At 48.1% G+C, this 72,089-nt stretch overlaps 1 protein-coding gene across 6 annotated transcripts; it reads left to right on the top strand.

Annotated features, from left to right (window-relative positions):
* LOC8061288 (ribonuclease 3-like protein 2) lies at positions 37,036-63,517 on the top strand. Of its 6 annotated transcripts, XR_002447549.1 has the most exons (6): positions 37,036-37,501; positions 42,809-43,003; positions 43,672-43,839; positions 44,743-45,116; positions 61,267-61,427; positions 63,139-63,275. XR_002447549.1 is itself a non-coding variant. In XM_021447495.1 (5 exons), the coding sequence occupies exons 1-5, from the start codon at positions 37,076-37,078 to the stop codon at positions 63,302-63,304; spliced, it is 1,329 nt and encodes a 442-aa protein (XP_021303170.1). In that variant the 5' UTR covers positions 37,036-37,075; the 3' UTR covers positions 63,305-63,517. The 6 variants fall into 6 exon arrangements, 5 of the variants coding, with proteins under 5 accessions (XP_021303170.1, XP_002440883.1, XP_021303171.1 ...); XM_021447495.1 differs by lacking the exon at positions 61,267-61,427 and having other exon boundaries at positions 63,139-63,517; XM_021447498.1 differs by lacking the exons at positions 37,036-37,501; positions 61,267-61,427 and adding an exon at positions 39,521-39,550 and having other exon boundaries at positions 63,139-63,517.

The following is a 72,089-nucleotide window of genomic DNA, read 5'->3' as shown; positions in this document are numbered from 1 at the left end:
CATCTTAATAACTTCAAGGAAGCTAAAGCATTACTTTGATGGTCATCGGGTCTTGGTAACCACTAGTTTCCCCCTGGGGGTCATTTTGCGCAACAAAGATGCCAACGGTAGAATTGTAAAATGGGCAACGGAATTATGTCTATTCTCCCTAGATTTCTAGAGCCGCACCACCGTCAAGTCTCAGGCCCTGGTCGATTTCATTGCAGAATGGACGGACCTCAACGAGCCCTCCGTTTCCGACACCCCCGACCACTGGTCGATGTTCTTCGACGGATCCCTAAACATCAATGGCGCCGGCGCCGGGATACTCTTTGTGTCGCCTAACAAGGACAAACTATGCTACGTCCTTAGGATCCTCTTCGTGTCGCCTAACAAGGACAAACTACGCTATGTCGCCGAATACGAAGCATGCCTACATGGCATACGATTGGCCGTTGAACTGGGAGTCAAACGCCTCTACGTCCACGGTGACTCTGCCCTATTCATCAACTAGCTAAACAAGGAATGGGACACAACCCACGAGAAGATGGACCTCTACTGCAAAGAAATCCACAAATGGGAATCCAATTTCTACGGCATAGAATACATCCACGTGGTCCGGGATAAGAACCAGGCAGCGGATGCACTGTCAAAGTTAGGATCATCTCAGGCCCAGATTCCGCAAGGCGTTTTTGTTCAGGACATCCACGAGCCAAGTGTGGGCACATACCTGGTCGAAAAGCAACCCAACGAGGCAATGCTCATAGACGACTCCACTCCGGCCACCAGCAGCCGTGATTGGCGCACCCCCTTCATTAGGTATATATCGGATGGATCGGGATTTCAAGACAAAACAGAGAACGAGCGCCTCATTCGACGATCCAAAAATTACATACTGGTGGATGGCAAACTTATGCAAAAAAACACAAGTTCCAAAGTATTGCTCAAATGCACATCCCAAGATGACGGCATCAAGCTCTTAGATGACATACACGCCGGGTCCTGCGGCAACCACGCGGCCTCCAAAACTCTGGTCGAGAAGGCCTTCCGAGCAGGCTTTTACTGGCCAACTGCGGTCACCGACGCCGAGAAACTGGTCCGACATTGTGAAGGATGCCAGTTCTTTGCCAAGCGGACCCGCGTTCCTGCTCACAAAATTCAAACCATTCCGTCCTCCTAGCCTTTCGCCTGCTGGGGCCTCGACATGATCGGGCCATTTAAGCTGGCCCCCGGCAACTTCAAGTTTGTCTTCGTGCTAATCGATAAATTCTCGAAGTGGATCGAATTCATGCCACTGGTCAAAGCAACCTCCGAGAAGGTTGTGGAGTTCCTTAATCAAATCATACACAGATTCGGGATCCCCAATAGCATAATCATGGACCTGGGCACTCAGTTCACTGGCACTACATTTTGGGACTTCTGCGATGACAGGGGCATAGTCATAAAGTACGTGTCAGTAGCTCACCCACAGGCCAATGGTCAAGTAGAGCGCGCGAATGGAATGATTATCGATGCTTTAAAGAAAAGGTTGTACACCGAGAACGACAGAGCACCTGGATGATGGATGAAAGAGTTACCGGCTGTGGTCTGGGGTCTCCGAACACAGGCTAGTCGCAACACGGGTGTATCACCCTACTTCATGGTTTACGGCACCGAGGCAGTGCTCCCGTCCGACGTAACCTTTGGATCTCCAAGAGTCGAAAATTTCGACCAGTCTTCGGCTGACATCGCCAGGGAGCTTGAAATCAACTGCATGGAGGAAAGGCGCCTAACCTCATGCCTTTGAACAGCAAAGTATCTCGAGGCCATCAGGCGGTATCACAACAGGAACGTCAAAGACCGTTCCTTCGTGGTCGGTGATCTGGTACTCAAGTGGAAAACAAGCCAGGAAGGAACGCACAAGTTATCCACGCCTTGGGAAGGACCCTTTGTGGTCGCCGAAGTCACATGCCCTACATCTTACAGACTGGCGTACCCAGACGGAACACGCCTGCCTAATTCCTGGCACATAGACAAACTGCGCTGTTTCTATACATAAGTTCCAGTACCTTTTGTTTGTAAATTTCTTATGATTAGCATAATAAAATTTTCTCTCTTCCGCCATATACTTTTTTACACGCAGATTTTTTGACAAGTACAACAATCTCCCTCTGGGACCAAGATCCTTAAGGATTATTAACCCAATTCAGTGATACATCACTCAGACAACATTACAGTGCTCACAACCATGGTTACGACAAATCAATCTTTATTACAAACTTTATATACAAAGTTTACCATAAACACCCCTCTAGGCGGTCCCTAGTCTATTCCTACACACTACTCTACAGGCCTACTGCTTGGGCTGATCACCCGTTCGGCCTTGCTGCCCAGTCGAAGGGGTCGGGGCCACCGGCGCCTGGCTGGTCGAGACCGCAGGCGTCGACCGCCCATCTCCGGCAATGGACGCTCTCGATAACTCCCTGGCCGACCTATCTGACCCTGGCTGGTCGGGGGGAGTGGCCGTCCCGCAGAGGTTGATGTCGCCGATCACCGTCGACGACAGGTCAAGCAGACCAACACGAAGGTCGTCTGCCTCCTGTGGACCAACCTCCTTGGGGTACCCCCTCTCCAGTCTAGACAGGTCGACCAGAGGATAGTGGGCGCGCACCATGCTGAGGACGTGCACACCGGCGAATTCCCCGGCGTCCTTGACAAATTGCTGGAGCCAGTCCCACGCCCGTTGCGCTTTCTCGATCGGAGTCAACTTCGGTGCGCGGGGCTGGTCTTCAGGGAGCTCGGGGCTGATCAAATCAAGAACTGGGGCCACTCCTTTCCAAAGCTTGATGCAGTTGGCTTTCCAGGAGTCCCGGTCCTTGATCAGCTCGTCGAAGTGCTTCTTGGTATTCACCTTGAGCACTATAAACCAAGCAGGAGGTTAGTATACAAACAAGAAACGGAACGTTGGGCCGTCAAAGGAAAAAAGGATAGAACGATTCTCACCGGACAACTCCCGACTCTTGCTGCTCAGCTCCTCGCCAGGTCGGCGCCCGGTCTCCAGCGCCCCGACAAGCTCCTGGTCGAGCCTCTCCTTTTCTTGTCGGAGGCGTGCAACCTCCTCCTCTAAGTCTGCAGGGGCAATCTCTGGTCAATAAAAATGACTACACAGTTATATACAACTGCTCGGAATGCATGCCTAACCTTTTCTCTCCCGATCCTTGTCGGCTAGTCGCCGATTGAGGTCGAGCAGGCGCTCTTCTTGAGCCCCCATCTCGGCCGTTTTCTCCTTGGTCTCCGACCGGAGTCGGTCTACCTCGGCGGACAGGGCCTTGTTCTCGGCCACGATCCCCTCTATTTGGTCGAAGCACCTTTTCCGGTACTTCGTTGTTTTCATTGCGCCATAAAGGAATTACGCATTAAAGTAAGAGCGCATACACATCTCGAGCAGAGTACAAGACCACTTACCTTAACCTCGTTAACAAGACGTTTGGCTGCGCGCTCCACCCTCGCGGCCACCTCCGTCTCCGCGAGTTCTTCATGACCAATGAAACGGTCCCCACGTTGGCGCCACACGTAAACGTGTTGGCGACCATCATGGGGACGGCCTTGGATCTCCTCTACTTCGTCGTCGAAGGTCGCCTGGGTCTCTTCGCCCTCCGCACTACCCCTAGCCGCGGTCACAGGTTTTACCGGACCCTGGACTCGGCTAGGGGAGCCCTTTGGTGAAGAGGCCTCCGCTCGGGGTGCAGTCGGGGTCCTCCTCCCGTCAGAAGGCGGGGTAGTCGGAGCTCTCTCCTCCTCCTCCACGACACTGCTCGGGGGAGGCATCCTCGCAGACTCGTCGTCCCCTACAGGGGTGCTCGCTTGGAACCTCACCGGAGCTGGACGCTCCTCGGCACTCTCAGCCGCGGTTGTCGTCGCGGGCTGCTCCTCGGCATGCTCCTGGGTGGTCTGCGGCGCGGCGTCTCTGAAAGCCCTAGTTTGGTTTTGGATAATTGATGAAACCCTAGTACTAACATCTATACTAAGTGTGTGTAGACTTAATGAGGTTGGTACATGCCAAGTGTTGGAGCAAGAGATGATCATGGTCATGACCACAAGGTGATCAAGTGCTCAACTTGGAAAAGAAGAAAGAGAAAAACAAAACCCTATGGAGATCAAGGCAAAGGTATTACTTAGGGTTTTGGTTTTGGTGATCAAGACACCATAGAGGGTGTGATCACATTTAGGATAGATAGCTGTACTATAAAGAGGGGAATTCTTTGGCTAAGCAGTTATCAAGTGCCACTAGGTGTCATTGTTCTTGTGCATGCATTTAGAACCTAGTGAGCTAACTTAACTCCTTCGAAGAAAAATGATTGTGAAAATACTAACACACGTGCACATGTTGGTTTACACATTGTGGTGTTGGTACACTTTGAGAAGGAGGTGGAGTTTGAAAGGTAGAGAGGATGGGCGGGATTCGGCGCTTTTCGAGAAAATGAAGTGCATATTTTCTATTGCGCTGGTGGGAAATTTGGAGAAGTCGCGGGAGTGTTTCTCACCGGACGCTAGCTTCTGGAGCACCGGACGCTGAGTCTGAGCGTCCGGTGCAGACAGTGCCTGGCCCAGCTAGGGTAAGGCACCGGATGACAGGCACCGGACGCAGGCCTGTGCGTCCGGTGGTTAGCGTCCGGTGTGCGGGCGTTTTGCGACCCTCTCTGCGCATGAGTCCGGTGTGCACTGGACACGTCCGGTGCTAACTTGCTCAGCGTCCGGTGCACTGCAGGTGACCGTTAGACTCTGACACAAGCATGACACGTGGCTAATGTTGGAGCACCGGACGCTGGTGTTGAGCATCCGGTGCCCCTTTAAGAGCGTCCGGTGACCCTGGAGTTTGCCCAGTGAAAGAGCCAACGGCTCTATTTGCTTGAGGGGCTATAAATTTGTGTTTGGCCGGCTTGGGGCTCACTCTCTTGGCATCCTAACATACTTGACATCCTTGTGAGCCTAAGCAAACACCTCCCACTCATCTCCTTCATAGATTATACATCTTTGTGAGATTGGGAGTGATTCCAAGTGCATTTTGCTTGAGTGATTGCATCTAGTGGCACTTAGGGATCGTTCTAGCAGCGGTTTTCTTGTTACTCTTGGTGGTTTCCGCCACCTAGACGGCTTGGAGCAGCGGAGGAGGATTGGCACGAGTTGGTGATTGTTCGTGGCCATCTCCCGGTGATTGTGAGGGGTCTTTTGCCTTCCTCGGCGGGGAGCCGAAAGGTAACTCTAGTGGATTGCTCGTGTCATTGAGTTACCTCACTTGTGGGTAGGTTCTTGTGGTGTCCTAGTAAGGACGAGGTTCGTGCTACACCTCTTAGCCACCGAATCACCAAGTGTTGGTCAACACAACGGGGACGTAGCGTGCCGGCAAGCACGTGAACCTCGGGAGAAAAATAGTGTGTCTCCATTGTGATTGTTCATTGGATTTCTCCCGGTGATTGGACTTCATATTATTAATTGGTTCATCCCCTCTACGCGGCGGTATAAAGTTCAAACCATCTCCTTTACATTCCCGTAAACTAGAGTAGCTTACTTACTTGTATAGAAACTTTAGGTAGCTTTCTAGTGTAAGTAGTGACATAGCTCTTGTGTGCCTAGTGATTATATCAACTAGAATTGTTGGATAGGTGACTTGCAAACACCCCCATTAGAGCTAGAGCAAAAAGCTTCGCTTTGTTATTTACTAACCTCTTGCTCTAGTGAGTTTGTAGAATTTTTAAATAGGCTATTCACCCCCCCTCTAGCCATATTAGGACCTTTCAAGTGGTATCAGAGCCATGGTCACCATTTTGTGAAGGCTTAACAACCTCGGTGCTCAAATTATGGCTCAAATAGTGTTCAACCATGTTGGGGGCAAACGACAGTTCTTTGATGGCACAAGTTCTTTTGACTATTGGCAAAGAAAGATGAAAATGTACCTTGGATCAATAAATGATAGAGTGTGGGAAGTCACGGAGAATGATTTTGTGATCCTTGACCCCGCTAACCCCACAGACAATGAGAGGGCAAACAAGCAATGCAATACAATGGCTCTCAACACAATCTATAATGGCATTGATTCAAAGGTATTTGAACAAGTCAAAGATCTTGAGAGAGCAAGTGAAGTGTGGACAAGGCTAGAAGAAACATATGAGGGCACTACAACGGTAAAAAGTGCCAAATTGTATATGCTCAAGGACAAGCTATCCAACTTCAAGATGAAGGATGATGAGTCTATACCGGAGATGTTCTATAGGCTCCAAGTCATCATCAATGATCTCAAGGGCCTTGGTGAGAAAGTGAAAGATGAGGACTTCATTCACAAGTTCTTGATGTGCTTGCCCAAGAGGTTCAAGACATTGAGAACAATCATCTTTAGAGGTGGATTGATCGGTGTATCTCCCAATGAGGTACTTGGAGATGTCATGACCGAAGATCAATATAATGACAATGATGATGATGAGGTCATGAAGAAGGATGAGGATGACAAGAAGAAGAAGAGTGTAGCATTCAAAGCTAGCTCTTCATCCAAGAGCAAGAACAAGGGCAAGGCTAAGAAAGAAGAATCAAGTGATGAGGAGTGCTCCAATGATGATAGTGATGATGAAGCATTAGCACTCTTTGTCCGCAAGTTTGGCAAGATGATGAAGAAGAAGGGCTACCATACAAGAAAGAGAAGGGACAACTCCAAGAACAAGGAATATATGAGGCTATGCTACAAGTGCAAGAGCCCCGATCATATTGTGGCGAATTGTCCATATAATAGTGATCATGATGAGCATGAAAAGAAGAACAAGAAGGAGAAGAAAGAAAAGAAGGACAAGAAGATGGTCTTCAAGAAGAAGAAGAAGGGTGGATCCTATGTTGTGACATGGGATAGTGACACCTCTTCGGATGATGATTCAAGTGATGATGACAAGTCATCCAAGAAGAAGGCACTTGCAAGCATTGCTATCAACAAGCCATCACTCTTCGTCACTCCTTCATGCTTCATGGCCAAGGGCCACAAGGTACAATATGATGAGAGTGAAAGTGAAAGTGAAAATGAACATGATAGTGATAGTGATGATGAAAATGAATTCACTAATGAACAACTCATGGACATGCTAGAACAAGCCGATTCACTTATTCAATCTAAAAACAAGAAGTGCAAAGAATTGGCCAAGAAGTTAAAAGCTCTTGAGCAATCCTTTGATGAGCTTAATGCTAATCATGAGAGGCTAGTGGAAGCCCATGAGAAGCTTGGCAAGGCTCACACCAAGCTTGAAAAAGCTCACTCCTTGTTATTAGAAGAGAACAAGGAAAAGGTTGTTGTATCATGTGATGTGGGCACAACATGTGACTTAACTAAAGAATCACCCAACCCACCTATTGTTGTTGCCACTAACTCTTCATGTAGGTCTTCATCCACCACCACCAACTCTACCTCTACTTCTAGTGTTCGTGTCACTTGTGATACCTCACTAAAGGTTGAGAATAAGACTCTCAAGAGAGAGGTGGATGAGCTCACTCATGCCCTAGGCAAAGCCTATGGTGGTGAGGCCCGCTTGCTAAAGTGCTTGGGTAGCCAAAGGTTTTCTCTCAATAAAGAGGGATTAGGCTATACCCCCAAGAAGGGCAAGAAAGCCTTTGCAACTCACAAGCCTAGCTTTGTGAAGAGCAATGGTCGGTATTGCAACAAATGCAAGCAAGTTGGGCACCTAGAGCATAATTGCAACAAAATAAACAAGAACAAGAAAAATGCTAATGTGTCTTTCATTCCTTTTGATTCTTGTTATGTGCTTACCAAGGGTGAGAAGGGTGTGCATGCTAAGTTTGTTGGTACACCAATTGTGGGTCCAAAGAAGAAGGCCATTTGGGTACCAAAAAGCTTAGTCACTAACCTCCAAGGACCCAAACAAGTATGGGTACCCAAGAAACATTGATTTGTTTTGTAGGTAAACTATAAAGCTAGAGGAAGGCATTGGGTGCTTGATAGTGGGTGCACACAACACATGACCGGTGATTCAAGAATGTTCAATTCAATCAATCCAAATGATGACAATGGTGTTGATAGTATCACATTTGGTGACAATGGCAAAGGCAAGGTCAAAGGGCTTGGTAAAATTGCTATATCCAATGATTTGAGCATTTCCAATGTGCTACTAGTAGAGAGCTTGAACTTCAACTTGTTATCCATAGCTCAACTTTGTGATCTTGGTTTCAAATGCATTTTTGGAGTTGATGATGTAGAGATCATAAGTGTAGATGGCTCAAACTTGATATTCAAAGGTTTTAGATATGAGAATCTATACTTGGTTGATTTCAATGCTAGTAAAGCTCAATTGTCAACATGCTTGCTCACTAATTCTAGCATGGGTTGGTTATGGCATAGAAGGCTTGGTCATGTTGGAATGAAACAATTGAACAAGTTAGTCAAGCATGATCTTGTTAGAGGCTTGAAAGATGTCACATTTGAGAAAGACAAGCTTTGTAGTGCATGTCAAGCCGGAAAACAAGTTGGCAACACTCATCCAAAGAAGAGCATCATGAGTACATGTAAGGCATTTGAGTTGTTGCACATGGACTTATTTGGACCAACCACATACACAAGCGTTGGTGGAAACAAATATGGATTTGTCATAGTGGATGATTTCACAAGATATACATGGGTATTCTTTCTTAGTGACAAGAGTGATGCTTTTGCAACCTTCAAATCATTTGTTAAGAGAATACACAATGAGTTTGAAACAACCATCAAGAAAGTGAGAAGTGACAATGGAAGTGAATTCAAGAATACAAGAGTTGATGAGCTTTGTGATGAATTTGGTATTAGGCATCAATTCTCGGCCAAGTATACTCCACAATCAAATGGTCTTGTTGAGAGGAAGAATAGAACCTTGATTGACATGGCAAGATCAATGTAGAGTGAGTACAATGTGAGAAATTCTTTTTGAGCCGAAGCAATCAATACAGCTTGCTACTATAGCAACCGACTCTATTGTCACCCAATGATGGAGAAGACTCCATATGAGCTCTTGAATTGTAACATCCCCGATGTTACGAACACTAAAAGCGGATCATGTCATCATATGCATTGCAAAGCATATTTGTTAAGCACATTATTATGCATCAACTGAAAACAAGTTTATTTTGATTGCTTGTGCTTAGGGAAGTAGAGTGTGCTTATGTGGTGTGTTGATGCTTGTGTGGTTGCTAAAACCCTAGGGTGGAAGTTTTCCGAAAAGCTAGGGGGGGAAACCCTGATTTTTGGAACCCTAGATTTGCCCCCTTTTTGCACAACTTAAAAACTAAGCAAAATTTGAGGTTGGGTTCAAAAGCAAAGTTGTAGATCTTGTCAAGATGTACAACTTTGGTGTTTTGAGTTTTTGAAGTTTCAATACAAAATTCAAAGTAATTTTGAAAATACAGATTTCCACAAAATGTCCCCTTTTCCAATTTAAACCTCCAATTCAAAATCCATTTGGAATTTTGAAAAGTGGTCAACATGAAAGTTGTAGAACACAAAAAGTTGAGCAACTTTCATGTTGGGAGTTTTTCAAGTTGTTTAGGAAAAACAAAAGTAATTTTGGAAATTCTGATCTGCCCCAATTCAAACCAAATTTGCCCCCAAATTGAATTTTCGAATTTCAAACTGTTTCCCCTAAATTCATGCCCTTACACTCAAAATCAGTTCTGGACTCTTAAATATGTTTTGTAGCTTATAAAATTTGGAACAACTTTTGTTTTGACACAAATTTGACTCCAGTTCAAATTTCGGGCGAATTTTACAAAACTACAAACTGTGGATGAGGATTGCTACAGTGTTCGGTAGGGGGGTGCTCTGCCGCCGCGGCAGAGCCGCCTCCGCGCGCGACGCCACGCAGCTGGCCACGCAGCTGCTTGCTGCTGTGCTTCGCGCGGACGTCCTCATCCGCATCGCAGGCGCCGTCGCGTGGATAAAGCCTCGGGTGGCCGGGACTTTCTTTTCTTCTTCCTGAACCTCGACGCCGACGAGCTCCCTGTGCCTCCCAATTTCGCCTCACCCGTTGCCTTTCCAAGCCCTTTGAGCACGCCAGCAGCTCCGCCTTGAGCTCCGCCACCGGTTGCGCCCCCAAACACACGCTCTACCCTACCGTAGCTCCAACCCGAGCCGTTTCCTTCCACAACTCCGGCCGAGCGCCGCCGCGAGCACGCCACCGTGGCCAGCACCACTCCGGCCCTCTCCACTGTTGCTTTTTGCTCGGCTGAAGTCGTGGTGAGTTTCTAATGCTTTTGCGCTACTCCTTGTGCACTCTACTCGCCTGTGGTGGCCAGCGTGTGCTCGGCCGCGACGGCCATCCGCCATGAGCGTGGATAGGGAGGGTAGGGGGAGTAAAGGTGGTCTCGTGTGTCCTAGGGGTTGCGCGAGACGTCGGAGATGTTAACCCACCCCGCCGCGCAGGCCGGGAGCTCACCGGCGCGGAGCCAGGTCTCCCCGGAGCGGTGGTGAGAGGTGGAAGACGCCCCTGCGGCCGTGTGAGAGAGCAGCGCCAGCGCGCGCAGGCCGCGCGGGAAAGCGCTCGCGGGCCGACCTGGGCCGAGTCCAAGCAGGCCGCCCGCACGCCACAGTGCCTTTTTCTTTTCCCTTTTTGTTTAATTATGCTGAATGTTTGGATTTGTGTAATAAATTGTGTGATGATCCAAAAATGATGAGAATTTTTGTATAGACTCCCTGAAATATGTAGAACCAAAGAAAAATATTAGGTTCTGTGTTTTGACAGTTTGCAAGGGTATAAAAATTGGCTCCTTTAATTAGCAAATAAAACTTGTATGAATTTTAATAATTTATTTGTATGTCCAAAAATCACCAAAATTTGTGGGATACCTCTGAATGTTATTTGCAGGCTTCACACAAAATTTGGTGGCATTTGGATAATGTTTGAATAAAATATTAATAAACCCTTATTTAGTAATTAAATAATAATTCCAGAATAATTAGATAATAATTAGTTAAATTCTCAAAATTAGGGTTTGAGTGATTTTGGGATTATGTGATGACCTGAGGTCATTAACCCTAATGACCTTTGGCATTTAATTATTGTTTGGTCTTAATGCTTAATTACTATCATTAATTCCTAATTAAGAGTTAATTAAGGTAAAAAGGATTAATAATAGTTAATTTAGGATAATTATGAATTAAGAAAAGTCTTAATTGTCAGATGCAACCCCTTGGGTAAAAACAACTTTATTTATTGATTATTCTGAATTACACCAAGAAGGCAAGTTGTATTCAAATGGGTCCATCTTGCATATTTGCCATATGCATATCACAAGCATTCATCATTTCGCGTATAGTGTCCGTGACCGAAGGAGCGCCCGTTGAACCGAACCTCGAGGTCGATGCTCCGTTCGAGGAAGTCGGATCCGAGACTTGGGAAGTCTCCGAGGGTCCCTCTCTGCCCTGCAACCAAGGCAAGCCCCGGATGCATTAACCCTCCTTGAATGTTTTAAATCTTTTATCACTTATGAATTGAAAATGCTGCACTAGGTAGTTGAGAATTGGGTTAACCTACTTGCTGCATTTACTGCCTTGATATCTGTTATCCTGTCCTTGACACCTGTTTATTTAAAACTGCGTAGTAATGCTTAGCCCTGCTACTAGATAGGTTTTCAAATAAGAAAGTTTGAAGGGTTGTTGTGGAATACATTTATGATCAATGATGTTTTAATCTGAGACCGGTCGGTGGACTTGCTTTGAGAATGGAGTCTTAAAGTAGTGTCTCCAACTGTGTCGGTTAAGGACCGGTCCGTTGATGGCCCGCTTTAGGTTGAGAATTTATAGTACTAGCCACTTGCCCTCGGTAAGCCCGGTCTTGTGATCCCTCGACGCGAACAGCTACTCGCGCACTGGGAGTGGAAAGATGGCGAGAGTAGTGTGTACCCACCTTACGGATCTGAGATGACCGGAAAACATCTAGATCGGCTGTAGGATGGTGGAGTACTATGCTCTCGGGGTGCCGCGAACCTGGTCAAATTTGGGGAGAGCTTGATTTGGGTTGACATATGCAAGATTTGGTTCTACATATGTCGGGTGGTTAGGAACTCCAGCTGGATTGCTAAGCGGTTCGAATCGTCGTTGCTCCCCGATTGGGAGACTCAATCCACTGCCCCTCATCGTAGTTAAATATGCAACTAAGTGCTAAACTGAGAAAGGGGAAATGTCTCATGAGGTCCGGATCCCAATTCCCGGACTCATAGCGACATGAAGCTATGGCCATCGAATAAATGATACTCTATTTTAGGACTAGTAACTCCCAGACTCGTCTGTGGGGAAACAACTAGTTAGACTGTCCTCGAACTCCTCGGCCTCGACGGGAGAGGAATTCGCAGGTAAAACTTGAAAGTAAGGATGCACTATTAGTAAGCTTTTTGGCAAAACATTCTGGCTCCTTGCTCAGCCACTCTTTGCCTACCCTAAGCCTGCATACCTAAGTTCTCCTCTTTTCCTGCCGGATAAGTCTTGTTGAGTACTTCCGTACTCAGGGTGTTATAACCCCTGTTGTAGGTGAAGCTCAGGAGCCGACTTGTTTCGGACCCTGTTGCGTGACCGTCGTCGAGGTTGACGACGAAGAAGAGTGAGCGTGACCCATGGGCAGGGTCTGTAAATTTGTAATCTCTGTTCTAAAGTTCAAGTTGCTCCGCTGGACCTAGTTTGTAATAACACTCTGCTATTTGGAAGAACTCCTTTTGTAAAATAAGTTATGTAATACTTCCGCTGTTTTACTCTGAAATATTATTTTGGTCGTATGTCGTTTGTGGTACTGCAATGTCTTCGCAACGAATGATCCTGGTGTTAAGGTGGCCACTTGCTATCCTGTAAGGGCGAGAAGAAGAAGTTCTCGTTAATTGACCACCACCAGTGGTCAGGACGAGCCGACTTGGCACGCCGCAGGTAGCAGTGGAATGAGCGTCTAGCGACGTTCATCGGACTTCTAAAGTGGGAGGATCCCCGACACCGCCGTCACAGGTCCTTAGGACAATGACAGGTGCCGGTGGGCCCAAACACTTAGGGGGTTCTGCCACAGCTGGTATCAGAGCATTCGTTGCTAAGATGACTGCTGTACCTCTTGAAAAACTTCAAAATTCATTTGGATCCAATACTATAAACCTGTCTATTTTGAGTCCAAGTGCTTAGTCCTAACTTACCCCTGTCTATAGGCCTCCTTAGAATTTTTGAAGTGGTATGGAGGAGCAACATAGAGTATTGCCCTATGTTGTAAAATTTTAAAGTAATATTGTTGCAAACCGTTGGTAGGAATCGTAAGTTCGTGCATGCATCATGATGTATTAACTGGTTAAGTTCCTTCCTCCTTGTTCGGGTTGGGTGAATAGAATCAATCCTATTCCTGCTAACCTTTAGGGTCTCTCTTACTAATCTAAACTTACCCTCTACAGGATGGCTCGTCAGAAGCAGACCCCGCGTAAGAAGACAGGTCCAAGAGGAGTTCCCCGACATCAGTTGGCTCCACGCAGTGATCAAGCCAGCAGTAGCCGTTCACCGCCTCAGCAGGAGGTGGACAGGTTGTCCGCCGAGTTGACTGAGGTGATGAGAGAAAGAATGTACAATGTTATGGAGATCGGCAAACTCAAAGCTCAACTAGCCAAAGAAAAACAAGCTACAGAGAACTGTGAAGCCAAGTTGTCTCGTATGGTGGAGGAGAGGAATGCCGCCATTGCCCGAGAGGAAAAAGCTAGGAGCACACACAGGCATGAGCTGACTAGGATGAATGCGAAGCTGGGCAAGGCCAGGTATCTTAAAGATTTGTACGTGAAGATGGCGGCCACGGTCACCGCGCAGCGGGATGTCGCGTGGCAGCGAGAGGACCAGCTCCAGTTGGAGAAGCTGGAGCTGGCACATCACTTAGATACTGTCAATGACTTGGCAATGCAATATCGTGATATTGCATTTGATCTATATCATCAGCTCCACCCACCTCCAGGCGAAGGAGAAATGGATACGGATGGCGAGTTGGCAGACGATGGGGAACCCGATCCAGGCCTCAGTGATGAAGAGGAGTCCGACCCCGATGACAACAACCCAGGGGGTAATCAGGATGATGGCAATGACGACCCGGGTTACAGCTCTGGCCACACCGACTAGTTCGGTGGAACCGCGGGCAACGTCGTTGTAGGAGTCCTAGTTTGCCGTAGTGGGGTCGGGTTTGTAATATAAGTTTTCTTTCGGCTTGAGAAGTTGTACTTGTTTGTTCCTGGTGTGTCGAACTAATGTTTAAAAAATAAATAGAAGAATGTAAGATATGTTCTACGTTATGAAGTTCATATGGTGACAAGTACCTATGATTCTTGTAGCAGATGCCGATGCGTACACGCGGATCTGATGGAGCTGGGACATCTCAGGGAGGGGATGATATCCCCAACCCTCCACCTACTCCACCTTCTTTGGCTGACGCCATTGCTGTTCTGCTGAGTGCCACTACTGACAACGCTCGCTTATTGCACGAGCTAGCACAGCGTCAACCACACCCCGCCCCAAACTTCAGGGCACCGCGCAACGGGGACGGAGAGACTCGGTATGTGGACTTTACCGAGACCAGGCCCCCGATGTTCACTAAGGCCGATGAGCCTTTAGAAGCGGATGACTGGCTCCGGACCATGGAGCACAAGTTTAGTTTGATTCAGTGTTTAGAAAATCAGAAGCCCCTGTTTGCAGCTCAGCAGCTTCGGGGAGCTGCAGGTGCCTGGTGGGAGAACTTCTTAGCTATCCAAGCTCCCGGACACCAAGTCACCTGGACCGAGTTTAAGGACGCGTTCCGCGCCCATTACATCCCCGAAGGGCTCATGGCCATGAAGGCCGAAGAGTTTCTCGCCTTGCAGCAAGGCAATAAGAGTGTCATGGAATACGTGGCAAAGTTTAATCATCTCTCTCAATATGCCACAGACTATGTGAACACTGACAGAAAGAAGAAAGCCTGCTTCATGCGTGGTCTAAATACTAAACTTCAGACCATGATGACCACCTGCCAAAATGCTACCTTCTATGAGGCGGTAAATATAGCCATCGCCTCAGAGGAAAAGAATAGAAAGCATAAAGAAGCCAAGAAGAAGGCTGCTTCTTCCTCTTTCTCTGGTCGCGGTCAAAAGCGCCAAAGAATCATTTATCACCCGCAGGGCCACGGACGCTTCCAAGCGCCGTCACCTTATCGTGGTCCTTTCTCCCCCCCACTGTATAGACCAGGGCAGCAGGTATACTCTCGACCTACTGCCATCGCTCTTGCACCACGCCAGCCGAACGCCCCAGGTGTTCGCCCCACTGTTCCGCCCAGCCACAATTACCCTTGTTTCAATTGTGGTAAGCCTGGGCATTTCTCTAAAGAATGCCCTTTCCCCCGCCAAACCAACCCTACCTTCCAAAGGCCACCTATGGGCCAACCCCAGCCGGGACAATTCAGGACTGGGGTTCAAAAAGGACAACCTGTGCAAAAGGGAAAACCAGCAAAGAAGGTGGGACAAGTCTTCCATACGGAGGTGGAGACGATTCCGGAGGGTGAACCAGTAATGATGGGTACGTTTCCTGTTGCGAAATATCCTGCTTTAATGCTTTTTGATTCTGGTGCATCTCATACATTCATCAATCGCACATTTGTATTAAAGCATGGCATACCCATTGGGGAAACACCAGATCATTTTTATATACAGTCGCCAGGAGGACGGCTGAGCTCTAAAGAAATGGTTCACCAGGTACCCATCGAATTTGGTGGGCATAGTTTTCCCACTAGCATGATTGTTCTTAAAGACCAGGAGATTGATGTCATACTAGGCATGAACTGGATGGCACAACGAGGGGTTGTGCTAGACACTTTGCATCGAACCATTAAAATCCCATTGCCCAATGAGCATTCTTATTTGCTAATTCAATTAGTTACTCCCAAGCGGACAATTGGGCAAGTTCATGCCACTAATGTGTCTGAAGTCAAAGATATCCCGGTAGTTCGAGATTTTCCGGATGTATTCCCTAAAGATCTACCAGGTCTGCCTCCGGACCGGGATGTACAATTCAGTATAGAATTGAAACCAGGGACAGCCCCAATATCTCGAAGGGCCTATAGAATGGCACCGAAAGAGCTGGCCGAATTAAAAACCCAATTACAAGAGTTGTTACAGAAAGGTTTTATTCAGCCCAGTTCATCTCCATGGGGTTGCCCAGCCTTGTTTGTGAAAAAGAAGGATCAAACATTGAGGCTGTGTGTTGACTATCGTCCCCTAAATGAGGTGACGATTAAGAACAAGTACCCATTGCCCCGCATTGACTTACTGTTTGACCAGTTAGCCGGGGCCAAGGTATTCTCAAAAATTGATTTGAGATCAGGGTACCATCAAATTAAAATTAGGCCGGAGGATGTACCCAAGACGGCTTTTACAACCCGTTATGGGTTGTATGAATACTTGGTGATGTCTTTTGGGTTGACCAATGCACCGGCCCATTTCATGTACCTGATGAACTCTGTCTTCATGCCAGAACTAGACAAATTTGTAGTCGTCTTTATTGATGACATCTTAATTTACTCTAAGACTAAGAAAGAACATGCTGAACATTTGAGAATCGTGGTAACCCGTCTTAGGGAGCATCAACTATATGCCAAGTTCAGCAAATGTGAGTTCTGGCTGGACAAAGTTCATTTCCTGGGTCATGTATTATCAGCGGAAGGAGTCGCTGTAGACCCAGGCAAGGTAGAAGATGTGTTGAATTGGAAACCCCCGACTACGGTACATGAGGTCCGTAGTTTTCTAGGTATGGCGGGATATTACCGTCGTTTTATCCCGGACTTTTCAAGAGTCGCCAAACCAATCACGACCTTGCTCAAAAATCAAACAAAATTTGTTTGGTCACCTCAATGTGAGCAAGCCTTTCGGACTCTGAAAAGATTATTGACAACTGCACCTGTCTTAGCCCAGCCAGACATTGAAAAACCCTTTGATGTGTATTGTGACGCATCAGGGATAGGCATAGGCTGTGTGCTAATGCAGGAGGGTCGCGTAATTGCATATGCTTCCAGACAGCTCAAACCACATAAAGAGAATTACCCGACCCATGATCTAGAACTAGCCGCCGTGGTACATGCATTAAAGATCTGGCGTCATTACCTGTTGGGGAACACATGTCATCTATACACCGATCACAAAAGCTTGAAGTATATCTTTACTCAAGCTGAGCTTAATATGCGCCAGCGAAGGTGGCTAGAATTAATTAAAGATTACGTCCTTGAGGTACATTATCACCCTGGTAAGGCAAATGTAGTAGCTGATGCCCTCAGTCGTAAGGCTCACTGTAATTGCTTAACAGTGACGCCGAGGGATATAACTTTGTGCCAAGAGCTAGAGAACTTGGGGATAGAAATGAGTTCCCAGAGAAGCCTTGCCAATCTAAAGATTGATTTCAATCTCGAAGCTCAAATCATAGAGGCACAAAAAGTAGACAAAGGCATGAAACATCTTAAAGAGAAGATTTCTAATAGAGCACCCACAGACTTTAAGGTGGATGATGCAGGAGCAATCTGGTTCAAGAACCGGTTAGTGGTTCCAAAGGTACCTGAGCTACGTCAACAAATCCTGGATGAAGCTCATACCACGAGGTATTCTATTCATCCGGGAAGCAATAAGATGTATCAGGACCTAAAACAGAGGTTTTGGTGGACAAAAATGAAAATAGAAATAGCTCGCTATGTGGCCCAATGTGACACCTGTCAAAAAGTCAAAGCTATTCATCTCAAATCTGCTGGTGAGTTGCAACCTTTGCCTATTCCAGCCTGGAAATGGGATGACATAAGTATGGATTTCATAGTGGGGTTGCCCAAGACAACCAAAGGCTTTGATTCAATTTGGGTCATCGTAGATCGTCTCACCAAAACAGCACACTTTTTACCTGTAAAGAAATCATATCATACTTCCACCTATGCTCAGATTTATTTTGATCATATCCTAAGTCTGCATGGGGTGCCAAAGACAATAGTGTGAGATAGAGGCACACAATTTGTCTCCCAATTCTGGAAATGTTTACACGAATCCTTAGGTACCAAACTTTTATATAGCACAGCCTACCACCCTCAAACAGGTGGGCAAACTGAAAGGGTGAATCAAACCCTAGAAGATCTATTAAGATCTTGTGCCCTGAATTTTCCAGATAAGTGGGATGACTGCTTGCCTCTAGCAGAATTTTCTTACAACAATAGCTACCAAGAGAGTATCAAGATGGCTCCCTTTGAGGCACTGTATGGTCGTCGATGTCGAACTCCGCTACACTGGTCGGAACCCGGAGAAAGATGGTTCTTTGGGGTTGACTTAGTGAAAGAGACTGAGAACAAAGTACGATAAATACAAAATAACTTGAAGGTTGCTCAGTCCCGACAGAAGAGTTATGCCGATAAAAGGCATCGACCGTTAAAGTTCGCCAAAGGTGATCATGTGTATCTGAAAGTATCCCCAATGAAAGGAGTAAATCGTTTTGGTGTTAAAGGCAAGTTAGCGCCCCATTACATTGGTCCATTTCCAATTATTGACCGATGTGGACAGGTAGCTTACCGCCTTAAACTGCCCGAACGATTATCCGGGATACATAATGTGTTCCATGTGTCTCAACTGAAAAAGTGTCTTCGGGTACCAGACCAAGTTCAAGATATTGAAGACGTAAAACTTGAACCAGATCTAACTTATTCGGAGTATCCTGTCCGAGTACTGGATCAAAGAAATAGAATTACTCGAAGAACGACTACCAAGTGGTACAATATACAGTGGAGCCAACACTCTGAAGAAGAAGCCACGTGGGAATCTGAAGATTACCTGATGGAGAATTTCCCTGAGTTCCACGCTTCTCTTCAGGACAACAACTGATATATAAGAAGTGTACTCTAGTGGGGAAAAAGGGTAGCCAAAGCCGTGTACCTTGTGTACATACATGTTTATAATGGAGTGATTTTCCCCCCAACTCCCTGCCTTATGGGAAATTTGAAGATGAAAGAGTTTTGACAAATTTCCTTTTCCATTACTTACCCTAAGGTTTTAAATCTCGGGGACGAGATTTCTTTAAGGAGGGAGGGCTGTAACATCCCCGATGTTACGAACACTAAAAGCGGATCATGTCATCATATGCATTGCAAAGCATATTTGTTAAGCACATTATTATGCATCAACTGAAAACAAGTTTATTTTGATTGCTTGTGCTTAGGGAAGTAGAGTGTGCTTATGTGGTGTGTTGATGCTTGTGTGGTTGCCAAAACCCTAGGGTGGAAGTTTCCCGAAAAGCTAGGGGGGGAAACCCTGATTTTTGGAACCCTAGATTTGCCCCCTTTTTGCACAACTTAAAAACTAAGCAAAATTTGAGGTTGGGTTCAAAAGCAAAGTTGTAGATCTTGTCAAGATGTACAACTTTGGTGTTTTGAGTTTTTGAAGTTTCAATACAAAATTCAAAGTAATTTTGAAAATACAGATTTCCAGAAAATGTCCCCTTTTCCAATTTAAACCTCCAATTCAAAATCCATTTGGAATTTTGAAAAGTGGTCAACATGAAAGTTGTAGAACACAAAAAGTTGAGCAACTTTCATGTTGGGAGTTTTTCAAGTTGTTTAGGAAAAACAAAAGTAATTTTGGAAATTCTGATCTGCCCCAATTCAAACCAAATTTGCCCCCAAATTGAATTTTCGAATTTCAAACTGTTTCCCCTAAATTCATGCCCTTACACTCAAAATCAGTTCTGGACTCTTAAATATGTTTTGTAGCTTATAAAATTTGGAACAACTTTTGTTTTGACACAAATTTGACTCCAGTTCAAATTTCGGGCGAATTTTACAAAACTACAAACTGTGGATGAGGATTGCTACAGTGTTCGGCAGGGGGGGTGCTCTGCCGCCGCGGCAGAGCCGCCTCCGCGCGCGACGCCACGCAGCTGGCCACGCAGCTGCTTGCTGCTGTGCTTCGCGCGGACGTCCTCATCCGCATCGCAGGCGCCGTCGCGTGGATAAAGCCTCGGGTGGCCGAGACTTTCTTTTCTTCTTCCTGAACCTCGACGCCGACGAGCTCCCTGTGCCTCCCAATTTCGCCTCACCCGTTGCCTTTCCAAGCCCTTTGAGCACGCCAGCAGCTCCGCCTTGAGCTCCGCCACCGGTTGCGCCCCCAAACACACGCTCTACCCTACCGTAGCTCCAACCCGAGCCGTTTCCTTCCACAACTCCGGCCGAGCGCCGCCGCGAGCACGCCACCGTGGCCAGCACCACTCCGGCCCTCTCCACTGTTGCTTTTCGCTCGGCTGAAGTCGTGGTGAGTTTCTAATGCTTTTGCGCTACTCCTTGTGCACTCTACTCGCCTGTGGTGGCCAGCGTGTGCTCGGCCGCGACGGCCATCCGCCATGAGCGTGGACAGGGAGGGTAGGGGGGAGTAAAGGTGGTCTCGTGTGTCCTAGGGGTTGCGCGAGACGTCGGAGATGCTAACCCACCCCGCCGCGCAGGCCGGGAGCTCACCGGCGCGGAGCCAGGGCTCACCGGAGCGGTGGTGAGAGGTGGAAGACGCCCCTGCGGCCGTGTGAGAGAGCAGCGCCAGCGCGCGCAGGCCGCGCGGGAAAGCGCTCGCGGGCCGACCTGGGCCGAGTCCAAGCAGGCCGCCCGCACGCCACAGTGCCTTTTTCTTTTCCCTTTTTGTTTAATTATGCTGAATGTTTGGATTTGTGTAATAAATTGTGTGATGATCCAAAAATGATGAGAATTTTTGTATAGACTCCCTGAAATATGTAGAACCAAAGAAAAATATTAGGTTCTGTGTTTTGACAGTTTGCAAGGGTATAAAAATTGGCTCCTTTAATTAGCAAATAAAACTTGTATGAATTTTAATAATTTATTTGTATGTCCAAAAATCACCAAAATTTGTGGGATACCTCTGAATGTTATTTCCTGGCTTCACACAAAATTTGGTGGCATTTGGATAATGTTTGAATAAAATATTAATAAACCCTTATTTAGTAATTAAATAATAATTCCAGAATAATTAGATAATAATTAGTTAAATTCTCAAAATTAGGGTTTGAGTGATTTTGGGATTATGTGATGACCTGAGGTCATTAACCCTAATGACCTTTGGCATTTAATTATTGTTTGGTCTTAATGCTTAATTACTATCATTAATTCCTAATTAAGAGTTAATTAAGGTAAAAAGGATTAATAATAGTTAATTTAGGATAATTATGAATTAAGAAAAGTCTTAATTGTCAGATGCAACCCCTTGGGTAAAAACAACTTTATTTATTGATTATTCTGAATTATACCAAGAAGGCAAGTTGTATTCAAATGGGTCCATCTTGCATATTTGCCATATGCATATCACAAGCATTCATCATTTCGCGTATAGTGTCCGTGACCGAAGGAGCGCCCGTTGAACCGAACCTCGAGGTCGGTGCTCCGTTCGAGGAAGTCGGATCCGAGACTTGGGAAGTCTCCGAGGGTCCCTCTCTGCCCTGCAACCAAGGCAAGCCCCGGATGCATTAACCCTCCTTGAATGTTTTAAATCTTTTATCACTTATGAATTGAAAATGTTGCACTAGGTAGTTGAGAATTGGGTTAACCTACTTGCTGCATTTACTGCCTTGATATCTGTTATCCTGTCCTTGACACCTGTTTATTTAAAACTGCGTAGTAATGCTTAGCCCTGCTACTAGATAGGTTTTCAAATAAGAAAGTTTGAAGGGTTGTTGTGGAATACATTTATGATCAATGATGTTTTAATCTGAGACCGGTCGGTGGACTTGCTTTGAGAATGGAGTCTTAAAGTAGTGTCTCCAACTGTGTCGGTTAAGGACCGGTCCGTTGATGGCCCGCTGGGTTGAGAATTTATAGTACTAGCCACTTGCCCTCGGTAAGCCCGGTCTTGTGATCCCTCGACGCGAACAGCTACTCGCGCACTGGGAGTGGAAAGATGGCGAGAGTAGTGTGTACCCACCTTACGGATCTGAGATGACCGGAAAACATCTAGATTGACTGTAGGATGGTGGAGTACTGTGCTCTCGGGTGCCGCGAACCTGGTCAAATTTGGGGAGAGCTTGATTTGGGTTGACATATGCAAGATTTGGTTCTACATATGTCGGGTGGTTAGGAACTCCAGCTGGATTGCTAAGCGGTTCGAATCGTCGTTGCTCCCCGATTGGGAGACTCAATCCACTGCGATTTGGGTTGACATATGCAAGATTTGGTTCTACATATGTCGGGTGGTTAGGAACTCCAGCTGGATTGCTAAGCGGTTCGAATCGTCGTTGCTCCCCGATTGGGAGACTCAATCCACTGCCCCTCATCGTAGTTAAATATGCAACTAAGTGCTAAACTGAGAAAGGGGAAATGTCTCATGAGGTCCGGATCCCAATTCCCGGACTCATAGCGACATGAAGCTATGGCCATCGAATAAATGATACTCTATTTTAGGACTAGTAACTCCCAGACTCGTCTGTGGGGAAACAACTAGTTAGACTGTCCTCGAACTCCTCGGCCTCGACGGGAGAGGAATTCGCAGGTAAAACTTGAAAGTAAGGATGCACTATTAGTAAGCTTTTTGGCAAAACATTCTGGCTCCTTGCTCAGCCACTCTTTGCCTACCCTAAGTCTGCATTCCTAAGTTCTCCTCTTTTCCTGCCGGATAAGTCTTGTTGAGTACTTCCGTACTCAGGGTGTTATAACCCCTGTTGCAGGTGAAGCTCAGGAGCCGACTTGTTTCGGACCCTGTTGCGTGACCGTCGTCGAGGTTGACGACGAAGAAGAGTGAGCGTGACCCATGGGCAGGGTCTGTAAATTTGTAATCTCTGTTCTAAAGTTCAAGTTGCTCCGCTGGACCTGGTTTGTAATAACACTCTGCTATTTGGAAGAACTCCTTTTGTAAAATAAGTTATGTAATACTTCTGCCGTTTTACTCTAAAATATTATTTTGGTCGTATGTCGTTTGTGGTACTGCAATGTCTTCGCAACGAATGATCCTGGTGTTAAGGTGGCCACTTGCTATCCTGTAAGGGCGAGAAGAAGAAGTTCTCGTTAATTGACCACCACCAGTGGTCAGGACGAGCCGACTTGGCACGCCGCAGGTAGCAGTGGAATGAGCGTCCAGCGACGTTCATCGGACTTCTAAAGTGGGAGGATCCCCGACACCGCCGTCAGAGGTCCTTAGGACAATGACAGGTGCTGGTGGGCCCAAACACTTAGGGGGTTCTGCCACATGAATGGACGAAAGCCCAACATTGCATATTTTCGGGTTTTTGGTTGCAAATGCTACATATTGAAGAAAGGCACTAGATTGAGTAAATTTGAAAAGAAATGTGATGAAGGATTCTTGCTTGGTTACTCTACTACTAGCAAAGCTTATAGAGTGTGGAATTTGGCTAGTGGTACTCTTGAAGAAGTGCATGATGTTGAATTTGATGAAACCAATGGCTCTCAAGAAGAAGATGAGAATCTAGATGATGTGAGAGGCACTCAATTGGCCGATGCAATGAAGAATATGGACATTGATGATTTAAGGCCTAGAGAGGTGATTGATGTTGAAGATGACAAAGATCAAGTGCTTCCTACCTCTAATATGCAAGCTAGTGGTTCCCATGATCAAAATCAAGCTAGTACAAGTGGTACTCAAGTGCAAGATCAACAAGCTAGTACATCATCTCATGATCAACCAAGTGCAAGCAATCAAGTGCAAATACTCCAACCAACAAACATTGCAAGATATCATAGGTGACATTCAAAGAGGAGTGCAAACTAGATCAAGATTAGCATCATTTTGTGAGCATTTCTCCTTTGTGTCTCACATTGAGCCAAAGAAGATTGATGAAGCATTGAGAGATGTTGATTGGGTTAATGCTATGTATGAAGAGCTTAACAATTTCAAGAGAAATCAAGTATGGGAATTAGTTGAGAGGCCTAGTGATCATAATGTCATTGGTACTAGATGGGTCTTTCGCAACAAGCAAGATCAAGATGGGATAGTTGTAAGGAACAAAGCAAGATTGGTAGCACAAGGCTATACTCAAGTTGAAGGTCTTGACTTTGGTGAAACATATGCCCCGGTTGCAAGATTGGAAGCAATTAGGATCTTGTTGGCCTATGCTTGTGCACATAATATCAAGCTATACCAAATGGATGTAAAGAGTGCATTTCTCAATGGCTATATCAATGAAGAAGTCTATGTTGAGCAACCTCCCGGTTTTGAAGATGACAAGAAACCCAATCATGTTTACAAGCTAAGAAAGGCATTGTATGGTTTGAAGCAAGCACCAAGAGCATGGTATGAGAGATTGAGAGATTTCTTACTCTCTAAAGGTTTCAAGATGGGCAAGGTTGACACCACTCTATTCACTAAGAAGATTGGCAAGGACTTGTTTGTGTTGCAAATCTATGTTGATGATATCATATTTGGATCAACCAATCAAGAATTTTGTAAAGAGTTTGGGAACATGATGGCTAATGAGTTTGAGATGTCAATGATTGGAGAGCTTAGCTACTTCCTTGGTCTTCAAATCAAGCAATTGAAGAATGGCACATTTGTGAGTCAAGGCAAGTACATAAAAGACATGCTCAAGAAGTTTGGTATGGATGATGTAAACGCAATTAGCACTCCAATGGGAACAAATGGAAGCCTAGATAGTGATACAAGTGGAAACATGGTGGATCAAAAGCTATATCGGTCTATGATTGGAAGCCTACTCTATGTGACCGCATCAAGACCGGATGCCATGTTTAGTGTATGCATATGTGCAAGATTCCAAGCCACACCAAGAGAAAGCCATTTAAAGGCAACAAAGAGAATATTGAGGTACTTGAAGCATACACAAAATGTTGGTTTGTGGTATCCCAAAGGTGCAAAGTTTGAACTTGTTGGATATTCCGACTCGGACTATGCGGGATGCAAAGTTGAAAGAAGAAGCACATCGGGCACATGTCAACTATTGGGAAGATCACTTGTCTCATGGTCATCCAAGAAGCAAAATAGTGTTGCACTATCAACCGCCGAAGCGGAATACATTGCGGCCGGTAGTTGTTGTGCACAAATCCTATGGATGAAGGCAACTTTGAAGGACTTTGGAATCAATTTCAAAGAAGTGCCATTGCTATGTGACAATGAAAGTGTCATGAAGCTCACCAACAATCCGGTTCAACACTCAAGAACAAAGCACATAGATGTCCGCCATCACTTCATAAGAGATCACCAACAAAAAGGGGACATTTGCATTGAGAGTATAGGCATCGATGATCAACTTGCCGATATATTCACCAAGCCACTTGATGAGAAGAGGTTTTGAAAGCTAAGGAATGAATTGAACATACTTGACTTCTCAAATATGTGTTGATGCACCCCCACTATATGACATGCCTCTCCTTCGAGCAAAGCAAGGTGAAATTGTTTGACATGTCATCCATCCTATGCTAAGGACTTGTGTAGTGCATCTAGTCATTCCTTACATGTCTTAGGATCTTTCATGAAAAACAAATGAATTTGATGTTTATATGGTACCACTATTGTTTCTATGCTTGATTTGATCTACTAGTGGTAGCATATGACATGTTTGTGGGCTTGCAATCCTAGTGTTTGATCTAGAATATGAGCTATAAGTGTTTAACTCAACATGGTACAAGATAACCCTTATTTGGAGGTGTGAAGAAGCTTGTCCTTGGATCAAACCGAGTTAAATATCTTAGGCAAGTAATCTAGATTGGACCAATTTGGGAAAATGATCTCACTTCACATGGTTTCACACTAACCTATCTAAAATTTGAGCTCACCTTTTGTGGTCATTGATGACAAAGGGGGAGAGAAATTACCAAAGATTAAGATAGGGGAGTAACATGATAAAAGAAGGGGATCAATTAAAATTTTGAAGCACACAAGTAGGGGGAGCAAGCTCATAAACTTGTATGTTGCATTTGAATGTGCATAACATATGGTTGCTTGCATTTGCATTAGCTTTAGAAGTTTTCTCTCCAATGCTTTGCTTGTGTGGTGTATGCTAGTTGTAGGCTTGATTGATGAAATGAAGAACTAGCATGCATAGGTAGTGTAACTAGACTTTTAGTTGTTTCACAAGTGGTACTAGAACCTTGTTTATAATGTTGATCTCACGGGGTGTTCTAGTTTTGTGAATGTCTAGTTACTAATGGTGCTAAGGATGGTGTATATTGGCAACTCCGATTGGTATCACGCTTCAAAGGTCCATTCTTTACACCTTAGCATCATTTTGTAGAAATTGACTCCTATATTTCCTATTCAAGCATATGTGCAAGCTTTCAAATCCAAACTCTTAGCACATATGTAGGGGGAGCAATTGCTACCAATTTGGGTTTATGAAACTTGTCCATAACCTTTGCACATGGTAAAATGCTTGGGCAAGCAACGTGAATCCAAGAAAATTTTATTGAAAATCTTTGTAAAAAGGGTTGTCATCAATTACCAAAAAGGGGGAGATTGAAAGTCCTAGTTTGGTTTTGGATAATTGATGAAACCCTAGTACTAACCTCTATACTAAGTGTGTGTAGACTTAATGAGGTTGGTACATGCCAAGTGTTGGAGCAAGAGATGATCATGGTGATGACCACAAGGTGATCAAGTGCTCAACTTGGAAAAGAAGAAAGAGAAAAACAAAACCCTATGGAGATCAAGGCAAAGGTATTACTTAGGGTTTTGGTTTTGGTGATCAAGACACCATAGAGGGTGTGATCACATTTAGGATAGATAGCCGTACTATAAAGAGGGGAATTCTTTGGCTAAGCGGTTATCAAGTGCCACTAGGTGTCATTGTTCTTGTGCATGCATTTAGAACCTAGTGAGCTAACTTAACTCCTTCGAAGAAAAATGATTGTGAAAATGCTAACACACGTCCACATGTTGGTTTACACATTGTGGTGTTGGTACACTTTGAGAAGGAGGTGGAGTGTGAAAGGTAGAGAGAGGATGGGTGGGATTCGGCGCTTTTCGAGAAAATGAAGTGCATATTTTCTATTGCGCCGGTGGGAAATTTGGAGAAGTCGCGGGAGAAACACTCACCAGACGCTAGCTTCTGGAGCACCGGACGCTGAGTCTGAGCGTCCGGTGCAGACAGTGCCTGGCCCAGCTAGGGTAAGGCACCGGACGACAGGCACCGGACGCAGGCCTGTGCGTCCGGTGGTTAGCGTCCGGTGTGCGGGCGTTTTGCGACCCCCTCTGCGCATGAGTCCGGTGTGCACCGGACGCGCTCAGTGTCCGGTGCACTGCAGGTGACCGTTAGACTCTGACACGAGCGTGACATGTGGCTAACGTTGGAGCACTGGACGCTGGTGTTGAGCGTCCGGTGCCCCTTTAAGAGCGTCCGGTGACCCCGCAGTTTGCCCAGTGAAAGAGCCAACGGCTCTATTTGCTTGAGGGGCTATAAATTTGTGTTTGGCCGGCTTGGGGCTCACTCTCTTGGCATCCTAACATACTTGACATCCTTATGAGCCTAAGCAAACACCTCCCACTCATCTCCTTCATAGATTATACATCTTTGTGAGATTGGGAGTGATTCCAAGTGCGTTTTGCTTGAGTGATTGCATCTAGTGGCACTTGGGGATCGTTCTAGCTACGGTTTTCATGTTACTCTTGGTGGTTGCCGCCACCTAGACGGCTTGGAGCAGCGGAGGAGGATTGACACGAGTTGGTGATTGTTCGTGGCCATCTCCCGGTGATTGTGAGGGGTCTTTTGCCTTCCCCGGTGGGGAGCCGAAAGGTAACTCTAGTGGATTGCTCGTGTCATTGAGTTACCTCACTTGTGGGTAGGTTCTTGTGGTGTCCTAGTGAGGACGAGGTTCGCGCTACACCTCTTAGCCACCGAATCACCAAGTGTTGGTCGACACAACGGGGACGTAGCGTGTCGGCAAGCACGTGAACCTCGGGAGAAAAATAGTGTATCTCCATTGTGATTGTTCATTGGATTTCTCCCAGTGATTGGACTTCATATTATTGATTGGTTCATCCCCTCTACGCGGCGATATAAAGTTCAAACCATCTCTTTTACATTCCCGCAAACTAGAGTAGCTTACTTACTTGTATAGAAACTTTAGGTAGCTTTCTAGTGTAATAAGTAGTGACATAGCTCTTGTGTGCCTAGTGATTATATCAACTAGAATTGTTGGATAGGTGGCTTGCAAACACCCCCATTAGAGCTAGAGCAAAAAGCTTCGCTTTGTTATTTACTAACCTCTTGCTCTAGTGAGTTTGTAGAATTTTTAAATAGGCTATTCACCCCCCCTCTAGCCATGGACCTTTCAGTCTCCAACGACAGCCATGGGCTCGGCCGTCCTCTGGCCAGTACTATGGTCAGGGTCGACGTCCGATGCCACGCTAACAAAATGCGACATTTAACCAATGTCAAAAGCAGCAACAACAAAAATAGGATGAAGCGTAAAAGTGAGATTGAGCAACTTACAGATCGGAGCGCCTGTGCGTCGCTGTGAAGAACCTTCTCCTAGTCCTACCAGTCGCCGCCGCTGCCCCTGTCTCTCCAACGCGCGTCGGCTCGGCGTGTGGGGCAGGCGGGTCGCTGGTCATCCGATCAGCAGTGGCTGGCGCAACGTCCGGACGGCTGCGCGGCCTTCGAACCAAAGAGGCGCCGCCTCCTCCTCGTCGTCGTCATCGGCGATCCTGACGAGTCGACAACGCTTCGGCGCTTGGCTGCTCTCTGCCGGCACTGCCTCCGCAGGGGACGGATCCACTGCCAGTGGCCTTTTCCCCGCTACCCTATCCTCGGTGGTCGGGGCGGGACAGTTCTGCTCCTCCTCGCTGCTGGTGTATTGAGGACACCGAGCAGCGTCGTCCTCTAGCAGGTCCACCCCCGCAGGATTCTCCATACCAGGTGCCAGTGACACGTACACTGCGCACCGATCAACGTCTCCAATCTGCAGTAGAACCAAAGACAAGTCAACAACTGGGAGAGCAAGTACTCAAAAAGTAATACTAGTCAGTAACATTATTTAATTACCTTGGGCGCTGGTCGACCCAGCTTGAAGGCGTGCATCCGATCACTGCTTCGAACGAAGTCGTCGTCTGTAAAATTGAACAACTCGTTCATCAGCTGCTGCACTTCCGCCTTCTCCAGACCATCGGGGCTCATCCTGGTCGGGTCCTCCCTCCCCGCGTACTCGTATGCCGAGTGTACCCTCCTCTGGCAGGGCATCACCTGACGACAAATAAAGTTGTCGACCACTCCTGGCCCGTCTAAGCGGGACCAGTCGATCAGCTTCATCAGGTCGGCCACCTGACCAGTGAACGCCGGGCGGTCCGTCGAGCTGACCCTCTTCTCGGGAATGTAGCCCACGTTGCAGAACGTGGAGCTGCCCGGCTCTTCCCTGACATAGAACCACTTCTTGTACCATTCGGTGAGAGAAGTGTTCCATGGGCAGTTGAGGTACCGGTTCTTCATCCCATCGCATAGATTGAGGTATACTCCACCTGCAATCTTGGAGCCTCCAACTGCTCCCTTTTTCCTCAGACAAAAAAGATAGCGAAAAAGGTCAAAGTGCGGCTCTATTCCAACATAGGCCTCGCACAGATGAATAAAGGTGGAGATAAGAAGAATTGAGTTCGGGTGCAGATTGCAGATCCTGATCTCATAATAAAGAAGAAGACCCTGGAGGAAAGGGTGGACAGGAATCCCAAAGCCCCTCTTGAAAAAATCTTCAAAAACTACGATCTCACCGGCACGGGGGTCGGGGTAGCTTTCCCCTTCCGGCGCCCTCCAGCCGCCGAGCTCTTGGTTGTGAAGCAGCCCCATTTCGATGAGGCCGTTGAGGGACCTCGTGCTGCTCCGAGACTTCTTCCACTCCTTCGCCATCAGTTCACTCCTTTTCTTCGAGTCACTCTTCGCCATTGACGCTGCAGAAGCGCTTGCGAGCTGAACGATCAAGGATGGAGGTTGCAGAGGTAGGAATGGCAAGAGCAAAAGGCTTGAAGGCAAAGGCAGGGTAAAGATTAAGGGCGTGGTGTTGAGTCTTTATAGGCAACGGCTCCACCCCTTCCACTTCCCGCATTCTTGGGAAGTGAGCGGGCCCAGCGGCGGATGCGGCGTTTCGGTTTTCAATAATTACCGGCAGTTAATGTGGTGGTTTTCCTGTACAATTGATGTTTTCCTTTTCTTGAACCACACAAAGAGCGGCTGCACAGTTACCCGATGCACCTTTTCACGCAGCCGTCTGACAATACGTCAGGATGCCTCGTCACATCACGCATTAATGTGGCAAGATGCTCTTTCCAAAAGAACAAGCAGAATTGGTGGAGGACTGTGTATGACATTCCTGGGGACTGCACCGACCACCGAGCACTATAAGCCAAGGGACTGGTCGACCAGTCTACCAGTTTGGAGACTTGGGGACTGCACCGACCACCGAGCACCATAAGCTCGGGGACTGGTCGACCAGTCTACCAGTTTGGAGACCTGGGGACTGCACCGGCCAATCTGAGCATTATATGCTCGGGGACTGGTCGACCAGTTTACCAGTTTGAGAGTTTGGGGATTATACCGACCACATAGCGTTATATGCTCGGGGACTGGTAAATTCTATTTTTAGACCTTGCTACAAGGCTCATACTTCGCCTTCCAGCAAGCTCGGGGACTACATTGGTACGATGCATCTGGCGACGCATCTCAGTTTTAGAATTTCTATGAAGACTTTTTTGACCCTGGCACCACGTGCCTACGTCACCTACTACCAGGCTCGGGGACTAAGTGGGCACACTTCACCTTGCGATGAATATGCTTGCTTTTTGAAAGACTGTACTTTTTATAAAAGTAAAGTGGGCACACTTTGTCGAGGGTATCAATAAGGGGTACCCTCACCGATGCGCGTAACAAGATTATCCATACGCAGGATGAGACCCTCGACTCGAAGCTCTGGCCATGCGTATACGCACCCTTCGACGTCCACAACCTCGAAGACGGAAATAGCGTCGAGCGAATCGATCAGGGGTCGAGCGTTAGCTGCCGTCGAATACGGAAACAGGCTCACACGAACCGGGAGGCGTCGAGCGCAAGGACGCCTCCCGCCGCCTGACGCGCGCACGCGAGCCGGGGCATTAAATGCGCCTGACGCTTCCCCACCTAACACACGGGTCACGAGAGGCGTGATAGGGAACAGGCATCTGTCCCATCGTTCTTTTTGCAGCCTTCCCCCCAAACGACCTAGGGCGTGTCAGGACGCAGGAAACAAGGATGGAATGTCAAATCGGGACCCCCTCGAGACATCCAAGGTCAACGCTCCGGACATCGGCACATTACACGGCGTCCGACCCTCGACCGAACAGGGTTCCATCCTGGGGACGAGTTGGGCGTCGACTGATAACACCACAACCACCCCGCCGGATCTGCCGCCATACCGTACAAGCGTGCGACCGTTGAACCAACACAAGACGGCGTGCAGAGCAGAATGCAGGAGCACGCGTAATCATCACCAGGCTATCAAGACGGGACGGCTCGAGGCCATGCCGGTACGGAAGCCTCGAGTAGGTCAGCGCTCCATGCTGCTATCGACTCCTATTCTGACACCTATACATGTACCCTGGGTCTCTCCTTGGAACTATAAAAGGAGGGACTCAGCAATAGAACAGAGAACAACACCACGCAATACTACACGCTCATTCGCAGTAGAACTCCACACTCCATACCGTGCTTGTATTCGCCCCTGTACAAGCACTTAGGTGCAAGATAATACAAACTCTCTCCCCCCCGCTGGACGTAGGGCCTTCTCTTGCCCGAACCAGGATAAATCTCTGTGTCTTCTTGCATCACCATCTGGGAAAGGGAGCACGCACACAAATTTACTCGTTGGTGTGACCCCCCGTGGGGAAAACACCGACAGTTGGCGCGCCAGGTAGGGGTCCTGCGTGTTTCTTCATCGGTTTCCCACTCCTTTCCAGATGGCAGCTCTTGCTTCGCCGATTCCGCGCTCCACGGTGATTTGGTTTGGGAGTCTCGAGTTCATGTCTACGGGCTCCGGCTACGACATGATCTTGCTCTCAGTCAAAGGACCGGGAGGAGCCCGTGTTGCGCCAGCACGGTTGAGGGCCCCGAGGCGCCCTCGCCACCACGCCTCCCCGCCCAAGAAGAGGCGTGGACAACACCACCGCCGCCCCTCTGCCTCATCACGACCGGCAACTCGTGCGAGGCAGGAGGCGGACCGTGAGCCAGTGACACCATGTGCCGGAACTGCGGACACGACGGCTCAGCACCGCGCGACGTCGGGAGGAGACGCGTCTCGCGCACCCTCTCCCACCGCTGCTAAGCTACTTCCACACGGATTGTTCACTCCAAGAAGGGCACTACCATTCGGATTGGATAATGCCGCAGCGTCGCTCGCCAGAACAATATGTCCAAATGCTCAGACGTACGTGGAGAGACCAATGGTCCTCCCACGTGAGTCTGAGACACTACGGCCGACGTCCGAACTGCCGGATCTCTCCCGGGTGCGAGGCCTCCACCGCCTAGGCCCTAGGCGATACACGATCACCTCACTCAGGCAACGGCTGCTGGAGGAGGGACGTGGATGCTTCTACGCTGCCAAGCCAGACTCCGACTCTGAGACTGATAGCTACGACCCTACGAGGGAATGCTACCACGTCGACGGGGCAGTAGAAACTACCGACGAGACGCGGGATGTTGCCGCGGGCGGTCGAGCGCCCGCAGCACGAGAAGACCCCAGGACGCCTGGGAACGACGGACAGGTCGATCCCCCTCCACAAGAAGACAAGGCTGCACAGCTAGCGCAGCTGCGAGAGCTCAAGATGAAGCTCGACGAAGACCGAGAGCGCCTCGTCCTGCTTGAGCAAATCCTTGAGCAAGACTTGCCGTACCCGCCGGGCAGAAGTGTTCGCAGACGCGCTCGAGAGGTACATCGACAGATCGTCGGAGACGTAGAGCCAGAGCAGCCCGTCAGCCGCTTCCCTCGAGCAGGCCAAAACGTAGTGGCGGCGACAATGCTGCTGCGTAACATGCCAGAGCCATCGAACTCCCAGGCTCGGCGCATTCAAGACGAGGTACAGACCCTGCTCCAGGTGGCGGCAGTTCAACAAGCCGAAAGCTCAGCTTCTCGGAGACGAGGAGCTACCACTGAAAAGCGCGACGAGCCGCCTCAAAACGAAAAGGAGGTGTTAGTCCATCAACAGCCTCCTCCTCGAGGTAGAAAGACCGCTCTCGTTCTCCCTGTCGACAATCAGCGTCGACACGACGCGCGGCATGACATCGAAGAAAATCGACGCCGCCGCCACGGAGACGCGGAAGAGCGAGGTTACAGCGCACATCGCGGTGGGAGGTACGACAGCGACGAGGACCGAGTGGCCCCCGAGCCACCGGGCCCACGGGTGTTCAGCATGGCGATCCGCACCACGCCCCTGCCCAGTCCATTCCGACCCCCGACCAGCATCGCGAAATACAATGGAGAGACCAAACCAGAATTATGGCTAGCTGATTTTAGGCTGGCCTGCCAGCTAGGTGGCGCTCGAGGGGATGATCGAGCCATCATCAGACAGCTACCGCTCTTCCTCTACGACACCGCCCGTCGATGGCTCGAGGAACTTCCAGCAAATCGGATTCACGACTGGGTCGATCTGGTTAAAGTTTTCGAGGGAAATTTCAAAGGGACCTACATACGGCCCGGGAACTCGTGGGACCTCAGCAAATGCAAGCAGAAGTCAGGAGAAACTCTTCGAGAGTATGCTCGACGCTTCTCGAAGCAGCGCACTGAGCTGCCGCACATCCCCGACCATGACGTCATCCTGGCTTTTGTCTCTGGTACCACCAGTCGAGACTTAGTGCGAGAACTGGGCCGAAATCGCCCTCAGACCGTCGATGAGATAGGGAGCAGGCATCTGTCCCATCGTTCTTTTTGCAGCCTTCCCCCAAACGACCCAGGGCGTGTCAGGACGCAGGAAACAAGGATGGAATGTCAAATCGGGACCCCCTCGAGACATCCAAGGTCAACGCTCCGGACATCGGCACATTACACGGTGTCCGACCCTCGACCGAACAGGGTTCCATCCTGGGGACGAGTTGGGCGTCGACTGATAACACCACAACCACCCCGCCGGATCTGCCGCCATACCGTACAAGCGTGCGACCGTTGAACCAACACAAGACGGCGTGCAGAACAGAATGCAGGAGCACGCGTAATCATCACCAGGCTATCAAGACGGGACGGCTCGAGGCCATGCCGGTACGGAAGCCTCGAGTAGGTCAGCGCTCCATGCTGCTATCGACTCCTATTCTGACACCTATACATGTACCCTGGGTCTCTCCTTGGAACTATAAAAGGAGGGACTCAGCAATAGAACAGAGAACAACACCACGCAATACTACACGCTCATTCGCAGTAGAACTCCACACTCCATACCGTGCTTGTATTCGCCCCTGTACAAGCACTTAGGTGCAAGATAATACAAACTCTCTCCCCCCCGCTGGACGTAGGGCCTTCTCTTGCCCCAACCAGGATAAATCTCTGTGTCTTCTTGCATCACCATCTGGGAAAGGGAGCACGCACACAAATTTACTCGTTGGTGTGACCCCCCGTGGGGAAAACACCGACACACTTCATCGAGAAAAGAAATATTTTTTCTCAAGAGCACCATGCATTCTTCGAACAACCTGCTTCTTCGATGCCAATGTTGATCAACTATCTTTTGAGTTGGTCAAAATACCGTTGCAACTGTTTGGGCGATTTCCATGCTAATCGAAGATGTCAAGCTTTGCTGATCGAAGAAGCTCAAGACGACATGTTACATCACAATACACGGTGCTCGGGGACTAGCCGTGGGGGTATAAATCCCTATACCCTTACGGCTAGACTTGGGCCAGGAGGCTTGGCCCATTACGAGACAAGTCCGAGGCTTGATCCGACTGTTTGGAGTTTCGTGCAAGGAAACAAGACGTAAAGATTAAGCAAGATTCTAGTCGGTTAGAATAGGAATTGATATCGAACTATCTATGGCAATTGTAAGCGACTAGGATTAGTTTTCAGATCTGTAACCCTGCCCTCCGGACTATATAAAGAGGGGCAAGGGACCCCCCTTAGGACACATTATTCTCTCAACACAATCCAATACAATCAGACGCAAGACGTAGGTATTACGCCCACACGGCGGCCGAACCTGGATAAAAACCTTGTCTGTGTCTTGCGTCACCATCGAGTTCGTAGCTTGCGCACCGTCTACCGATAAACTACTACCATGGGCATACCCCAAGGTAGACTGCCGACCAGCTTTCGTCGATAGGCTTCTAGAGTAGGTGGATCTCCGGCACCGTCGTTAGAGGTCCTTGGGACAATGATAGGTGTCGGTGAACCCAACTACTTAGGAGGTTCTGCCACATTTATCTATAATTTGCGAGACGATTTTTTGAGTCTAGTTGACTAGTTAAACAATAATTATCACAAATGAAATTGTTACGGTAGTCAAACAAAGTATTGACGAGCTAAACAAGGCCTCAACCTATTTTTTGAGCCTTTTCCTTGTATGCCATTACGAAAGATGTTTCAGGCCTATAGGCCACTAAAAAGTTCGAACGCACCTATATGCCATGACACTTTACTTTTTTGCTTTCTACACCATTCCATCGACATTTGCCGCTAACGGTGTCAGATGGAGCTACGAAAAGTCAGAAATGCCCTTTGGCTAGAGTGCCTTGCTGAAAGTTGTGTTTTTCTCATGTGCCTCTCCCTGGTGCCGAGGCGTTCATTAGTGTGACTTTACTCAAGGAAGTCACAATATAACTTTCCTATGGATATCCACCATCCAAGCGAGATCGAAGGGCTCTGATGGCTTGCGACCAATCAAAGCACAATCTCAATATTTTTTAGCGAGGCAGGCAGAGCTGCAGAGGCTAGAGCCACCGGTTGCGGGAACACTCCAAGGTTCTGACGCCAAAGGGGCCTTTCCAGCGCGCCAGCCTCCTGTGCCGCCATGCTGCCCTCCAGGCTCCGGCACCAGCAGGGTTTGCCCGCGTCTGCTCGCGCACCGTTGCGCTTGCCCGGTGCCACCTCCTATGTTGCTTGGCCGCATCGTGCCCACCACATGCCTTATTTCCTCTTAGGCCCCGCACGATCGACGTCGGTTCTCCTCCTCGTCGCACCGACGTGTCGGCGCCGACATCAACACCGTGAAGGAGGAGCTGCCGTGTGACAGTCAGATAAAAGATCTCCGCGCCAAGCTCATGGGCCACTTCCGCGATGGTGCCGACCGCCTCCATCTGCCGCCCCCGGCCGCATCACCACCGCCTAAGCCGCAGTAGCCCCGGCCACCGGGACTGTGTGATAGTCGGATAAAAGATCTCCGTGCCAAGGTCATGGGCCACCTCCACGCCGCCGCCAACCGCCTCCATCTGCCGCCCCCGGCCGCATCGCCACCTAAGCTGCAGTAGCCCCAGCCACCGGGACCAGGACCCGAGCCCGTAGCGCCGCCGCTTCCACAGCCGACGCCATCTTAGGCTCTCAGCAGCAGCAGGAGGAGATCACGCCCTCCGCCAGGTCGTGGAACCAGCGTGACCGCAAGTGCCACCGACCCATGGCACGCGGGATGACAGCAGCGACAACCGCACTCGACGCGTCGCCTAGTGCGTGGGGGTGAGGTCGCTGAGGCGACCGAGAAGGCGGCGCTCCGTTCCCCACAGACTCGAGCACGCCCCCTGACCCTGACCCCCGAGCGGCATGAGATTGGGAGGGAAACTTGAGCAGACCCCTGACCCCGACCTTCGCTCTTGTTGTAGCGGTGCTCTCCATTCCTATTCGAGTGAAAAAGAGGTAGGAGATGATAAGAGAGAGGGGGTATTTTGGACTATTTTAATGGATGGGCTCACTGAGTAACGGTGAAAACTTAAAAGATGAGAATGGAGTGGTTTGGAAGGCAAAAAAAAAAAGAAAAAAGTATCATGGCATAGAGGTCCGCTCTAATTTTTTAACGATCTTTCATAATAGCGTGTAGGAAAAAGGCACATTTTTTTTTTCCACAAAACGCACCTCCCGTTTTTTTTTTTCCGTGCCCAACCTCTACAAAGGACGGAAATAAATTCTAACCCGTTGTAAAAAAAAAACCCTTCCACCGAAAGCGAAATATCCCATCAATTCCGATGACGCCGTCGCAAAACCCCTGCAAGCGCCGCCATCCAACTCCACCTCCACCCTCGGCGGCCTCACCCGCCGCGCCCGTGGCGCTCTCGCTGCCGGGCTTCGTCGCCGACCGCGCCGAGGCCGCGGTGCGCGTGGAGCGCCTCCTGCGGTACCAGTTCTGCGACCGCGCCCTTCTCGAGGAGGCGCTAACCCACCAATCCTTCTCGGATGGCGCGTTCTCTTACCAGCGGCTCGAGTTCGTCGGGGATGCCGCTCTTGGCCTAGCCTTCTCCAACTTCCTCTACCTCACCAACCCCACCCTTGGGCCCGGGGCGCTCTCCACGCTCCGTGCCGCCAACATCTCTACTGAGAAGCTCGCGCGCGTCGCCGTCCGGCACGACCTCTACCCGCTTCTCCGGAGAAAGTGCGCCCGCCTCGACTTACTAGTAAGCATATCTGTCATGGACTCCCTCAGAACTGTTTTTAATTTCTGGGCGTTTTGGAATCTCCTAAGGTCAATTTGGTGTTTGTGCGGCTGGCTTGGCTTTGGGGACGAGTCTTGTCGGCCTTGTTTTGTTCAAAGAAAATTCAAGATTTTTCGACCCATCGAATTTTTTTACGCATGCATGTAGTATTAAATATAAACGAAAATAAAAACTAATTGCACAAAAATAAAAACTAATTGCACGGCTCTAATTTACGAGACGAATGTTTTGAGCTTAGTTAGTCTATGATTGGACAATAATTGCCAAATACAAACGAAAGTGCTATAGTAGCCAAAATCAAAAAAATTCTCCATCTAAACAAGCCCTTAGTTTCACCCAAAAACCAAAAACTTTTCAAGATTTCTCATCACATCGAGTGTCACATGCATGAAGCATTAAATATAGATAAAAACAATAATTAATTGTACAGTTTGCCTGTAATTTGCGAGACGAATCTTTTGAGCATAGTTAGTCCATAATTACACAATAATTATTATTAAATACAAACGAAAGTGCTACAGTACCAATATTTTTTTTCATCCCAACAACTAAACAAGGCCTAACTTAAGTTAGGGGAAGTTCCTCAGCGGTACATAGGTGGTAACAGTGTCTTGTGATACTCTGCCTCAGAATCAGGCACCTCCAGTAGCAAGAGGATCTCCAACAGGACCCTAACCAGAGTCCATATTCTACATATTCTATATTTTTGGTTCCAAGAAGAAAATGCCCCCAAATTTCCCCCCTTCTGCCTATCTCCCAGCCAGGTGCGCAGGGAGCTCCCTAATTTTGGCCGTGAAATATTTTGCTGAGTACAGCAGCTCACTAGTGCACATTTTTTTCCTGACTCTCTCCCACGCCGCCACCCTATCCCCGTCCTCCGGCACGCCTCCCCAGCGAGGACCATTCAATGCGGATCCTCTCCTCCCATCGAGACACTCAACCCCGCTGTGGCTCCCCTCCATGTGCTATTGATTGGATATTCCCATGCTGTCTCTAGTGATCCTCTCGATTGGAGTGGTGGTGGATGCCAGTGTATATCAGAATGGATTGAGGGCCTTGATTTGAGGGTCCTGTTGGAATACATGTAAAAAAAAGACAGACTCTTAAGAGTTAGGAGAGGCTTCAAATAAAAATAGGGGGCCTTGATTTGAGGGCTTCCGTTGGAGGTGCTTTAAGAGTTTGGTGCTGGTGTTCGCTTGGCTGAAAGTACTTTTCACTAATTTGTTATGAGAGAAAAATACGGCGGAATGACTTGCAGATTTGGTAGATAAGTTCAAGCGAACAGGGATCGTCTCATACCTCTCACATGTATGATATTTTTTATTAGTATATTTTCTCACCTCGAGTGATAGAGGAGTTATATCTCATTTATTGGACGTGCAAAGGCCTTTTCTCCTCACGCTAGCTTAAATTTTTTTTGGCCTCTCTCCCCTCTATGTGGTACTTAATATAAAATTAGAGCTGACCATTAGAGATGTCCTAATAACTGTAGTCCCTGTTGTAAAAGTCTACTGTACTTTTAGTTGTTTGCTTAGATGCTCGGAACTTACACTTCCACATTGTCTGGCAGTGAAAAAAATGGGATACCCTGAGGGTAATGTAGCAGAGAGCAGTGGCAGATCTAGCATTTCTCCAAGACTAGGGCCAAAAATAAAGTAGAGAAAGTTCCTATAGTGGTTCATGCATCGACAAATATTATAGTAAAGGAAAAATTTGCGATTGATACAATAATGGAACTCCATGTTTTTTCTTGATAAACATAAGATGTATATGAAATTTTGGTTGGTATGGACCTAATACTATAGCAAAATAAACTCCCCTGAGGCATCAACACTAATAGTTGGATGCATTTCCACAATTGGTTTCGAAAACCCATGACTAGCATTACTTGCTCTGGTCCTATTGTTTCTTGTTCAGGATCAGCAATAATCTCTTCTAGAAGTTCATGTTCAGAACCTTCTTGCTTGGCATTAGCACTGCTAGCTTCAATTTCTGATGATTACTCATGAGGTTGGTTCTGTTTTGATTATGTGACATGAGTAAATTTGATGCCAATTTCCTATCCATGATTAGAATCTTCAAAGTTTGTGATTTATTTCTGTATAAAATTGGGCACAAATTTAATTGTCATTCAACTTCCGATCAAATTGAAATGAACCTTTTCTAGATGGGAAATTAGAGAGAAGAGAAAACGTCAAATTGCATATTCGCTAGTTGAGGCCTGGCTCTAGCTGGACCTTCGGAGATTGGAGCCTAGAGAGGATCTGCTAATTGGGGCACAGCATGCAGCTGCTGTCGCTTGATGTGCCACACTCGGCGCAACTGTCATCGCCTGGGGGCATGACGTGTCCCGCAAGCTTCAATGCAGCTTCCGTCATGCCTTGGGAAGGGGTGAGTCGCAAGGTAGCATGGTGTTGAGTACTACTGGGGCAACAAGGAGAGCTGATGATGGGACTCCGGCAGGCCACAGATGGCCATGTAGCGAACGACGTCGGCCATCAGCAGCTAGGTGGAGAAGCAAGCATGCGAGTGATAGAAAGTAAATGTGAGTTTGTGACTCACAAGACGCCTATCTAGGCGTGTATGTTGTGCTATTGCGTGCCCTCTGTTCTAGTTGGCTGACTTGGGCCTCACACCAAAATTAAGAGAGGAAGTACATGGTGTAATTAGCCCACTAGGGCCATCGCCCTACTGGCCAATCCTGGATCCGCCCCTAGCACAGGTGTTTCTATAGAACTCCAAACTAATGGTGTTATGTGGCGGTTGGGATTGAGAGAAGAGAGTTGAGGGGAGCACCAGCGGCTAACGTGCTACAGTAACCGCGGGTACTGTTCATGGGCTAGGGCTGCGAGGGCACGAGAGGGCCAGCCGCGGGGCCTTTGCCCACGGCTGGGCAAGAGGGAAGGGTTTTCCTTCTTAATTCTTGCTTGATTAGATTGATACATCTCCTCTCCTTGTATACAGAGGTTCACTTGACTTACAAGCAAGACTTACTTGACCCCTAAGCAAGCGACCCTTATCTCTAATTAACTTTGACACTAATGGGCTATGGCACCAGCCTAGGCCCAATAGGTCCCTTACGTACTCTAACACTACACCCCACCTAGACATGCAGCTCGTCCTCGAGCTGCAACCTAACCAACTTATAATGATGACTCGACTCGACACAAACCTAACACTTAAAAATAAGCCTTTTACATCTCGGCTTGTTTTACTATTCTCAACCTGAAATGGACTGGGACACTTTATTTGTGACTCCTGCATGTAAGGTGGACACCATCTGCACGCTGGACCTGCACGTGTATAGCCACCTGGATCCCATGGACACCGTCTGGACAAAAGGGCTGCATGAGTGTGGCCCCCCAGGAAGTGGTCGCCACAGCGACCAGTGAAGACCCCCTCGTGGTGGCCGATAGCGGAATGTGGAAATGCTACGCAGTGCCCTCCCGCCGGTGACCCCATGCCTTTTCCCCGCTGCATGGCTGCTGGTCTGCATCGTAGAGAGGAGAGTGGAGGGCTTTCGATGGAGAACGACAAGGAGGGGAGTGCCTCTCCTACCGCCGTTCGCCACCTGCGTGGCAAATAGCATGCCCACCGCCCATGGGGGCAACCACAAGCCAAAGATCCCCGACGCAGTGGACAAGATCAAGGTCCTCCACGCGGTGAAGAGCAACTTGGAGGAGCTGCAAAGGGGTGTAGGGTTGAATCAGCTGCAGATCGCGCATCACCCGCACCCGCTGATGAGCCAGGAGGCCGTGCGCAGCAACCTGCAGACGCACCACCGCCGACTCCTAGTGGGTAAGCATCTTCCCCGTCGGCTCCGTCACGATGTCTGTCGGCTGCTCGATCTGTTGCGACTTCTCGCCCTTGTCCTGGATCTGCTGGACGCCGATGCCCCTATAGAAGATCCCATCGATGAATGGGTGCTGGAGGTGCGACATCCGTAGCTGATGGATGGGAACTGGGGCGGTTGCCTGCATGACTTGGAACAGTGGCGCCGTAGGGTGCACGCCTAGGAACGGCAGCACCGTTGGCTGCATGTCCTGGAATGGCAGCACCGTTGGCTGCATGTCCTAGAACGGCAGCAGCGTCGTGCCATAGCCTGGCATCCTGTACGGGTAGGCAGCGGCAGCCGCCGTGGCTGTACAGAGCAAAGGCGGCGCCGACAAAGCCTGTTGGAAAGACGGCGGTGGCGGTGGTGGCAGGGGTTGTTGGAATTGTGGTGCATGAGGCCCGACGAGGAAGACCCGGATCTCGGCCACCACCTGACCGATGCCGGACACCATGTGGCCGAGGTCGAAGACGGCCGCCGTCGGCTGTTCGGGCGTCATGGGCACCAACAAAGAAGGCGCAGACGCAAATGGAGATGGTGCGGGTGCACTGGACTGCACCAGTGCTGTCGTGGTCAATGGTGGGAGGGTTGCCGGCAGCTGGGACGTGGGCGGCGGCATGGTGGTGGTGGTGGGCGGCTAGGAAAAGGTGGGTTGAGTACCAGACATCATACCTAGGATCTCTGATACCAGATGTTATGTGGCGGTTGGGATTGAGAGAAGAGAGCTGAGGGGAGCATTGGCGGCTGCCATGCTACAGTACCCACGGCGCTACAGTAGCCACGGGTACTGTTCACGGGCTAGGGCTGCGAGGGCATGAGAGGGCCAGCCGCGGGGCCTTTGCCCACGACCGGGCAAGAGGGAAGGGTTTTCCTTCTTAATTCTTGCTTGATTAGATTGATACATCTCTCCTTATATAGAGAGGTTTACTTGACTTACAAGCAAGCCTTACTAGACTCCTAAGCAAGCGACCCATATCTCTAATTAACCCTAACACTAATGGGCTATAGCACGAGCCCAGGCCCAATAGGTCCCTTACGCACTCTAACAAATGGTTTCAACTGTTAAATATATACCAAAAACATATGTTTTGAAAATTAATCTAAAAAAGCTGATGGTCTCCCATTGAGTAGCCTAACCCAATTTTTCCCTTCAAAGAGCTGTTAGTTTTTGGCTCTTAGAGCATCTCCAAGAGTTCCCAACATTCCCCAAAACCATGAAGTTTTTCAACTCGCCAAAATTATTAGGTGGAATAAATAAGACCATCTCCAACAGTTTTCAATAATTCATTCCTAAAATATAAAAGACAATTTTACATGAGGAATCCTATAGTATTTCTAAATTATCCTAACCAGTTTTATATATTCTCTCTATTGTGCATTTGCATCATGAACCCTTTCCTAATTTTTTTTTCTTTCCCACTCCCTTCCACCTTTAGGTTGGCCGATGGATAGGCGCATGGGAGACATGTGGATATATCTGCGCGATTGGGCTATTTTTCCAAGCGCAGAAAGATTGGGAGTTGGGATTGGAAACTATTGGAGATGGGTGTTTTCCATTCTTGCCAAAAATTCTAGATTGGGAGGCTTTATTGGGAACTCTTGGAGATGCTTTTACTGATTGTAAAAAAAAGGTCACTATATGTTGTTGAATGACACAAATGTTGCTTTTAAGTTTGATCGTGTGAATATAGGAAAGTTGAAGTACTGTCCGGCTTGGGACATGTATAGAAAAGTTGAAGTAGTGGGCTCAAGCCATATGCTTTCATTATTACCTATCATCTGCTGTGCACCAAGCAAATGTCATTATTTTAAAAGTGCAGAAGTATATAGTAAGTTTCTAACGAATTTTAATACATATATCCACATTTACTGTTTTTATCTGCCAAAACTTCCTGGCTCGACCTGCTGTTTTCTACGTGAAATGTGGACAGTTGACCTTTGTTTCTGACCTCTTAAACGTACACAACTGTTTTTAACATGCATTAGAACTGTGTGGCACTGTATGTAGAAATAAGAATGAGTCCAGATAGAACAAAATAGATTAAATCAAACATACGCTTCTTAACAATACACTGAAATTTATTTTTTTTAAGTTCCCATCTTTTTGAAGCTTTGTGATCCTTTTTTTTTCTTAGCAAAAGCAAATTATCTATAAGCTTTGTACATTGTTCAGTTCTGACTCAAGTTCATAATAAACACACTGTTTTTTATTAAATGTCATGTATCTCATCTTGACTTGATATTTTCTTTGTACCCAATGTTTTGATGATTGTGTTTTTCCTGGCCATACCATATGCAGGTAGGCCAGTTTATTGAGTCAGTGAAACAAGAAGTAATGCATGACCTTGCCACTGCACCCTATGGTGGTAGTGTGGTTAAAGCTCCCAAGGTGCTTGCGGATATTGTTGAGGCCATCGCTGCTGCTGTCTACGTTGATTGCAAATTTGACCTTGAGAAGCTTTGGAAGGTTTTTTGTTCAGTAGTTATGCTTATTACTCATCCCATTAATAAACATATGCCATTTTGGACATTAATGCAGACTCTGAGAAACAACTTTGACTAATACTCCCTCCATTCCAATAAGACGTTTTGGCTTTTCTAGATGCATTGATTTTACTATGTATCTAGACATAAATGTATATCTAGAAGCATAAAAAAATCTATGTATCTAGAAATACCAAAATGTTGTATAATTTGGAATGGAGGGAGTAATAGATTGGTAAAAACTACAGCATAGAGTGCCTTTTCATTGTTTAGTAAAGCTATGATAAAGATACATTTGAAATGAAGATGATAAAACTATATATTCTCTGACATACCTATTGCAAAGCCACACTTGTGATCAGTTCTTGGTCTAATCAATAGACTCTAAACAACCATGCTCACTAGCCAAGGACCATTCTGTTCTTTAACCACCATTTGCTATACACATCAGTGTATGACCTCCTATCTAACATGGAGAAGATGGAGTAGAGGAGGCCTTGAATGTTAGTCCTCAGTGGCTCAGTGTGTTACTTGGCAAGTAATCACTTTTCCCATGTGGCATTACAGCCATTTAAAATGACCATATGCCCCTTACAAGCTTGTCTCTTGTTGGTTAGAGCCCCTTCACTGGAACAGGAAATTGTTAAAAGTGTAATTTTGCAACACATATGTCCTGAAAATTGGTTCAAAAGTGTCGTTTGTTCAAATTTTACATAATCCACACAAAAATATGTTCCTAAATATTTATAATTTCTAATGAAAACTTATTCTTATATTACTTCCACGTGTCTTGTATGAAATCTTTTACCTACAGTCACGGTCAGAATTTTATCAGTGCAATCTTAATATATGTACTGTATGATTATGTTTCTATTATATGGTTCAGGTTACAAGGTGGCTCTTTGAGCCAGTTATCACAGCAGAAACAGTAGATGAGCAACCTGTTACTACATTGCATGAGTTATGCCAGAAACATGGCAAAGTTGCACAGTTCGAGACATGGCAGAAGGGTGGGATGACCATGGTAAATGTATTTGTTGGTGGGGAGATGGTTGGACTTGGCTCCTCGGAGCAGAAGGTAATTGCTAAGCTCAATGCTGCACGGGATGCATTGGGCAAGCTTATCGGTGGCGCAAAGCAGCAAGTGTTGATCAATGGCATTGCCAATGGATTGGTTGATGAGATTGTAGAGCTCAGGGAGTGTAAACAGAAACTTACTGAGCAGTGCATCGGAAAGCATTGGCCAAAACCTATCTTTAAGTAAGGTTCTTAACTCATGTCAATTTGTTGATACGAATCAATAATGCACTGGTTTCTCAGTTTTTGACCCTCCATTGCGAGCTTCATGAGTTTATTATGTTTGGTGAGTGCATGATATGCATGTTCCTTTTCCAAACTCAAATAATATTAGATTGCAGATGTTATGGCGGCTAGGGCGCAGTAAGTAGGGAGGGGGAACGACCGGCCGAGACCTGGACTCCTGGCGGTGTTCTGGGCGTGTGAAGGGGAACAGGGAGGAGCGGCAACAGCGTGACGAGGAATAGGGCGCCTAGGGGAGATGTGATCTCAATCCTAGGTTAAACCTTTTTCATCATGGAATGTTTGGGCCTTATAGGCAAATCTCAACAAATGTAACAAACTCGTAAAATCACTCTTATCCATCTAATAACTCACAGGAATAGATGAAGCTAACTCGACCAATTAAGACCGGCTCCCAGAGTTGTGGTGACCGCGCTCTGGGTGATGGCATGCTCCCTTGGTGATCGTCCCCTAGCCACTGATGCGTTCCCGACGGTGGTACTGCCGGCCCACCATAACATCTCTTCCCCCTCTGGAAACAGCTCGTCCTCGAGCTGAAACGAGGGATGGGCTGTACCGAATGCGTCGACAGGTTCCTAGGTTGCTTCCGCCGCCGGTGTACCAACCCACTGCACCAAAATGTGCCGGGAGCCGCAACGCAGACTAGAACGGAGGAAGTGCTCTGGCTGCTGAAGAGGGCGCCCATGCTGCAGCGGAGGTAGCGCCGGAGTAGTGGCCAGGGGGGGGGGTGCCAATGAAGGGCTTGAGAACGTCGACGTGGAAGACATCGTGAATGTGGGCATTCTCCGGCAGTTGTAGATGATAGGCCACTGTCCTGAGCAGCTCCATCACCTGATAGGGCCCAACATATTTGGGTCCAAGCTTCTTTTGGGCACCTGGCACAAGGGACTGGGTCGTGCGGTGAAGCAGGCGGAGCTAGACCTAGTCCCCAACGCCGAACTCTAGGGCACAATGATGAGCATCGTAATGCTTGCGTGCATACTGCTGCGCCTGCAGCAGCCGGTCATGGACTTCAACGAGGAGCTCGTCGTGGCGGGTGAGGAGATCGTCAATGGTCTCTGTTTGAGCAGAGCCCTGCTCATATGGTAGTAGTGACGGAGGAGGCTGACCATAGACCACCTGGAACAGCGTCATGCAGAGCGTGGAGTGGAACGAGGAATAGTAGCGAAACTCCGCCCACGGCAACTAATCAAGCCAGTCGTGGGGTCGATCGCCGGTGATCGCTTTGTTCACTGCTTCCTACTAGCCGTCGGTTTGGGGATGGAAGGCGGAGCTCATGCATAGCTGGACCTTGGCTAGCCGGAACAAGTCCCGCTACACGTGGCCTGTGAACACGGGATTGCGGTCGCTGACGATTGACTTCGGAAAGCTGTGGAGCCAGACGATGTCGGAGAAGAACGCGCGACCAATGGAGGCCGCCCTGTACGGGTGCCGTAGCAGTATGAAATGAGCGTACTTTGAGAACCTATCAACCACATTGAGCAGCATGCTTTTGACGTGTACCTTCAGAAGCGCCTCGATGAAGTCCATCAAGATGTTGGCCCACACCCGCGATGGCACTGGCAATGGCTGGAGGAGACCGGTAGGGTGTAGCGCCTCGGTCTTGTTGCACTGGCAGGTGGAGCAAGCCCGGACGTAGCCATGGACGACCCGCCGATCATGCACGACGTAGAAATCAGCATGGATGCGCTGTAGTGTGTTCTGGATGCCCTCATGCCCCACCGTGTGGGCGAGCTCAAGTATGTTGGGCAGCAGCGGCAATGCCGAGGGCACGGACACGCGTCCTTGGTGCAAGATGAGGCTGTCCTGGACACGTCACGCCTTGCCATGGGCTCACATCGCTGCTGCGTCACGCAAGGCGCTCAGATCTAGGGATGCAGCCATCTCCCGGTGTAGCTCCTCGAAGAGCTGAAAGGATGGGCTGGAGAGCGCAGCGAGCGCTGTGGGCACCAGACCGTGAGCTGCGTCATCCAGGCAGCGAGCAGCGCCCTCAGCGCAGCCCAGGGTCTTACCATCGTGGCGGGACAGTGCGTCGGCGACTGTGTTCAGCCGACCCAGCCGACATTCAACCCTGAAATCAAAGCCAAATAATTTGCTAATCCAGTGATGTTGGGGTAACGTGGAGAGTCGCTGGTCCAGCATAAATTTGAGCACATAATGGTCGGTGCGCACGACGAAGGCACGGCCCCACAAGTACGGCCGCCAGTGGCGCATGGGTTGAACTAAGCCGATAAGTTCATGATCATAGGCGGGCCACCTTCATTTGCCGCGCCGCAAAGGGCCTGCTGAAGAACGCCAACGGCCCTTCTTCTTGGTGTAGAACGGCGCCGAAGCTGGACCCCAAGCATCACAGTCGACGATGAATTCCTTGGTAAAATCGGGGAGGTGGAGCACCGGCGCTGCCTGTTAGTCGCTGGATCCTTGCTCTAGGTGTGAGCAGGATCCTTACTCTTATCGAGAGGATAGCACACAGAGTTGAGACCATTTTCTGGGTTTATTTCTCACAAATGCTATGCCAACCTGAGGGGTTTGGGATACATATTTATAGGGCTGCTAACCAGCCAACATATGCGAAGATGCTAGTCTAAGATGCTGTCCTACATATGCTAATTGCTGTCCTAAAAGCAGTCAAGGATGCTGTGACACAAGGACCATGTGCTGCGTACTGCAGCCCACAACCACTAGACTTATCCATCACTCTCCCCCTAAGTTTTGTGTGGCTCCTTGTGAGGTATATGAGCCATCCGGATCCTGGCGCGAAGTTGCTGGAACTTGATTCGCCCAAGGGACTTGGTCAGGAAGTCGGCGAGCTGGTCTTGGGTGTTGATGTAGTTGGCCCGAACGCTCCCTTCCTCCAGGCAGCTCCTGATGAAGTGGTACCTCACCCAGATGTGCTTGCTGCGCTCATGGAAGACTGGATTCTTAGCCAAGGCCAAGGCGGACTTGTTGTCCACCCTGAGCTCCACTGCCTCTGCGTCTCTGCCAAGGAGATCGCCAAGCAGCCAAGCCAGCCACAAAGCCTGAGTAGAAGCGGTAGTGGCTGCGATGTACTCTGCCTCGCAGCTGGATAGAGCCACCACCTGCTGCTTAACCGACTGCCAGCTGATCGGACACTTGCTGAGGAAGAAGAGCGTCCTGCTGGTGCTCTTGCTTGTGTCGATGTCGCCGGCGTGGTCACTGTCACTGTACTCGATGAAATGTGCCGCACCGGGGCACCTCGGGTAGTGCAAACCGTAGTCGGAGGTACCTGCGACGTAGCGCAGGATCCTCTTCACGGCCTGCTGGTGCTTCGTCGTCGGTCGCTGCATGAACCGGTTGACGTAGCCGACAGCGAACGCCAAGTCCGGTCACGTGTGGACAAGGTAGCGAAGGCTGCCCACAATGCGCCGGTACTGCGTCATGTCCACCTCTTCCTTCGTACTCTCCCGACTCAGGCTCAGCCTCTCCTCCATAGGAGTGTGGGTTGGGTTGCAGCCGGTGAGATCGCCCAACTCCACAATGCGCTTGGCGTAGGCTGTCTGGCGGGGAGAGGTGCCAGAGCTGTCCTGGTGGACCTCGATCCGCAGGTAGAAGGAGAGAGGGCCCAAGTCGCTCATCTGGAAGGTCGCCCTCATCTTCTCCTTGAACTCCTCGATCTCCACCTCCTTGGTGCCGGTGATCACAAGATCATCGACGTAGACACCCAACAGCAGGGCCTTTCGTTCACTGCCCTGCCGGTAGATGGCGCCTCGTGCGGGCTTTGCTCGAAGCCCATCCCCTTCAGCGTGGAATCCAGTTTGGCATTCCACGCACTCGGTGCCTGTCGCAAGCCATTGAGGGCCTTGTGCAGACGAAGCACCTTGCCTTCCTTGCCGGGAATCACAAATCCTGGCGGCTGGTGCACGTAGACCTCCTTCAAGTCGCTGTTAAGGAACGCCGACATGACATCCATGTGATGGACACGCCAGCCCTCCTGGGCAGCTAGCGCAAGAAGTCGCACGGACTCCATCCGTGCTACGGGGGCGAAGGCGTCGTCGAAGTAGACCCCCTCCTGCTGCACGAAGCCTCGTGCCACCAAGCGAGCCTTGTGCTTGATGATGGCACCGGCTTCATCCCTCTTCAGGTTGAACACCCACTTAAGGGTGATCGCGCGGTGACCACAGATCAGCGAGCTCCCAAGTGCGGTTCTGCTCGACTGCGTCCATCTCCTGCTGCATCGCGGCACGCCATGCCATGTCTCCCTCCGCCTCAGTGAAGGAGCGAGGCTCAGCGTCCTTGTGTGCCAGGTGCAGCTCCGCCTCGAAGTCGTGTACCACTAACCTAGGGACAGGTTGGTTACCGAGGATGTTGTCCATGGTGTGGTAGCGTAGAGGCTCGTCGTCGTGGTAGACGTCGACGCGGTCCTCGTCGCCGGACAGCGGAGTGGCGAACTCCACCAAACGCTGACGGGCCAAAGCTGCTGGTGCTGACCTTGGAAATGCCGGCGTCGGTGCAGGAGAGTGGGGAGCCAGTGCAGGAGTGCGTGGTGTAGCCGGTGGTGTTGGACTCGCTGGTGGTGAAGGCGGTGGTGGGCTCGCCGAAGCTGATGGCGAGCAGGGCGAGCTCGGTGAGGACGAGCTGCTAGCTCCCCCGGCTCCCTCCAGGTGGACGTAGTCGATGATGAAGTCCCTGAGGGTTGAGGCCGAGCCGTTGTCCACTGCCTTGTCCCAAGTCTAGCCTCGCCCTTCGTCGAACACAACGTCTCGGGAGATGCGGACGCGCTGTGTCGCAGGGTCGAGGATGCGGTGGGCCTTGACGCCCTCCGCGTAGCCGATGAACACTCCTGGTGTGCTCCGGTCGTCGAGCTTGCCGACGTGAGTGAGCTCCTTGGCGAACTGCAGACAACCGAAGATGCGGAGGTGGCTCACCACCGGCTTGCGCCTGTGCCAGGCCTCCTACGGCGTCATGTTGTCGAGGGCCTTGGTGGGCGAGCGGTTGAGGAGATTGACGGCGGTCATCACCCCCTCTCCCCAGTAGATCGCTGGCATCCCTCTCTGCTTGAGGAGGGCGCGGGTGGTGGCGACCACCGTCTCGTTACGGCGCTCGACGACGCCGTTCTGCTGTGGGGTGTACGGCGCTGTGAAGTGGCGCTGGATCCCCTCGTCGGCACAGTGCGCCGCGAACTCGGCCACTGTGAACTCGCCGCCGTTGTCTGTGCGCAGCACCCGAAGCTTGCGGCCACACTCCTTATCCGCAGCAGCTTGGTGGTGCTTGATGGCGTTCGCGGCTGCCCCCTTGGTGTCGAGGACAGCCCACATGTAGTGGGACGCGTCGTCGATGAGGAGGAAGTAGCGTCATCCTCTAGGTGTAGCCGGTGTCACGAGGCCGCAAAGGTTGCCGTGCACGAGCTCCAGCTTCTCTTTGGCGCGGAAGCTTGCTTGGCGGGGAAAGGGCAGCCGTCGCTGGTTGGTGAGGACGCAGGTGTCGCAGAACTGCTCCACGTGGTCGATGCACGGCATGCCCTGCACCATCTCCTTGTTGCCGAGCTGCTTCAGGGCCTCGAAGTTGAGGTGCCCAAAGCACTCGTGCCACCACCAGGCTTCATCGTCCCGCCGAGCTGCAAGACAAAAGGGTTGCGCCACCTGTACGTGAAGAATGTAGAGGCGGTTGCTCCCCCTGTTCACCTTGGCGAGAAGTCGGTGACGAGGATCCCAAATGTGAAGCACGCCGTCAAAAGGGTTGCGCCACCTGTACGTGAAGAATGTAGAGGCGGTTGCTCCCCCTGTTCACCTTGGCGAGAAGTCGGTGACGAGGATCCCAAATGTGAAGCACGCCGTCCTTGATCTCCACACACGAGCCATTCTCATCCAGCTGTCCCAAGCTGATGCTGGAGTTCCTCAGCGCGGGGATGTAATAGTCGCCGGTGAGCAGCCGATGCTCGCCGTTCTTGGCGACGAAGATGATAGAGCCGGCGCCCTTGATCTCTACGGCGGAGGTGTCTCCGAACTTGACGGAGCCTCGAACGTCGGAGTCGAGCTCGGAGAAGAACTCCCGCCGGCCTGTCATGTGGTGGGTGGCGCCGGTGTCGAGGCACCACCCATCGATCCTGTTGCCGCCGCCGGACCCGCTGCTGAGCAGGGCGTGTGCCTTGGGCTCGTCGAGGTGGAGAAGAGCCGCTGTAGCCGGTGCTGCTGGGGGTGGCTTGGTGCTAGCATGTGTCATGAACAGAGCTGGCTGCTCCTCCGCCTGCGATGTGGGCCTAGGCGCGTCGTGGCTGCCTGCAGTCCTTAGCCCAATGGCCAGCACGACCACAGTTGTGGCAGCAGTCATCTTGTGTCGGCTTGGGTTTTTCGGCGGCGCTGCCCTGGGCACCTCCGCCGGCGCGCCCTTGCGCCCCGGCCTGGGCGCCTTTGCGTGACTTGCCGCGCTTGCCATGCTTGCGCCCGGCTGCTGCAAAAGAAGGCTCCCCCTTCTTCTTGTCACCTTGCCTGGCAGCCCACTGCTCCCGAGTGAGAAGGAGCTTGGGCCCTGAGGAGGGTTGTGGCTCATCACTGTCGACGACCTTGAGGCGACCTATCGCCTCCTCGATCGACATCGTGGAGAGGTCCAGCAGAGACTCGATTGAGCGAGCCATCTGCCTGTACTTCTCGGGGACATAGCGGAAGAGCTTCTCGACAGCTCTCCCCTCGTTGTAGGTGTCGTCGCCAACCTGCACCACTTTCTGCAGCAAAGTGTTAAGACAGAGAGCAAAATCATCAACGTCCTCACCTGGCTTGAAGGCTAGGTTCTCCCACTCATTGCGGAGTTGCTGCAATGTGGACTTGTGGGCGCGATCGCTGCCGATGCGTGCTGCAGCAATGGCGTCCCAAGCTTCCTTGGCAGTCCGCTTGCTGGTAAGCGAGAACTGCATCTCGGTTGGGACTGCACCGATGAGGGCATTCAGTGCCTGTCGATCCTGGTCGTAGTCGACGTCGCCGTACCGGACTGCCTCCCACGTGCAGCACCTGAAGTCTCACCTTCGTCACCGCAGCCCACTCAAGATAGTTGGTCTTGGTGAGGGTAGGCCACCCACCACCAGGGCCAACGTCCCTGGCAACAACCTGGTACCCGTGGTAGCCACGGTGACAGTCCGAGGAGAGAGCCACACGGCCTGCGAAGGCCATGCTCTCCCTCGACCCGTCCACCGCCGTTGCCATGCGCGCCTCCTCTAGGAGCGCCGCCGGCTCCATCACGTTACCGGTCCGGGGAGAGAGAGCCACGTGGCCTGCGAAGGCCTTGCTCTTCCTCGACCCGTCCACCGCCGTTGCCATGCGCGCCTCCTCCAGGAGCGCCGCCGGCGCCTCCGCGCCTGTCTGGACTGCGGCCACGCTCGTGGGCGTGCACAGCTGCCCACTGCGCTGCTCGCCGGCGCGCTGCATCCCTCTCCAGCAGCTCTAGGTCCGGGTCAGCACTGTCATCAGCAGCGATGGAGCTGCTGTGACTGCTGCACAGGTCCTCAACCTCGGCTGCCGCTGCACGCGCTGCATCTGCAGCTGCTGCTGCCTCCACCTCCGCTCTGGCTGCTGCCAGCTCTGCTTGGGCCAGCCTTGACGCCCTCGCTGCTGCTGCAGCGGTCGCTGCCACTGCTCGTCTGCGCTCCTCTGCTGCAGCGAGGTCGGCCTCGTGCCGACGCCGCGCGCTCGAGGTGCCCGAGTGCTGAGACTGTCCTTCTGCGGCCATGGCGCGCTGCTGCGCGGAGAGCAGAGGCAGCCGGAACAGCTGCTGTGAGGCAGGGAGCTCGATTGGAGAAGGAATTGAAGGAAATGCTTAGGCTACATGATAGTACAGCTCTGATACCACTTGTTAGTCACTGGATCCTTGCTCTAGGTGTGAGCAGGATCCTTACTCTCATCGAGAGGATAGCACACAGAGTAGAGGCAATTTTTTAGGTTTATTTCTCACACAATGCTATGCCAATCTGAGGTGTTGAGGATACATATTTATAGGGCTGCTAACCAGCCAGCATATGCCAAGATGCTAGTCTAAGATGCTGTCCTACAGATGCTAACTGCTGTCCTAAAAGCAGTCAAGGATGCTGTCCTACAGATGCTAACTGCTGTCCTAAAAGCAGTCAAGGATGCTGTGACACAAGGACCATGTGCTGCGTACTGCAGCCCACAACCACCAGCCAACATAGAGACTTATCCATCACAGCCTTCAGCGCCGCGAAAGCCGCGGTGGCCGCCTCGGTCCACTTGCACCCCTCCTTGAGCAGCAACATCAGCGGGAGGAATAGGGCGAAAGCTGTGGTGGCCGCGCAGTATGTCGAGAAAAGCCTGGAGGTGTGCAAGTGCTCGGTCCATGACCACGTGACAAGGAATAGGGAGGTCACCATTTGCTACCGTGACGAGGAATAGGGTGCCTGGGCGCCTAGGGGAGATGTGATCTCAGTCCCAGGCTAAACCTTTTTCATTAAGGAATGTTTGGGCCTTATAGGCAAATCTCAACAAATGTAACAAACTCCTAAAATCACTCTTACCCATCTAATAACTCACAGGAATAGATAAAGCTAACTCAACAGACTAAGACCGGCTCCTAGAGCCGTGGTGATCATCCCCTAGCCACTGGTGCGTTCCCGATGGTGGTACTGCCGGCCCACCATAACAGCAGATTAAATATTGTAGCAGATTATAAAGATTCTAGTCTTATCAGTCTTGTTAATTATTTGATTTCTTTATTCTGAACCTTGTATTCAAATTTTGCCATAGTACCTCTAAAACAAAATGGTCATATCATGCACATACATCTCAGATGGAAACACCCAATGTTTAAAAATCATATAGTGAAACCTAGTCGCCATGGGACTGACCAGACGATTAGCCACGATTAGTCGTGGACCAGGCCTATTAGTCGATCCTAGTCGTCCTATATATCAGGATATATACCTATACTATATATATATCTATATATACTATATAAATACCTATATATACTATATAAATATTACATAGTAAAGCAAGCATTCAGACTACATTATTGTTTAGCTGGTGACTGACTTGTGAGAGTTGTTTTTTGCACTGTCCAGAACTCCATATTCCTGTCCCAAACTCCATTTCTTTGCTGACTTGCTGCTGGAATACCAAAGAAGACCATAATTAGCAACACTGCTGTAGTATTGAAGTGGAGCAGCTCAAGAGCAGCACTGCAGCATTAGCAAATAACTAGCATTTAACAGACCATAACAGCCACACAGCCAGCATATTACATAATCAAACTAGTTCAGTACTTCAGTACATACTACATAGGCTGATAAGCAGCCTGCTAGCCACCTAAATAAGTTCAAGTGACACAAACATTGACATTCAGTAGTCCAACACAAGTAGGCAACTAGCCATCTAATTAAGCAAATCATCATTCAAACGGAAGCCTCCATTGAGAGCGAATAGGTCTCAGGATTGATTGATGTATTGCATTGGGCCTCATAGGCTGATTATATAGGATACATAGGACTTAACACCCCATGTGGGTGGACAATGTGGTACTATTCCTATTTACTATAACATTGAGCAGCCAAGCCAAATAGGCTTGGGTGCCAGGCCCATGGCCAGCCCATAGGGCGCCTATTCTAACATGCCCCCACAGTCAAATCGTCAGCCACTCTGCACGTTTAGACTGGACCTAACTCTGTGAATACTGAAGAAGGCAGCCCTTTGGTGAAGATATCTGCATATTGTGAAGAGGTGTGGACATGCAGAACACGAAGATCACCAATGGCGACTCGCTCCCGAACCAAGTGAAGATCGATCTCAATGTGCTTGGTTCACTGATGCTGAATTGGGTTGGAGGTCATGTAGACAACACTAATGTTGTCACAATACACCAGTGTGGCGTGCCGGAGAGGGGCATGCAACTCGAGAAGAAGCTGGCGCAGCCAGGTAGCCTCTGCAACTCCATTGGCCACCGCGCGATACTCGGCTTCAGCACTAGATCTTGATACCGTGTTCTGGCGCTTGGAGGACCAGGAGACAAGATTGTTGCCAAGGAACACGACATAGCCCGAGGTGGACTTGTGAGTGTCTGGACAACCAGCCCAATCAGCATCGTTGTAGACGACAAGATCTGTCGAAGTAGATGGTCGAAGCATGAGACCAAGGTGAAGAGTGCCTCGAACATAGCGAAGAATCCGCTTCAGGGCAGCAAGGTGAGGCTCCCGAGGATCGTGCATATGAAGGCAGACTTGCTGAACAACATACACAATGTTTGGGCGGGTGAAGGTCAAGTACTGAAGAGCTCCAGCAAGACTGCGGAAGTCTGTAGCATCAGACACAGGGGCCCCCTCAGCTGCACTGCTGCAGCAACCTTAGGATTGGTGTCAACTGGAGTAGAGCATGGCTTGCACTTAGCCATTCCAGCGCAATCTAAACTATCCAGCATGTACTGTCGCTATGAGAGTAGAAGTCCATCACCACTTTGCTAAACATGCATGCCGAGGAAGTGATGTAGTTCACCAAGGTCTTTCATGGCGAATTCTCGCTGTAGTGCTGAGATGATCCGCCGGAGAAGATCGGTCGATGAAGCTGTGAGGACAATGTCATCAACATATAGCAACAGATAGGCTATGTTTGATCCACGCTGGTAGACAAAGAGCGAGGTGTCTGACTTGGCTTCAACAAACCCAATAGATAGCAAGTAACTGGCCATCCGGCTGTACCAAGCAAGAGGAGCCTACTTCAGGCCATAGAGCGATTTCTTCAAGAGGCAGACGAAATCCGGATGAGCTGGATCTTTGAACCCGGATGGCTGTTGGCAATACACCGTCTCACTGAGATTGCCATGAAGAAAGGCGTTCTTCACGTTAAGTTGATGAATAGGCCAGCGGCGAGAGAGCGCCAAGGAGAGCACCGTGCGGATAGTAGCGGGCTTCACCACCGGACTGAAGGTCTCATCAAAGTCCACACCAGGTCACTGGGTGAAACCACGGAGGACCCAACGTGCCTTGTACCGCTCGAGGGAGCCATCAGACTAGGTTGTGCTTGAAGATCCACTTCCCTGTGACAACATTGGGCCGAGGCGGACGGGGCACAAGATCCTAGGTGTGGTTCTGGAGGAGAGCACTGTGTTCTTCCATAGCTGCTTGCCAAATAGGGTCAGCAAGAGCGCTTCGGAAGGTCTTCGGCACCGGAGAGAGGCACAACATGGTAGGCGGCGGGCATTCAGAAGCCGCTCTTTGAACTGCCCATGGAGTGCTGGTTGGCCACCGGTGGAACAGGAACCACGCCCTTGGGCAGCGGAGCGGCTTCCGTAGGAGCCGGTGAAGGAGCAGCGGGGACGGCTAGTGCAGGAGCAGTCGGGGCGGCCGGTGCAGGAGCAGCCGGTGGTGGTCGCGGTCGACGCGAGTAGTGGTACGTGAAGTCGCGAGCCGGGCGAAGAGGTGGAAACCCCGATGGAGGCCTGCGGGGCGCCTGAGGAGACGTGGGGGAGCCCGTGGATGGCGCAGAGGAAGGCGAGCCGGCGCGCGACGCGGCGGGACGTACGGCAGGCGTGGAGAGGCGTCGCTGTGTGCGCCAGTCAGCTCTGTGGCCGCGCGTGGCGCGTGGGAGTCCCCGATGGTCGCAACGCAGGGGGATGTAGAGCGCGGGCATTGGAGGATCATCAGCATCTTCTGGAAGCTCCAGGGGCGCCCCAGGCACGGCCGCAGAGGGACTGACAGGGGCACTGGTGGTGTCGGAGGCACTGGATGGAGTTCCTGCAGGCAAAAACTTGTGCAACGGTCCAATAGGAGCGGGTACGACATCATAGTGTCATCAGCAAGGAACTCGAGGTCTGCAGGAGTACTAGGACCACGGTGCTCAGCAAAAGGTAAGGCCATTTCATCAAAGATGACGTGCCGGGAGATGATGATGACTCTAGATGATAGGTCAAGGCAGCGGTACCCTTTGTGGTGAGCGGAATAGCCTAGAAAAACGCATTGGACAGACCTGGGGGCAAGTTTATGAGGAGCAATGGCGGACGTGTTGGGATAACATTTGCAACCGAAGACTCATAGATGATCATATGTGGGTGGCTTGTCGAACAGGGCAAGGTGAGGCGTGGAGAACTCTAGAGTCTTGGTGGGCAATATGTTGAGAAGAAAATATGTTGAGAAGAACAGTCGCCGTGGAAAGGGCCTCCACCTAGTAGGAGGGAGGCATGGATGCTTGAAAGAGCAGGGAGCGAACAACATTATTGATAGAGCGAATAATGCGTTCAGCTTTACCGTTTTGAGGCGAGGTGTAAGGGCAGGATATGCGAAGGTGAATGCCCTGGGTAAGGAAGAATTGCCGGGTGCTAGAGTTGTCAAACTCTCTCCCATTGTCGCACTGGACAGCTTTGATGCGGGCGCCAAATTGAGTGGAGGCGTGGGCGATGAAGTGAGCAAGCTTGCTGAAAGTGTCAGATTTAACTCGTAATGGAAAGGTTCACAAATAATGAGTGCAATCATCAAGTATGACCAAATAGTATTTATAACCTTTAATGCTAACAACCGGAGATGTCCATAAATCACAATGAATGAGATCAAACTTGCTAGATGCACGAGAGGTGGACACATGAAGGGGCAAACGAACATGGCGCCCTAGTTGACAAGCGTGACAAATCTGAATAGTCCTGAATAGGAAATGAAACACTAGACGCGAGCTTTGACATGGTCTCATGACCGGGGTGCCCAAGAAGCCGATGCCACAGTGGAGAGGAGCCCTGAGCGGCGAAGGAGAGTGTTGGTGGAAGGCAAAGAGGATATAGCGGCCCGGAGCTATTACACCTGACGATCTCTTTCCGAGTTGGAAGAACCTTCACAGAACAACCAGCGGGGTCAAACTCAACAAGAGCAATTATTATCAGTAGTAAATTGGCGAAGAGAGATAAGATTCTTAATAATTTGTGGTGACACTAGGACATTATTAAGATGTAAAGTAGGTGATAACTCTGTGGAGCCAGTGACAGTAACAGGAATAAGTGAGCCATTACCGACAACAATAGATGAAGGGTTAGGGTACCGTGGGAATAGAACATGTGAAAGTGAAGAAGGCTGAGATGTCATATGTGAAGTAGCACCTGTGTCGAAGTACCACTCGTTGCTCGAAGGAGGGGACAGTGAGGTCGTGCTGAATGCCGCGGCGAGCTCTGTCGGATCTCAGGAGGGGAGGCCGGTCATAGGGTTGTAAAACCCCAGAGCGACCCATGGTCCAGCACCAGTGGGAGCACATCTGGATGGTGCCGGACTAAGGATTGTAGAAGCTGGGCCAAGGGCGCCCTCCGACAGTCTGCTGCTGCTGTCCAGTAGCCTGCTATTGCTGCGTCGTGCCACCAGGAGGTTTGGAGCCCTGTCCTGAAGAGCTGTTGTTGCCGTGGCCTTTGTCGCCACCGCCACGCTTGCTATTACGGTTGTTGGGAGCCTTGGAGCTCCCACCAGCGCCCCCGGAGCCTGGACCAGAGGACGCAGGGGCCAGGGTGGTGGTGGCGGAGGCGGCGAGTGCAGCGGCTGGAGCTTCCTTGCGATTCTCCATGGTGAGTTCCTCGAAGACGAGATCCTCACGCGCCTCCGAGAAGGTGGGGAAGGGTTTGGCCCGACGAAGGAGCGTCCCGACGTGGCTGAAGCGCTCGTTGAGGCCGTGGATGACGTTGAGGACGAGGGTGTGGTCGGAGATGACCTCGCCGAGGGCCGTGAGATCATCGGCCATCTTCTTCAGCTTGTGGCAGTATGCGGTGATGGAGAGGTCACCCTGGACGAAGTTGCAAAACCGTGTCTCCAGCTGAATGGAGCGGGCCTCCCGATTGCCGAGGAACTGCGACTCGACGGCGAGCCAGGCGTGCCGGGCAGTGGAGCCCCGGGCGGAGATGATCTCGCCTAGATCATCGGTGAGCGTGGCGATGATCCAGGACTTGACAACGCAGTCCATCTGAGCCCAATCAGGAGAGATCGGGTCCGGGGGATCCTCGCGGACATGGTCCTGAAGCAAAAACTTGTCGAGGATGAGCAGAAATTGATCGCACCAACGGCTGAAATTACTGGAATCGATGTCGAGGATGGTGGTGATGTGGTTCCGGATGTTGCTGGCGCAACGGCCTGAGAGTGGAGTTGGAGGAGAGCCACAGCTTCGTGGTGAAGCATGGCTGCGCGCAGATCAGGCACCGGCGCACCTCCAGATGGCGCACCAGAAGACTCCGGCACGATGGCGACAGCAGCAGCCGCGCGCTCCTTGGCAGCCCGTGCCAGGGCATCGCTGGCGCGCTGTGCAGCGGCGTCACGCTTCGCGGCTGTGGCCTTGGCTTCGTCTTCGGCAGCGCGTGCCAGAGCAGCATCGCGAGCCTCCTGGCGGCATTGGCATGCTGAGCAGCGGCGGCGGCCGCGTTGGCCTTCTCCTGGGCGAGGCGCTGGGCAACTGCATCAGCCTGGACAGCAGCCCCAGCAGAGAAGGCATCGGCGACATCCGACTGAGAGGTTGGTGGAGTGGATGCCATGGCTGGGCTGGCAGCGCGGGTAGGGCAGCGTAGAAAAAGGATCAAAAGGCGGCTGATACCATGAGAGTGAATAGGTCTCAGGATTGATTGATGTATTGCATCGGGCCACATAGGCTGATTATATAGGATAAATAGGACTAACACCCCATGTGGGTAGATAATGTGGTACTATTCCTATTTACTACTCCCTCCGTCCCAAATTATAAGTCATTCCAAAAATCTTGGAGAGTCAAAGTTTTTCAAGTTTACCAAATTTATATAGCAAAATAATAACATTTTTAGTACCAACCAAGTATCATTAGATTCTTTGTTGGTTATATTTTCATAGTGTACCTATTTTATGACATATATCTTTATATTTCTCTTTATATTTTTGGTTAAACTTGAAAATGCTTTGACTTTCCAAGATTCTTGGAATGACTTATAATTTGGAACGGAGGGAGTATAATATTGAGCAGCCAAGCCAAATAGGCTTGGGTGCCAGGCCCATGGCCAGCCCGGCAGCCCATAGGGCGCCTATTCTAACATCCATGTCCATCTCCAGTTGCAGTTGGTGCAGATCCATCAGCAGTATTATGAATAGATTCTGAATCATCCTCCATTGCTGTTGCTGAATCAGATTCTCCAAGCTGATCTTGGTCTTCATCATCATCTTCATCAATATCTTGAGCCAGTCTTCCTTGGATGCTTCCTGTTCCTAGCATAAGTATGCCTCGCAGGGGCAGCAACAGCAGCACGAGCAGCAGCAGCAGCCCTAGGCAAGTTGTGTCCTTATAGACCCTGAGTTGCACCAATGGCATTATCCACATTAGCCCAAGTCATAGCATTACCACCATCTTCATGAACTGGTTCACAATTTTCATCAACCTATTCATTTTCCCAATGAATTCTTCAAGCAAGAGTGGATTGCATTTGAACCCAGCTCCCATTTTTTTTTTTTTTTTACAAAAAAATCTGTTTTCCATCTTCTGGTTGTAGTTGACAATATACCCTTATTTAACCTTTGGTGCTAACGGATTTCTTTTTTTTGTATGGACCTACACAAAATACAATGTAGAATCCCGTACCATGCAAGGAATATTGCTACCAAACTCCAATTACTTAGCAGTAGTACTTACATGAGAAAATCCACTCCAATTACGCTCGCATCCAGATGCAGCGCAAGAAAGGCTAACGATTCTTTTTCGCTAAACATTGGAGCTCAGATGTCTGGCCACCATATGCACCCCACCAAAGAACTGTAATTTGCAATCCAAACATACAATTCCATTATTAGTTCATTGCTTTGAGAAAAAGGGAAGGAAATAGTTATACAGAACTTACTAGGATTTTTTTCTATCTCTATCTCTTATTTTTCCTTGCTTTGAGAAGGATTCGCCTTCAGCCCTCTCATAGTCATTGGCTTGCTTATCTTGTTCTGTCCCCCATCATCTCTCACCATCTTCCACATAACTTCATTAGACATGATTCTCAGCCTTGTTGCTTGTCTCCTATCTTTTTCCCTTATGGCAAAGTACTTGCTTGGATTCAAGAATAGGGCTGCCCCATACAGCTTTTGCTCTATTTGGTTTTCTCATTTCTTGTCAGTATTTTAGTACCTCTTTAAGTAAACTTGTTTTGTCTTTCAAAGAATCCTTGATTGTGGTCTTTGCAGCATCAATGGCTGCCATAATCCCAGGAGCTGCTGGTGTCTCATCTCCATCTGCTATCCTTAGAGCAACAAGAAGTGGCTGTGAAGCTCTTAGGCAATATTCCAATTTATTCCAAAATGGCACTAAAAAGACAATGTTCTCAACTTGTCGGCCTTCTTGAAAGGTACATGCTGCTAGGATGCCATTCATCACTAGCAATTAAATTCCTCAATCCATTCCTATGCTTATGCATGCTTGCCAATGTGAGAAATGAAAGTAGCAAAGCGAGTTACAGCTGGCTTCACAAGATCTCCACCTATCTTATCTCTCATTAGATCAAGAAGTAAGAACCCTCCCGTTAGGTCAAGAATAAGAGCTTCATGAGTTTATTATGTTTGGTGAGTGCATGATATGCATGTGCATTTTCCAGACTCAAATGATATTAGATTGCAGATTAAATATTGTAGCAGATTATAAAGATTCTAGTCTTATCAGTCTTGATAATTATTTGATCACTTTATTCTGATCCTTGTATTCAAATTTTGCCGTAGTACCTTTCTAACCAAACATGGTCATACCATGCACATGCATCTCAGGTGGAAACACCACAATTGGAAATCTTGTGACTTAATTAAAAAAATAGTACCTAGATGTTTTGATTTGGTTTGAAATTTGGCACACCCATAGGTGAGACTGTTATAAATCTATGCAGAATTTAAATTTCAAAGTTGATCTAGTTAAATAGATGAAAAAATGACAAATTTCATGTGCTATGCAATGGAGGATTGCATACAAACATGAAATTTGTCATTTTTGTATGTATTGAAGTGACTGAATTTAAACTTAAAATTTGACGTGTATGATATCATTACATCATCTAGAGCTATGCCTAATTATTTTTTTCCAAAGCTTCTAGCTATGCTTTCTGATGAGCTTGCAAAATTTTTAATGTTTGTGGTATTTTCTTTATACAACCATGTTGAACAAACCATCATTTTTATGGGATCATGCAAATGCCTCATGTGGATTTGAGTGACAAATCACTATGATTCATGGTGTATGTGGTGTCACCTAGGTGACGACGTGTGCTACTTGTCCTGGTGTTGGGGTCGCCACAACGTGCTTATGTATATGTGATTGGCTTAGATTGTTGGTGGTTGGAAGCATGGGTTGTATGGGAAGGAGGCTGGAGGGTGAGGATGACGGCGGCCCTTGGATGCTGCTGCTATGGAGGCCGTCTGCAGGGCAGCGGTGACAGCAGGGGCGCAGGGGCTTGTGGCAGGGAGAAAGGGAGGCGCCAGGGGCTGGGAGGCAGAGAGAATAGGAGGATAAATCCTCTATTTTCTTGTTCATTCTGATGAGTACATGGCTTCTATATTCTCCCAAGAAATCTATTTGTGAGTCATTATAGATTTGGAATCTCCCTCTCCTAACAAACTCAATTTTCCTAAACTGATTTTATTTTAGTCCTGTTCCTTTTCCTAATCCTTGTTGGATCCAGACCCCTCGGTAGGGGAGGGAGTCGGGCGGCCCTGGGCCTCACTGGGCCCTCGTCCTTTAGCCATGAATCGGTGACATTACTCTTCCCATTTTCTGCTAGTGCATCCACCCGCTGAGCCATTGTCCATGCTCCCACTACAACTGTAGGGGATGTTAGATTATATTTGGTAGTTAGGGATATTGTAATCTTGTGTTTATACTGTCCGAGAGTTCAATAAGATGCATCCATGTATTTATATTTGTTATACACAATCCTTTCTGCTTTCATATATTATTTTATATGGTTATCATCTACATGTTTGTATGGATTCCCAATCCTTCCTGCTTTCATATATTATTTTTGTGTGATTGTCATCTACATGTTAGTGAGCTGGTAACTATCATATTTTTTTCAGGTTAGAAAAAGAAGGTGGCCCTGCACATGAAAGGAACTTTGTGTGTTCTGTTCAGGTAGATACCAAAACTGGCACCTTTGTAACCATTGGTGATCCTATGTCAAGAGTGAAGGATGCAGAGAATTCGGCTGCACAGAAGATGGTCGAACTATTGTTGAAATTGTGAGATATGTTCATGTACATGGCTAGATCTTTTGTATACCACTTTCAGAAACAATTTGTTCGGGTATACCTATTATGGTAGCTTTGTCAAACTGTGGATCATGTCAGCTACTTAAAACCGTTTATACTTTGAGCATTCTCAAACCATGTCCTTTTACAATGCATAATTCGCAAAACTGTTTTATGTTAATATATATAAGAATGTTATTGTGGAATATTTTGTGGATTTGATGTTTGAATCATTTCAAATAAGAGAGATCTAATTAGTCTGAGAAAACCGGCATTAGACCAAAGGTAAAAAATCCTCTTCTTTTGTTGTAAGAAACAATTTTTGGCGTGCTAGTGTTCTGCATCGTGTGTTAGAGCCATTTGGTTCCACCGACGTTGCAACGGGACATACGAGCTAGTTATTTTTTATAGGATATATATTTAAATGAGCTTGATTCAACCTTTCGAAGACCCAAAGTAAATGTTAGCTCATTAAAGATCAATCAAGAAAGATTAAGGGTTGGTCCACACGCGTCGCGAATAGGTTCGGGCAGCTAGAAGGGTTTTGTACTCAAAGCGTACGGACAAGGTTCAAACTTGGGCAGTTCTCAAAAAATTTTTGCAAAAATTCCAGATTCTCTGTCACATCAAATCTTGCGGCCCATATATGGAGCATTAAATCTAAATAAAAATAATAACCAACTACACGATTTGCTTGTAATTTGCGAAATGAATCATTTGAGCCTAGCTTATCAGCCGAATCTGCCAGAGTGCTTTTCTCTCATAATAAATCAGCTAACAGTACTTAAATGAGCGGCACAACAAAGACAGCAGCAGCGCTGGGCTCCCTGCCTCTCCTAGCTGCATGCACACATGTAGCACATGATTCCTACTCACGTCAAAGTGCACTCTCTTTGTCGCTTCTGTCTCTGGTGACACAAAATGTGACGTACTGTGCCTCACACACAGCAAGCGAAAAATGTGACTTCAAACGGGTGCCCAGGTGTTTCGAGATCCAGAAACGTGCCAGTCAGTTTGCCCTGCAACTGACAAGGGATAAAATTCGTTAGATACAAAAACTGGAACATGTCGGTTGAGACCAGACAGTTCCATATATACGGCCCTGAAGCCACTTACAACGACATATAGCTATAAAGCTATCTGCCAACGGATTTATAATTCATTCGGTTAAAATGAGAGTAATATATATCAAATACCGAATGCATGTGTGTACAAGAATATGCTTGAGTGAGTTATAATAAATTATGATATAAAAACAACCAAGTTGGGTGATCTAACCGAATTGGGACATGAAGAAGGAACATGCAAGTAAACATGATTAAATTAATCAAAGAACTATGTCTGTCGTACGACACTTAGCCTTATCGAAATTTAAACGTATCAAACATTCATGAACCCGCAACACATGGCAACCTAGATTGATTTAGTTCGGCTACTGCAAGCGCATAATCTATTCACATTAATAGCATGAAACCAAGGCAATATTATAATACATATAGATTTATGAAAGTATGAACCCAAATCTTACCGATCTAGATTGGGCAAAAGAGTATTACAAATACGTAAAGTGTTTAAAACATGTAACGCATGATAATTTGTTGAATCCATTAGACTTTGCCGAATCTAATAGAATCGATAACTATCAAGCCTTACTAAGCATATCAAGTAAACGTCTGCCGCACGGTATCTACTTGTCATAAATAAAGCATAGGCAAAGATTTCTTGATTGCCAAGCAAACGCCTGCCACACGGCCATTCAGTCGAGACAAACAAGACTACTTGCATCAACATCTAAATCCACCGCATGATACTAGACATGATAACAGGGTTGTCGGAACTTACGGAGGTCGACAGATCGATAACCCCTCTCGAAGAACTCGACGACACGACAAAGACTCGAAATTGGCACGAGGCCGGTTGAATTGATTTGGTTGTGAACAGTCTTTACAACAACCAAAAGGCTCATATTTATACCCTGGTTGCAACATGAATCCTACAAGACTATGACTAAACAATAAAGGAAATTTTAAAACGTGAAGCCTTTAGCCTCAATCTTCCTCAGAATCTTCATTGCCTTAATTATCGTGATCTTCTCCTTGTCGGATCGGTCTTCATTTGCCGTCTCTGCCGTTCCTAGACAAAACTGCCTTTCCCAGGACAACTGATTACACAAACGCTTGCCGAATCTTCAGGAATTAGACGACCGCATGGACATTTGCCGAAACACTCAAAATACCGGCCTCTCCGCGAAATCACCGTGTACTGGCCCACCTGTCATCTTCTTAAATGTGCAAAAATCCAGTGCTAACACATGCCCCCTCAATTTTGGGATAAAAGTGGTTTTATTCTGAAATTGACCATAAGTTCCTCCTTCTTCCTAGGTCAATACTGTTCAACACTGTAGCCGCAGCTCAAAGATCCAGACCCCTAACATAGTTCCAAATCCACCTCGACTTTCTAATGGCGACCCAAAATGAGATCCCGGAGGTAAATCACATCCTTCCCTCATGCATTCGGCAACTTCTCAATCTGTGTTCTTGTTTTCCCTCCAATTAACCTACCCCTTAATTTTATCACTCCTTGAAGGAATACAAGAATGAGATTTTAATCCCCTATGCTGCCAACCCCAATTCTTATCTTCTCGGTCCAATGGGAGATCCTGACCCAACTGAGTTTATTGAGAAAAAACCCTAAGAATTCCCTTATAAATCTAGAGTTACATCGCCGAACCGATAGCCAAACACTTTCAAGAATTGGCCGTTTCCTCCAATCACTGGATGGCGAAGCTGGTATCAGAGGATGCAAGAGAAAAGCTACAGTCACTGGGAAGCTCAGGATATTCAGCATTGCTTGGAGTTGTCCCTGTCAAAAATGCCCAGAAACGATTCCCTCCTAATAGCAGCTGCCCACTTCTGGTCTGACACCATCAATGCCTTCGTCTTCGGCCATGGTATGATGACTCTCACTTTAGCCGATGTATTTATGATGACAGGTCTAAACGTAACAAAACCAGTATACCCCTTTACTTATGAGGGTAACAGTAGCCAAAAAGTTGTTAAGTCTGGGGTTGGATGGGCCAAATACATCCAAAACTATATGGCTTCATCTGGTACGGTCACTTATAAAGAATACAAGGCCTTCATGAACATGTGGCTATGCAAATTTATCTTCTGTGGAAAATCCAATGAACCAACTCTGAACCACATAGTGATGGATGAAGATTTAGCTGCAGGTACCTTAATCCCATTAGGCAAATATCTCCTAGGATCTGCCTATCATATGATGCATCAGATCACTGCTCAGATGCATGAAGGAGTAGAAATATCTTGTGTGAGTGGCCCTTGGTGGCTAGTTCAAATGTGGTTTCAATTATACATGCACCAGATAATCTCTGTAGACCTCCATAGCTTGAGCTTCCCTTCAGTTAATTATGCCAAAGGTAGCACAACCAAGACCAAAGCTTGCCAAACTTATGGAGAAGCTGCATCCTACATTTATATTAACATAAGCATTGGTCACCTCTTCAAGCTATTCTTCAAGGGTTTTGACAATGTACTCTGGCTTCCCTATAGACAAAATGAAGATTTAACCCTTCCTTGCAAATTCAGTTATGAACTCGGCTGTTTAGATGAGGTATCTACAGAGGTCTTCAACTCCTTTATCAAACCCTGTATCTTGCCATCAGAGTTCCATCATGGGAGGCTAGTACAGCCTACTTATGAATTCTATAATCCAAACATAGCAGCCAGACAACTAGGATGTGGTTAGCTCCCCCCAAAGCTTTTATTTTCCACAATTATAAAGTTTAGAGAGGTGATTAAGGATGGGGTAGAAGCTAACAAAGTCTTCGAGCTTGAATGTACTACGTCAACATATGAACCCTCTCCATTTGGGATAATAGAGGCTGCTCTCTGTCTCTTTTCTTCATGGTGGCCAGAATGGCATACTCACATCTTCAATGTACCAGTGCACCCTCTATGCCAAGATGTAGAACCTCAAATTGCCCCTGACAGTGATGTAATCTGATTACATTCTATCATTTTATTGTGTTTTGAACCTTTCTTCATTCATTTTTATATTTTGTTATGCACAGGACATTGAACCTACTCCTCCTTCTAAGGAAGTCCAATATTATAAAGCTGGGCCTAAACCTGTCTTAGGATTTGATGCTCCAACTCTATCAGTTTTTATGAACATCCCTGTAGCTCCATTCACAGCAGCCCTAGGGAGGGAAGGTAAAAGAAAAACACTTGGAGACATCAGTGTAGCTAGGAGGAAAAGGTCCAAGAAAGCCAAACCGACCCCATAGGTATGTTTCTTCCATCTTTAGTCAGTAACACCTCTATTCGGCAATAACTTTGACTCTTTCATCTCGTCATTCTTACTATAGCCACATATTGACCTCTTCGGATCAAGTTCTATTCCTCCAACTATAGACACTTCCCCTCGAGCATCTACTGAAGACATAGAAATCAATGAAACCAGTGAACACATCGGTAATATCATTCGGATAACCACTCTTTCTTTTTTTAGTATGTCTAACCCACTATACTCATATTCTGTCATCCGTCCTACTAGAAACAGATGAAATTTTGGATAAACTAGCAGAAGAATCTTCATCTGACCAAGCTCTAGATCCACTATGGCTAGTCATCCAACTAAGCTCCTAGCCTGACCAAGATACAACCCAACCTGAGGATCCTTCAGCACAACAGGTAACACCCTACTCTAAACTATCTTTGACAAATCTTCCCTTATCGGTTAACATATTCCTCTTTTTCATAAAAGAATATCATCAAGCCAACTACCAGTTACTCCTTTGCTGTTGAGGACTACATCAATGAAAAGAGTGAAGAAGTTTTATCCAAACAAACCTTGTCAGTGGGCAACCAAGCTTGGTTGAAGGACATAGCTGCTTTGCTAGATAGGGACATTAACATCCTGGTCCAAGAAGATGACCAAATAAGAGATCTCCTTGAGCTTATCGATCAAGACATTCCTCCTGCTATCAAAGCTCCTCTAGAATCTATAGCCCAGCTTGATAATCACTTTGCCATGGTAAGAAGGGCAAGCAAAAATATATCTTCCACGGCCATTCTGCACAACTGATAGATCTCTAAAGAAACGAGAGGCCAAAGATCTGCACTCCCAGATCCAAAGCGCCAAACATTCTCTGTCAACTCTAAATCGTAATCTTAAAAGCATGGAAGAGGAAAAATCCAAGCTAGAAGCCCAATTAGCTCAATTAAATGCCAGAATTCAGTCCCACAAAGACAAAATAGCTGATCTGTCGAATTCTATAGTAGTAGCTACAGTAAAGATAGTGTCTGTCATAAAGGAGGATCAACAACTCAAATCAAGGCTTGCCAGCATCCAAGGTTCTGAAGATGAAGATCAAAAGGTGCTGGATAATGTCAGTCGAATCAAAGCCGAAGCCATAGATACCATTAATCAGCTTCTGAGAGAATGAACACTGAATTTGTAATAGACTATGCATAATGTTGACGGTCCTTAAGTACCAAATATAATCATCAAATAAATAAAGAAAAGGATCCAAATGCAACCAACACCCAGACTTAGGGTTTTATCTGTAAGAATTCCACGAGTTTTGGTGTTTGTCTATTTCTGCAGGGGGTTATCAGGAAATACAGAAGGAAAGGCCCACACGTCGGGTTTACATAGAGATATTAAAGTGCCGCGTAATTTTCTATCATCTAGAAGACTCCAGAAGCCACGGGAACGAACGGGAGGCCGAACGGGCCCGGGGGTAGGGCGCCCGCCCTCCCCCCTTGGGCGCCCGCCCTGGTACAAGCACCAATCAGAGAATGGAGTACACCATTACAAAGATCTCGTCGAGCTAATCGAAATGCATATATTATTTGCTATATTTGGAGTTCGGAATCAAGAGATATTAATAAAAGAAGGACTCCACATAAAAGAGCTGCGGGATTAATTGGGCCCAAATCAGATTTTGGTCCATTAATGCCTATGTGTATTTTAATGAGATATGGTGGAAAGTTTAGTACCACATCGCCTGCTGAACCAAAAAGGCACAAAAGGAGGGGACTATATAAGCAGACCCCCTGGCCCCTGGATGAGAACAAGTTCATCATAGAGTTGAGAGGAGCCCTCGAAGGAATACCTCTCCTCTAAATAAAATTTCTTTTAGGCTTAACATCCAATGTGAGTAGAGTTATATCTTCTAGTTTCTACTAGATTGAGAGATATAGAGTGGAGGTGTAGATCGGAGGAAGCCCGGCCTGTCGGTGTCTACTCTGAGGTTGTACCTGCGGGATCAAGTCTCCTAGCCCGAGGCTTGCTCCTAGGATTCTTTAGTAATTCGACTTCTAATTCTAGTAAGTTCTTGCTTTATTGTTCTTTGGTTTATGAGTTTACTTTAATCTCTTCCGGTTGAGTATTAGAGTAATCATTGCTAGCGTAAACGTGGTGTTTAGGCAAGGGTACTCATAGATATCCCCTGACTAGCTGGACCGTGGTAGTAGCGAGGAACGTGACATTTCTGAGTTACCTTTGCAGCCCACATCTCGTTAGCAGGACGGGTAAGTTTATAGGTGCAGGTCGAACATCTTTTGTGGTGTCTAGATTCTGTACGCTTCCCCAATAGAACAGTAGATAATCCTTACCAAGGTTAGAACGAGACTACGGTTGCAGTCTTCTCTATACATCACTCACATCGAGAAACATTCTTTGTAGCCTAAAGGGGTAGTAGCAATAGATTTGGTTAGTCAGATGCACCCTTTCTCCCAGTGGTAAAAATATAAATATGATACTCTGGATAACCTCCCGGGTGAAATGCTCACCGATATCCGTGCGCTTGCGGATCATTTTCTAATTGCGTTACCAAATATCAACAAGCATTTCTGGCGCCGTTGCCGGGGAGAAAGACGGTTTGGTGAGATAACTTTAAGTCTTGCTATTAACTTGTATTATACTTTTATTCTTTTATCTTTTTATTTTTTCCATCTTTATGGATAGCTCAAATTCCATACCTATTATTGAATTCTTTGCACCTTCGGAGACTAGCCATAGACCATGGGAGTCAACAAGTCCTGCCCCTCATTATGATCTGTGTCCGGAGTTGATTGCAATAGGTCAAAACCAACCCTTTTCTATAGCTGAGGTCCTATCTTTTAATCAAGAAGATAATGAACTTTTAGCTACACCTAGGGAATCTGTTAAGCTTTCTATAAATTCTGGTGTAAACCTAGCCCTACAAGACCATGTTTTTTCTCGATATTTTCACATTGGTCTTAATCATATAACCTCTGGTAGAGTCTTTCTTTCTTTATCTATTAGTAAAGCAAGGTATGTCTTCATTCGTGGACATCCTTCTTGTACTAGTCTTCATAGAAAAATCCTAGAGATAGAGAAGGAATCATCTCCCAGACAAGGAAAGGAAGCTCAATAGCCGATTTCCAAACATTTAAATCCCATGATTCGGCTATCCAACTCATCCTTGAGCTTAATAATTTCTACTATGCTCTTTCTCTTGAACCTCCCGATAATCCTATGAATCTCTCTAGACATCCCATTTATAAGAGTCACCAAGACCACAAGGAGGATCAAGAAGAGCAACATCAATGGCTAGAGGGCATTAAAAATCCATGTGCTATCACCATTGAATGGATGGACAAAACAAACTTGAGAGACAATCCTAGAGGAATTTTAAGCATTCATGAAGAATCATCCTTGGAGTTTGAGAATGAGAGAAACAACAGTGAGCATGGAAGTTATTTCATAAATACCTCACCAAGTCCTTGCTCATATAAAACATCTCCCCAATCAATTGGTCTCTCCAACATCACCGCATTTGAGATCTCCAACCCTCTCTTCCTTTTTATTTATAAAAACTTTAAAAGGGCGGTTGTCGATGCATATGTCTATAATAAATATTGCAGATCTCGTTGAGTTGATGTTGATATAGGTTGGTGTTGGAGGGAAAACCACTTCACCAACATAACTTGATGGTTTCCCAAGGATAAGCTTAGCGTCCTAAAACAAGCACTTATCACATCGTAACATGAACTTCTAATTATTTGCAACATTGCCTTGTGTATTGAGCATATAAAGATAATTGTAGAAATATTCCTTCGGGTATTCGTGTCACTAACCTTTCTAGGATTGGAGCAAGAAGATCCGAGGAATGACAAGCGCAAGGTATGCCCAACCAATCATCATGCAACATTGAATTAAATTCATCCAATCTTGAGTTTTGCAAAATTCAAGCTTGGGGGAGTACTTTACATAAAAACATCATTTGCCATGTTGCTATGTTGGTTCTCCTTACCTTTGAGACATGCTCAATTTGTTAAATACTAATCACACTACTTCATCTCCACTTGAGTAGATCTCTATAAATGCCATCATGCTACCTATGTTTATCTAAAGTAAGTGTTGGTTTGGAAGTACTGGACATACTTGCGTTGGCTTTTAAATTAAGCGTGGTGCTTAGGTTAAATAGCCTTCCTTAATCTGATTAGACATGGAGTCTAGTTTGGTTACTGAACTAAAAACTGCTTGAGTAGGCATTGGTATATTTTGTCGGACTAACCCCTGTAGGAAAACATTCAATATCAACCTGGGAAGTCCTGAGATACAAACTCACGTTGGAGATAAAGGAGACACATGAAGTTTAACGATTTGCACAAGGAAGACATAGCTCATTCATCATAGAGAGATGATACATGGAACAAGACAAAGAGTGCCATAGACCCGATGCACAACCGCTAAGAAAGGAGAGCTTCCACAAGGTGATACTA

This window comes from Sorghum bicolor, chromosome 9, assembly GCF_000003195.3.
Source record: "Sorghum bicolor cultivar BTx623 chromosome 9, Sorghum_bicolor_NCBIv3, whole genome shotgun sequence".
Classification (NCBI taxonomy): Eukaryota; Viridiplantae; Streptophyta; class Magnoliopsida; order Poales; family Poaceae; genus Sorghum; species Sorghum bicolor.
The sequence above is the reverse complement of the archived record's forward strand: the minus strand, read 5'-3'. Positions and strand labels throughout refer to the sequence as shown.

Excerpts from the sequence above, each read along its gene's own strand:
- LOC8061288 (XM_021447495.1), top strand. The coding sequence starts at position 37,076 with ATGACGCCGTCGCAAAACCCCTGCAAGCGCCGCCATCCAACTCCACCT. Across the intron at positions 43,840-44,742 it reads ACCTTGAGAAGCTTTGGAAG|GTTACAAGGTGGCTCTTTGA; the intron begins GTTTTTTGTTCA and ends TATATGGTTCAG. Across the intron at positions 45,117-63,138 it reads TGGCCAAAACCTATCTTTAA|GTTAGAAAAAGAAGGTGGCC; the intron begins GTAAGGTTCTTA and ends TATTTTTTTCAG.